The sequence below is a fragment of the Sorghum bicolor genome, chromosome 8 (assembly GCF_000003195.3).
Source record: "Sorghum bicolor cultivar BTx623 chromosome 8, Sorghum_bicolor_NCBIv3, whole genome shotgun sequence".
Taxonomy (NCBI): Eukaryota; Viridiplantae; Streptophyta; class Magnoliopsida; order Poales; family Poaceae; genus Sorghum; species Sorghum bicolor.
The window spans coordinates 60648425-60719254 of NC_012877.2; the positions used below are offsets into that span (position 1 = coordinate 60648425).

Below are 70830 nucleotides of genomic sequence, written 5' to 3' on the forward strand. Positions count from 1 at the left end.
GTACAGTTTGCTCGAAATTTACGAGACGAATCTTTTGAGCCTAGTTAATCTATGGTTGGACAATAATTACCATAAACAAACGAAAGTGTTACAGTGTCGCGAAATTATTCGATGTGGGAACTAAACAAGGCCTAAGCCAAAGAAGGCTCTGCTTCTTTATCGATTGATGGGTAGCGGCGAAGTAGCAGCTGGCAGCATTTCCGGACGGTTAAGTGGAATATTATTACCGTAGTAAGTAATTAAACATATACACAGTAACCGTAATCACGCAGATAGCTCTGTCACATGCAACGTGTACAATACGTAGTGGTGAACGTAGCTAGCAGTGCACGGATGACAGCCCGGACGTAGTCCTGATTCGTACGCCCAATATATGCAAGTGATTGTTTTTTTTGGCTAATACCGTTTTTTATATGTCGTGTTAGCTTGTCCATTAATTGCTCTTTTAAAAAAGATTCATCACATAATATGTTCATGAGGTTTTCACATATATACCATTATAAAAGAATAGTAATTATCTATAAGCCATTAAAAAATTGAGCTCTCACAGATACCACTGCTCTGAACTCTTCTGCTCTCTATATCATTTTCGTCAGATTTGACTTTAATTAACGGTGTTAAACTGCAGATATGAAAAGTCAAAATACCCTCATATCTAAATATCCAATTAATTTTTTTAGCATCTTAACAATCTCAAATGAAAAAACTCAACTAGAAAGTCGTAGATCTCGTCGAGATTTACAATATTTACATAAAAACGTTTTTATTTGGTTTTGTATAAAAATATTTTTTTCTAAGACATATTAATCATATCAAATCATATCTTTTTTGTATGAGTTCAATGAAGATAATTTTTATATAAAACTTATAGATATTGTCGAGATCTACAATTTTGTAGTTCTGAGTCTTTTCATTTGAGGCCATTAAGATGCTTAAAAAATTAATTACATATTCAGTTTTGAGGGTATTTTTGACTTTTCACACTCGCTATTTGACACTGTTAGAGCCAAATCTCACGGAAATGACATGAAGAACAAAAGAGTTTAGAGCAGTGACACGTATGAGAACTCAACTTTTTTAATAGCTTATGGGTAATTATCAACTTTTATAATGGCACAGAAGTAAAAGCCTCTAGGTTCATTCGTGCAGTTTTTTTGCCCTTAAGGGCACATGCCCTCGCAATATGAATCATAGAATTCACTCTGAGATTCGTGCTCAACAGTAGAGAGATAATAAAAAAATGTTTCTCTTCTGTTAGCCACGAATGTCAGAGCGAATCTTGTGGTTCATACTGTGAGAACATAGGCTCCTTAGGGATAAATTTTACTTTACCTGTTCGTAACATAATGTTTATGTTTTTAGATTCACTATGAGAAATACTTTAATAATACATATTTCGTATGTTTAACTTAGACAAATGTAATATAATATGTAAAATGGAACAGAGATAGTAGCAGCTAACATCATTTCCATCCAGTGAAGTGGAATATTATTACCGTAAGTAATTAAACATATATAGTAAGCGCCGCCTGCACGCAGATAGAGCTAGGCCACATATATGCAACGTGTACAGTACGTGGTGGTGCACGTATAGCAGTAGTGCACGGATTGACAGCCCGGCCGGAGGTACGTACGTGACGTGTCCTGATTCGTACTACGCCCCAACAATGCAAGTGATTGGTTTTTTGCTAATCATGCAGCATTGGTGGCATGCATGCGGCAGAGGTTTGGTAGAGATATTTAACTTAATTGGTCATCAGAGCCAAGCGTTGCAATTAGCACGCGCCCAGAGAGAGAACTAGCCACAAAAACGTACTATAGTACAGCACATATAGCTACAATAACCACGTAAATGCTAATGATGCTCGGCCACACATCCTCCCGGAGTTCATATACATATACATATATGCATTCACTCCTATACATGAAGACACGTACCGGATCGGATATACATACATTGGTGGAATAATAACCCTACTAAGGGGTGTTAAGTTCCCCATAGAATCCAAAATACAAAATGCCAACTACTTTGGAGTGATGAAATGCAAAATACTAAAATTTTCAGGATCATATTTAGTTCCATCCAAAATGCAGAATTTATTGTCCTCGTCATGAAGCCTCTCGAGGTTCATTTTGGATTTTTTTGGCCTCTTGAGGCCAAAATCTAAAATAGAAAATAACTACCTTTTTGCCAAAAATTTTGCATAGTGTTTAGTTCTATTTTGTAAAATAATATACCAAAACCTTTTTTTTTGAGAAAAAATTGAAACTAAACATCCTCTAAGTTAGAGACTCAAATCTAGATAGAAGACATTTTATGTTACCAGCTGATCTACATTCAATTCGGAACCAGAAATGCATGCTTCTAGATTGTTCTTGGTAACTTGGTACTATCAGTGCCCATCGATCGAGTATCAGGGGTCCCTCTCATGGGATGATTGAGGCTTGAAAGGTTTATTGAGTTTTGGATGCTCCACGTCATCAGACGGATTAGTGCAGAATCTAGCGCAGGATGCTTCCACGTGCACACGTAGTACTCCCTCGCTCTATCCCTTTTTAATTGTCGTTGTTGGTGTGCTTGCTATATATTTGACTTGATTTGTAGAAAATACGTGCAACATCTATATCTTTAAATAATTTTTTTTAAAAAAACTAAATTTAAAGATCTTTCTAATGATACTAATTATATGTTATAAATATTAATATTTTTTACTATATAATTATCGATATTTGTTTTTCAGAAAGTGTAAGTGATAATTAAAAAAGAATAGAAGAAGTCCGTGATTATGATTATGGAGACAAAGAAGAAGAAGGAGAAGCATCGATTGGGTTTGGGAAGCATCGTCAGCAGCAGAGCAGCTTGTCGCGACTTGCTTGCCTCTCGCATACGTGCCGTGGCCATGGTGGGCTTGTAGGCCCAAGCCCAGCCCAGCAGGATCGACACGTGTGAAGGCTACGTCGTACCTTCTCTGCTTTCTTTACACTCACCTTTTTGAAACTATTTTTTTAAATCATTAGATTATAAAAAGTATCAATATTTATATGTTCTAATATTATTTGTGGCTTCGGCCACAGTGACTAAGGAGAAAAAGAATTCACTCTTCTACCCCACATCTAAAAAAATAAATTTATGACCAGTTCATCTCACGGAGCTATGGTATATATATGAATGAGGCAGGGTTCAAGGTTTTATTGATCTACCCATGAAGATCATCTTCTTAAGCCGCCGGAATACCTAAGGCTTCTAGCCGATCGAGTTTTCAATTATATATAAATATATTTTTATTATTAATCTGATATCACTTATCGCACATCATAATGTGTAGTTATTTTAAGATGAACGGAGTCGTATATCCGTATGGCAGCGGGACTACACGGACAATCTCTTTTGGTTTAGTTTTCATCAGAAGACGGGAATTATTTTTGGCAGTGGGACTATGATGCATGGATGCAGGAGCACGCTGACGTGGGGCGGAGGTTGTGTTTCTGTCTCAGGGCTTGTTTGGCACAGCTCAACTTCACTAGTGAAGCTGTTTTTTTAGAAAATAGCTTCATGAGTGACTTTCTAGATGAAGCTAAGCTGTTTTGGAAAAAGTGTTTGGCAAAATAGCTTCACCAACTACTTCATGCATAGTTGAAAGAGAGAAATGAGGTAGAAGCTGCGATAAGCTACTTTTTTCCAGCTTCATTCAACTTATGTCTTTGTGAGAGGAGGGAAAAAACAACTTCACCCATGAAACTGTTTTGGAAATAAGTGTTTGGCAAAAAAAAAAACAGCTCTGTACCAAACATACCAGTCGATGCTACTACACGTACGTCAGCCGGATGGTTAGCAGTACACACTGGTTTAGCGCTGGGAATGGGGTGTCTCCACGTGCACAAGATATCGATGAAAGGGAAGAAATTAATCAAGGCATCTATTGAATTTGGGAAATGATTGGACGATCAAAGGATGTATTATGTACTGATGATGACCCTTCAGTACTTAGGCTGACACGCAGGATGCAATGCAGCCACCAATTTCAGGCTAGACAGAAACGTATCAAAAAAGAGTTCTTTTTGTGCAGAGTCGGACAGAGTGGCAGTGTCTCACTGACATTCCCGGGGTTCCACTAAGGGCCTGTTTAGATTGGGGATCAAAATTTTTTGGGTGTCACATCGGATGTGTCGGAAGGATGTCGGGAGGAGTTTTTAGAAACTAATAAAAAAACAAATTACATAGCTCGTCAGGAAACTGCAAGACAAATTTATTAAGCATAATTAATCTGTCATTAGCATATGTGGGTTACTGTAGCACTTAAGGCTAATCATGGAGTAACTAGGCTTAAAAGATTCGTCTCGTGATTCTCAACTAAACTGTGTAATTAGTTTATTTTTTTATCTACGTTTAATGTTCCATGCATGTGTCCAAAGATTCGATGGGATGGATGAAAAAATTTTTGGCGGGGAACTAAACAGGGCCTAAGGTCATGTTTAGTTTCCCATTTGGATCAAAAGTTTTTAGATTCTGACCCACTATTTTGTAGAATGGAATTAAACACCATCTAAATTTTTGACAAAATAATTATCCTTTTGCATTCTGGATTTTAACCTCAATAGCCCAAAAAACTCAAAAGAGCATGGATGGTTGCCATAATGAGAGCAATAAAGTCTGCATTTGGATTGAACTAAACATAACCTTAAAATTTTGACATTTTATATTTCATCATTCCAGAGTAGTTTGTATTTTATATTTTGCATTCCATGGAGAACGGGCAGCCTAAGCACGAGAAGCCTCAACAAAATGAGACCACACATATTAGGTCAGGAGTAAGGACTCTAAACAAAGGATCCTAGATATATATTCTGGTCAATGTATTTGATAGGGAAAATAATCTAATATCCAGACTTCCAGAGCTCTGATGACGTAACTATATTTATGCCCTTACAGTGAGTAGTGACCATGAATTGTTGTCTAATTAAGACCCAACCACATATATAATAAAGACATACTTATGAATGTGTGATGCAAAGGAGAAAAACAAGATGAAAACATATAGAGAGTAGTTGGTCAGTCTACCACAACCGGATAATGATCACAAAGCACCGGCCGGTATCAGTATTGTGTTTGACAATGCATAAATAATAAATAGTGGGAGCACAAATTTTAAATAGTTTCGATCAGTTGTAGGCACTAAATTCATCCATGCATGATCTTCTAATAACTTGTAAGACTGATGGGTTATTTCTTGAATTTTGCATGGCTTCTTTACGAAATGTAAATAATCAAAGAGTTACATCGTAAGAGCTCTTATTTGAAAAGTGAGGGAACATAGAGAATTCATCCATCATCATGAGCTAGCTAGTGACTAGTGTTAAATTGCAGATATCAGCCAATTAAGTTCGACCAATTGGTTGTGAACCAACAACGGAAGCCCAAACCGATTACACTATAAAGGGGCAGCCGGCAGCGAACCAATTAAGAAGCACCAAAATATACACGTGGGGGGGGGATGAGCATCATCTTGAACTTCGTCTGGATAAATTGCCACAACATGCAGGAGAAGCAGGAGGGATGGAGGCTTCTTGATGCACGACCGAATCACCATAATCGTTGTTGATGCCAGCGACATCACCTCCTGCTAGCTGCAAAAGCAGGCATATATACACAGAAGGAAATCAAGTACAACTCAACATATTTGCCTCATTCTTCGTGGTTCTGGAGTTGCAAAAAAAAAAGAGTAAACTATAGGAGTAGTACCTGCGAGCAGGAATGCCACTGATGGGCTCACGCTTCCGATCCATCTGAATCTGTAAGAAATAAAGAAAGAAGAGTGTTCAGAGAGAGAGAGAGAGAGGTAGAAAAAAGAGAACAAAAAAAGTCATGAAACTAAGGGTCTATTTGGTTCCTCTCGCTAAATTTTAACCAACTAAAATTATTTTAGTTACTATTTAGTGACTAATGGGACTAAACTATTCTAGCTTATTTTTAGTCAATGTGTTTGGAAGTTTAGCTATTAAAGTGACTAAAGTTTAGCTGGCTAAAATTTAGCAAGAGAAACCAAGAGTACAAATATTATATTATGGAAATGAAATAGGGAAGATGCATGCATGATCACGTGCATCAGTATATCACCTTCCTCACAATGAAAACTGGGATGGAGGGAAGGACGCTTGGGATGTCCCTTCAACGCATGGCTCATCATGTCCTGGGCTCGTTCACGGTCCTCATGCCTGGCTTTCTTCATATCATGGTCGATGTAGATGTCCTCTAGTGAAGGGAGGTTCCTCATGCTCAAGTCAAAGTCCCCACTTAGGATGTCCAACACCCGGAAACTAAACCGAAGGGACTGAACCATAGGCATAGCTCCTTGTGGAAAATTAGATGGAACCATTGTAACATTAAGGAAATGTGACTGTATGGCGCAAGGGAATGCATTAGTGCTAAGCACAAATTTCTCCACATCACACTGTTCAGTGGCAAGGTTGACACTTGCCCTGAGGAAGACAACCCGAAGAGCTGGAAGCATCCCTACGGTTTGAATGTCCTCTAGCCTCACTTCACGGATGTTTATATGTAGGTGGGAGAGGAGGGGAAGAAGTGATGAGGAACCAAACCATGTTGGTAGTGTTTGTAGCCACACTCGTAACACAAGTGTGTGGAGGTGTGGAGGGGGTAACCAGTCCCGACTCAGATAGACATGCTCACCCGTACCACGAATTTCAAAAGACCGTAGGTTACGCAGATTGTGTAGAGACTCCACCAAAGCTTGGTCCTCATGATCTTCCTTTCTCTCCGAGCCTCTCCAACAAATGTCTAGTGTCCTTAGGTTGGTGAGATGACCCAACTCCTTCACAATGTCTACACAATAACATCCCACGGATAGTCCGGTCAGCTCTTCAAGGGAAGTCAGATTCCTCAACCCTATTGGCACATGTACAACTGGTGAAACATACAGGCACATCAAATCCCCTAGCCACACAACACTCGGTGGCAACTTCACCCAAGTTCTTCGCACATCTAGTATTTGCAAAAACTGTAGCTTTCCAATTTCCCTAGGGAGCTCATGAGCTGATGTACCCCTCAGCCCTAGGTACCTCAAGTGCAGTAAGTTCCCGATGCTTTGAAGATTAAGATGATGACTCTTGCTCCAAAGACTACAACCTTCTAGATCCAATACACGTAAAACTTGAAAACTTGAAAGTGGAAGCATCTGGTTAGCAGCAGAACTAAAAACAGAAAAGGACCTCACATGTTCTAACATGCTTGTGTGAACTAGCCGAGTGGCGGTGAGCTCTCCAATACTCTTTTGGAGGGACATTCTACGGATCTTTCTTCTAAAAGGTGTGCCTCCCTTGATAACATCCAATATAGTGACAAAGTTTTCTTCACTTGACAAGTCACATATGAGATCAAGCATCATATCATGCACACGACAAGCTCTTGCCCTGCCTTCAACATTGATGCCTACTGGTTGGATCATGCTTCTATTTATGAGCGTGTTGAAGTAACTCTCTCCAAGATCAATTAGGTTAGTTCCATGATTTTCACCTTGCAAAAAACCTTCAGCTATCCATCTCCTGATCAGTCTATCTTTACTAATTCTAGTGTCTTCTGGAAATATACTTAGATATAGTAAACAAATCTTCAAATTGTAGTGGATATCATAATAGCTAAGAGATAGTATCCTTCTCATTTCCTCCACACCCCCACCTCTTGTAAGTCCACGTCCAATCGAGTTGAGCAAAGCATCCCATTCATCCTTTGGTTTTATATGTTGATCACCAGCCAAATGACTAGCTATAGTTATGATGGCTAATGGTACCCCACCACATTTCTTCAAGATCTCTCTAGACACTTGCTCCAATTCATGAGGACACCCAGTCTCACTTGGAAATATTCTTTTATGGAAGAGAATTCGGGAATCATCATCAGAGAGAGGTTTCATGTTGTAAATTATATCATTGTTAGAAGAGCAACATGCTTTAGAGACTTCAAGATTTCGTGTTGTAGTGATTATTCTGCTTCCACAATGACTGTCTGCCATAGCATATCTAATTGTTTCCCATGCTTGTACATCCCATAGATCATCAATGACGATGGAATACCTATCCACATGAAAAGCCATGAGTTTGTAAACCATAAATATATCTATATACCACCATATCGTGTGCCAGCAACCATATCAATACAGCACAAAATGGTATTAGTCAATCAACAACTACCTAGGTGTGTCATGATATAAGAAAATAAATGCAAACTAAAATACAGTTGTTAAGAAAAACTTCAATTTGAGTTAATTAGAGAAAATATGCATTATAATCCTAATTAATCACTACAACATAGGAAAACAACTTGTCGGTAGTGCTCCACTGAGAGTGCTCAATATACAACAATAAGGGCTTAGGATTTGTGTTGGTGAGATTGAAAATTGCTACCACCTAGCACTAAACTTCTACCTTTTTCTAGACAAGGATGTAAAAGTTCAAACACGGTATTGCACACTTCCGATGTTTATATGTGTTGAGCCATGCTTTTCATAAACTTCGTAGGACCGAGAAGACACTTATTTTCTTAAATTAATTCTTGGTGCTCACACAATGCATTGGGACGCAAAGGCACACAAGATCTGAAAATTCAAACTGAGCAACAAAGTAGAAATCATGAATGAAGTAGGGATAAGCTAGTTCTAGAGTTATGATTTAGAAGTATCATATCTTTTAATTACATAAATGGTATTAGATGCTAGTGGTACTATATTTTAATTTAGTTATGATCCTAATATTTTTCTTGTGTAGTGATCTTAAAAAATCAAAATAAGGAACTAGAATGCTATTAGAGCTCACCTAAAAAACTTTTTACATCATAGAAAAGGTCGGACAATTGGTTCCCTTCAATTCTATGTTGAATGTGGATTCATTCAACGCTCTAACCCATATTTTTGATGGAAATGGTTGTTTGGTACTCTTGATTTCTTAGAATACAACATGTTTAGACTTTCTCGGACAAATTAAGGAGAGTGGTAAAAGGTCTAATATGACCTTCATTAGACTTCCTTTGCATATGTGGGTGATCTATGTATGGAAATGGTGAGAGCCTTAATTAAATGGAAATTTGTGTACCATTTATTGATTTGTAGAGTGTTATCTTCATCCATTCACCTATCCAATTAGGTCTGGAAACTCAAACATAGTTGTATTCCTTGCATGTATTAGTTAAATGGAAGTCTTTGTGATACCATTTATTGATGTGTAGAGTGTTGTCTTCATCCAATCACCTATTCAGTTAGGTTTGGGAACTCAAACATAGTTGTATTACATTTCAAATTTTGAAATCTAAACTTAGCAGTATCTTAAAACAAAAATATAGTCATAAGTTGATGTAAATTTTAGTACTAAAATTTTAAGTATGTGCTTTCCTTTAGTCCAATACACCTACAAGGTAGTAACAAAGTATAAGAATTGAGAGGCCACAAATACAACAGTACGTGAATATGTGATCTAACCTTCCCTAATTTTGCATCTACGTTATCCACCTCTCCAAGTAAAATATCATTGAAAATAACCAAAGTTTGTATCTAAATTACCTGCTCTCCAACTAATATAATGTCTTATATTTGCATCTAAATTATATACCTCAGTTTTGCTATAGATAATGCAAATGAACCCATAAATTTGCATCTAAACATACACCTCTGTGTTATAAAAGTAAACTAAAATATAACAAATATGTGTCTAAATATCAATACAAGCTAATATAGAAAATAATTCAATAACTATTAGGTATGTTATATATGTTTCTAAATTGCATACCACTATTAATTTTAAATTTAAATTAAAAGTAAATAGCATGCTTACACTAGAAACACAAATGTCATATATACCTTATGGTGTGAAGTGAACTTCTAAGTTGATCGATAAGTTGTCTTTCATCCAACAGCGTTGCTCCACTCAATTCACAAAACTTTGGATTATCAAGTTCATACAAAAGATCCCTGAGGACCTTTTTGACATCAGGATTCCGAGACACCGTCACAAACGCCCTGCGATCGAATTGCCCAGCTGAAAGCTCACTATATACTGCATTAGCAAGAGTTGTCTTACCCAATCCACCAAATCCGACGATCGAGAGTATCTTGAGTTGTCTCCTGGATACATCATCCCCTTCAAATAGCTTCGCCATAACCTCAGCCTTTGCATCAGCAATGCCAACAATGTTCTTCTGGGCTCCATACAAAGCTATCAGGCGAGGATCGACGGTGCAGGTCGTGACCCGTGTGGCAGCACCTGCAGTTAGGCTAGCAACCACACCATGAGGACCCCTGTACCTTTCATCTCGGTTGGCCACTTCCTTCACCTGGTCCTTGATGTCTTTAATGGCGGTGCCAAGTTGATGGCGAGCCCTGAATTTCTTGCGCAGGTCTGCCATCTTCACTAGAAGGCCCTTGAATTTGCCGCATTTGGGGTCAGATGCAGGGCCCTCGATGCGAACGAGGTAGGTGTCAACAACATCCTCTATGTCCTGGGACAGCTCCCTGACATCGCTGGCCCAAAGCCTGTCCAGCTCCTGGAGCTGCTCCCGGGGCACCGCCGCCACCACGCTCAGGGCAGCCTGCATGCTCTGCAGCTCCCTCTGGAGATACTCCAAGTCCCTCCTCACGCTCTTCTGAAGCGTGTACTCGTTGCCAAGAAGCTCGCCGAGCTTGGGGAGGAAGGAGCCAATGGCCCCCATGGCGAACTCCATGGCTCAGCGGATCGATCAGCTGGCTGCGGCGCTCTCTCAAGACGGTCAATCTTGTGGACGATCACGTACTTGCAGACAACTAGAAGAAGTTATTGTCAGTTTCAAGCTGGTCTAATTAATGCCCTAGCTAGTGAAAGAAAAAAAATAGTTGGAGTATCAAGATTGTCAAATATATATAGGGCCTTATTATGTAAGATCTTTATTTATAAATATAAATAAAAATCATAGAAACGTAGTAATTAAGGTTGTCAAAACGTAAATTGTACCAGTCATGTTTCCGTTCCTGTCCCCGTTCTTGAAATAGGAACAGAAACTTTATAATGCGGGGAGTGGGAGCATTCGTGTAACGTGGAACATGGAAACATAGAACATGTTTGGCAGACTGTTATGCTCGTAGCAAAAGCCCCTAGACTAAGTCATGTTTAGTTCACCCTAAAAACCAAAAACTTTTTAAGATTCTCCATCACATCAAATCTTGCGGCATATGTATGAAGCGTTAAATATAGTCGAAAACAAAAACTAATTGCATAGTTTGACTTCAAATCGTGAGATAAATCTTTTGGGCATAATTAGTCCATAATTAGATAATAATTATTAAATAAAAACGAAAATGCTACAGTATCTACTATAAAAAAAATTCGGAACTAAACAAAGAAACATGGACTAAATTATTGATGGGCTTGTGCCAACGCAAGGAAAAAAAGCAAAGCAACAGATGATGCAGTACATATGGAGGAGGAGTGCACTATACATATATATATATACTTATATATTATAACAAATCTGGAGGAACAGAAGTGTCGTCGAGAACCGGCCAGAACCCATGGATGGATCTGGCGGCGAGCTCATGCTCGTGGCTAGCTTCGGCCTTCATTCTGGTAGCTTTAGAGACTTAAATTAATCTGAATCTGATGACTGATGAGAGACATATATAGGTCTCGTTTAGTTGTCAAAATTTTAGGATTTTGGGTGTTGTAGCACTTTTATTTTTATTTGACAAATATAATTAGACTATCTCCAACAATCGTCACCCAAAATACAAGACCTATTTGTCCAATTGTCCTTTGGGTAGCGCTACAGGTAAAAGGTTCTATACCTATTTTTAGTCTTCTCCAACAACAAGATCTAAAAGACAACACTATCTGTAAATGGGTCTCGAGGAGAGAGGATACCCAAATTTAGGTTATACCTACTCTGTTGGAGACTATAGGTGTTTGAGACCCATCTTAGGTTTGGGTTCCCAAATAAGTCTCCTGTTGGAGACAGCCTTAGGTTTAAAAGATTCGCCTCGCAATTTACATGCAAAGATTAGTTTTTATTTTTGTTTATATTTAATACTCTATAGATACATCGTAAGATTCGATGTGATGAAGAATCTAAAATTTTGGACAAAATATTTTGGGAACTAAACACCTAACAAAGCGGCACACACCTGCTACCGTTGGATGGTTGGAGCTCGGAGGCGCAGTTGTTGACGCTGCCGCCGAGGGCCGCCGAGGAGATCAACAGGAGTCGCCGCGCGCCGAGAGTTGGATTGCCTGGACTTGGAGCTCGGGGGACGGCGTGCGGCCACCGAGCCCGACCGCCAGATGCATGGATCGGATCCGAGGAGCGAGCTCGGTGGTACGCCGGTGCTGCTAAGAAGAAGAAGAAGAAAAAAAGCTTTGGGAGACCGGAGACGGAGAGCCCGGAGACCGAGACCGAGACCGGAGACTGGAGTGGTGGAGACACGGTCCCTCAAATTAAATACGCGGTGTGATGAGGTAGGCAGACGCGTGAGCGTGGTGCATGCGGCGGTGGCCAGAAATCATATTCGCCTTCATCACACCATGTATTTAATTTGAGGGGACCGTCTTTGTGGCAACCACCGATACCAAGGTCTTGTTGTTAACTAAATTTTTTTTATAATTTTCCGTCACGTTGAATCTTACGGTACATTTATAAAGCATTAAATATAGATAAAAATAAAAATTAATTACATAGTTTATCTATAAATTGCGAGACGAATCTTTTAAGCCTAGTTATTCTATAATCGAACAATGTTTGTCAAATAAAAATGAAAGTATTATAGTGTCAAAATTAAAAACTTTTTGGATCCTGACAAAAAAGACCCTCCACTCTAAGTTTCCGTCTCGGTCTCCGGGCTCTCCGTCTCCGGTCTTCCGAAGCCGCCGCCTTCTTTTTTCTCGGTTATTCCCGTTCCGCGTCTTTGCATCACTCAACGGCACAGCAAAAGGCAGGCACTAATTGCATGTGTAGAATATAGGAACTTGCTTATCATGCAATTTGCTTCGCCGGTCCGGTGTAAGCAGCTGTTAAGAAGTACTATCACACTTTTAGTGCAAGAACAGGGTAAACAGAGCTTTTACTAACGGGGTGTAAAGTTACACTCAGAGTTGATGAGCTGAGGTCTAGGGCACGCTAACACTACTACGTACACAATGAAGGCGGACGAAGGCCTTGTTTAGTTCGCAAAAAATTTTAAGATTCTCCGTTACATCAATCTTTAGTCGCATGTATGGAATATTAAATATAGACGAAAATAAAAAAACTAATTTTACAGTTTAATTGTAATTTGTAAGATGAATTTTTTTAAATCTAGTTACTCCGTGATTGGACAATGTTACGGAGACGGCATTGTAACCGCCTCCAATCTAACCTACACAAGCGATTGTTTTTCCCTCCTCAATTAATTAATTAAAGAAGACGGACGTCTTAAGACAACCCTCTCACGGAGGCATCCATCTTAACGTGTCCGTCTCCGTTAATCCATAAAAAAACAAAAAAATCTCCGAGCCCACCGGCGAGCTCGTTCCTAGCCCACTAGCTAGATCTAGGCGCACAAAGGAGCAGGATGCCGTTGTCGCGAATCTGGACGCGGCCAGCGTTTTTCTCGTCGTATCTGGGCACAACTAGCCTCATCCCTTGCCCATAGAGGGCCACGCTACCACCGTGGATCCGAGCCCCAAGGAGGAGATCCATGACCACGAGGCTGCACTCCACCGCGCTGGCTGAGTCCGCGCCCCTGTCATGTCTTGGGGAAGGCCGCCGCCAGAGGTGAGGGAGTGAAGAGAGATGCACTACTGAGGTGAGGGACAGGAGAGATGCACCCACCTCCTTTAGCTGTGTGCCTGCATGAGAGGAGGGAGGGGGTGACAGGTCAGAGAGTTTAGTGTGTACTGGGCTAGGATTTCGATTCTATTATATATATTGTAACCTCATAGTCAGTGCGAGATTGACTACTCTAACCTAGCCATATTTATTGAGGCGGGCCTTATAGTTGTTCGTCTCTAAAAATATATTTACAATGCCTCCAAAAATAGACTATTTTTGGCCTCCGTAAATCTACTTTTGAAGGTAGGTATTTCCTAACCAGCTCAATAAATAAAATTGATCCTCTCCATTAATCGTGGCATTTTAGGAAGCGGTTAGATTTTGTAACTGTCACGGTTAATAAAATAGCACCGTCTCACAAAACTATTTATCTAGTAGTGACAATACGTGCTTCTACAATCGTCTTAATCTTTATACATATACATATTTTATGTCTATATAGTGTTATAAAAAAGGACCACTATAAGTCATGAATAAATGTTTTTGGTTGATTAATTCTTGATAGCGGTATGTCGGTACCTCAGTTTACGAAGAATATCTCTCGGCGAAGAAAGCCATGGATAACTTGAGTCATTTGAGGTTTTGTGTATGTAGCGGAGAAGTAATAACGACACAATACACAGTACTATTTGTATATGCACAACACAAATTATACTTACGACACAATGCACAATTCAAGGGGGCAAATGAAGGGGCACATGCCCCATCTCCTACCATCAGATATGCCACCGAGTTGGACAACATAACCACTATCACATCATGCTAGTAATCTCATTACTAGATATGAAAGGATGCATGCCAACAACACTTCCTAAAAGATAGCACAAGTTGTATGCTGGTGATAAAGATTCAAGGTTGTCGGTGCGTTTTTGTGAACTTCTAGTAACTGTTTTGTTTGTGTTGTCTTCTGTTCTTTCCGGCACATGTACCACTCTTTTCGAACTGTCTATACTTGGAATAGTCCGTTGGTTTTAGTTTAGTTGTAAGGGTAGACTAAGTTTAATGGCCGAAGCATTTGCAATGAAGGAGGGATTGTTACTTGCGAAACACATAGGCTGCAACAATCTTATTCTTCAATCTGATTGTTTAGAGGTTGTTGAAACTATGAAGGAGGGTGGGTTATCCACAACAGCTGCAACGATAAATTTTGATGAGTGCTACAATCTATGGAAGGACCAAGATGCAGTGAGAATGGAGCACTGTAATAGAGATGCAAACAAAGTTGCCCATGAGCTAGCTCGGCAAGCTTTTTACACTAAGGATTCATGTATTTGGGTCGATGATCCCTCTAGCTTTATTCTAAACCTCATGGTGCATGATGTAACCATTTTATCCATTCAATAGAAGTTTGTTTTTGGCTCAAAAAAGGTTTTGAGATAGAACTTTAGTGTTGGCAGGTTGCAGTGGCGAAGCTAGAGTAAATTAGAGGAGGTGCACTTAGCTTGTGCACTTAGCTTATGGGTGCATAAACATATTTTATAGAGGGTGCATATATAGTGAAATTTTAGACATGATCATAGTTTTTTCAATTTTTTTGGGGGGGGGTGCATTTGCACCCCATAATCTATACCTAGCTCCGCCCCTGGCAGGTTGGGTGAGTAAGTTCTTTTTGCGTGTCTAGTTCTGCTTCTGTCTCGACTTCTGTCATCTCTTGTTTTCCGTTATACTACAATAGAATTGGGGTTTCCTCATATGGGAAAAAGTGTAAGTCAAAGCTTCCAACTATAGACTATAAGTACACTAAGGTCTTGTTTAGTTCACCCCAAAAATAAAAAACTTTTCAATATTCTCTACATCGAATCTTGTACCACATGCATGGAGCATTAAATATAGATGAAAACAAAATAATTACACATTTTGTTTGTAAATCGCGAGACGAATATTTTAAGCTTAATTACTCCATGATTGGACAATGTTTGTCAAATAAAAACGAAGGTGCTACAGTGTCAAAATTCAAAAACTTTTTGGATATAAACAAGGCCTAAGCTTTGCTGACCTTCCGAGGATAGGACTATTTAGGCCTCTAAGTTATTCATTCTTTTGTTTACTTTAAATTACTCCCTCTGTCCACGAAAGAATAGATTTCTAGCAAGTTTAAACCAGACTAGGAAATGAGAGAAAATAACTTACCACACCTTATTAAACATCTTAACATTAATTGCACCTACCACTTACTGAGAAGTTGGATCAATAAGTTTTTGTGTTTCCAATAATATATTAAATGTTATTGCACCCACAACATCAACCATTGGAGCATGATGTAAGTATTTATCCCAAGAGTTGCCTTTGTCCAACAACACTTTACTAATAATGTTGTAAAACTTCATTTGCGATTTCTTAGTCTGATTTTGGATATGTTATTAGTTGGATCTTCCCCTCACTAATCCGAAAAGGATACTCCCTCTATCTACGAAAGAATAAATTTCTAGAGTTGTCCTAAGTCAAACTTTTTAAACTTTGACCAAATTTCTAAAAAAAATGCTAAGATTTATGGTATGAAATTAGTATCATTAGATTCATTATAGAATATATTTTCATATGATACGCATTTTATGTTATAGATGTTGTTACTCTTTTCTATGAAGTTAGTCAAATTTTAAAAAGTTTGAGCGGTATAGATTCTAGGAATTAATTCTTTTATGGACGGAGGGAAAATTATTTCAACCTCCTTTTGTTTGGGCTGAATCCTCACTACCAGCCAATTCTCCCCCTCTCCACTGGGCCGTGAAGAACAACGAAAGCCTTTCTTGCACGCGTGACGTTACTGGGCCAGCCCACGCCAGCGGATCAGGTCCATCCAAAACAAGGGGGCGGGCCCCGTCGTCGATGGAACCGAGGCTCGCACTCCCGCACCTGCACCCGGTCCACGCGCGCCGCTGTGGGCCCGTCACCTGATGTGGCCGTCGCCCCCGTCGTACAAGCGGGACCCAGACCTCCTCGGTGCATAGACCCCATGCACGGACGGCCTCCCTTCGCTCCACTCCGCCCAGACCCCGTCCCAGGTCACCTCGTCGCCGAGAAGAAGCAGCAGAAGCAGCAGGTGGTCGCGTCGCCTCGTGCTCTCCGCCTCCCCCGCCTCGCTTCCTCCTCCGCGCTCCCTTCGCCGAGGCGACAGCGAGGGCGTATAAAGCGCTACCCCCCTCCGCGCGCGTCCGCATCGTCGCCATCGCCACCGCCTCCCCACCCCGCTCCACTCCTCGACGAGACAGACCAATGGCGGCCGCTGCGTCCTCCGCGCTGCACGCCGTCGGCGCCGTCGCCTCCGCCAAGCCCAGATCCGCCGCCCCAGGTATACTTCCCCCACCACACGCCAAAGCTAACCTTCTGACCCTGTCGCCTCGGCCCGCGTGGTGCGTGACTGACCTGACCGATCTGTGCAGCGGTGGCGAGGAGGAGGAGCGTGCGCGTGGCGGCGGGGGCGGCGGCCAAGGGAGGACCGGGCTCTTCGGGAAGAGGCAGGCTGGTGGCTCGCAACGCCGTTGCAGTTACGTGTGCTGGTTGCTCCTGATTTGCTCTCCCTCCCTCTACCTGACGCGCTGGCGCTCTCGGCGTCGTGCTGATCTGTTTACCCCTCTGTGATTGTTGTGCTTGCGCAGGCCAAGGCGGATGAGGCGGCCGCGGCGGCGGGATCCAAGTCGGGCGGGTAAGAATAACATACTGAGATGACTTGCTGTCAACCTGAATTCAAATTCTGGCGTAATTTGGTCTGTGCAAACGATTCGTGTTGGTTTAGATGTCACCATGAGATTTAGCCTCGGATGTGACTGAATTAGCAGGCGTAATAACTGTCCAGCGGGTTATTATCTATAATAGACTCAATAGGACTTGTAGTCCTGTCTTTTGCAGCTGAAACAGATATTAGCTGTGCTGTTTACTGTTAGGCTGTAATTAGCAGGCGTAATAACTGTCCAGCAGGTTATTATCTATAATAGACTCAATAGGACTTGTAGTCCTGTCTTTTGCAGCTGAAACAGATATTAGTTGTGCTGTTAGGCTGTAATTTTACTCCTTCAATTTGGCTACCTCATAAGGTCCTTGCCAGTGGATGTAAGATTGGATCTGTGAGGTTTTAGATGTTGAATTCTGTTAACTGGGGTTCGGCAGAGGTCAGTGGAGCGAGCAAGGTTGTCTTATTCCTTAATTTAATGTTTTGGCAAAGGTTGTCTTATTCCTTAATTTAATGTTTTGGCAAGTAGGAGTAACACACGGAATTGAGTACAAATATTAGCAGGGAGTTATGCTCACCAACTCTAGCGATCATGTTTAACACCCTTTTAAGCAAACCCTTGTTTGCACACATGCACATTTGATGTCGCTATTGGTATGATAAACAACAGTAGCAGCTTTATGATATATTCTTAGTGAATACTGCCTTCTACCTTAAAAAATGCCCAGAGAAGAGGAGGTAATCGATTGTTGATCTCTATCTAGGTAAGTTGGAATGTAAAAGTGTGCATTTGATCCTTGTGTCAGAAAACAGAGAAGTAGAATTTTAATGAGGTGTTCTATTGCATTTTGCATCATACTGGATTACTGGTAAACTAGAGCATTCTTAATAGAGCTGAAATTCAATGCTGGTAAATGGTGGTTGGTCTCTTTGAAACTTCCATCAACTTCTTTCCTTTGAGTTCAATGCAAATCTGGTCTCAGCAGATTTGAAACCTGGCCATGATTTGCCGTCCATGCATTGAAGGCTAGTCCAATAGAGTTTAAACACTGTTGATGCCTGAGGACCGCATAGTCTATGCTGGGTGCTGAAAGGAACTATTGAGTTCTTCTGTTTAGCAGTGCAAATGAACTTGCCTTTAGAATTGGCCTGATTCGAGTACATAAAAGTGATTGGTTAGAAAACATAAACGTTCATATTCCAGTACTCCTTCAAGCAAACTGTGTTGACAAGTTATATACATGAATTTGGAAATAGTAAGGAACTCAGGCGATTAGGGTCTATAACCTGGATTTTATTTGGCAGCACCAAATGTTTTGTTTATTTTTTATTGTAAAACTGAAAGTGCCTTTTTTTCCAACCAAGCCATGTTGACTGTAGACTGGTTATTGGCATCTAGATGTGTTGGTTCGAAACCTTGAATCGGCTAGACCGCTAGAATCATAAACTATACTCAGGCATGGACATTGGGGCACTGGTAAAGAACATCATATACCCAGTTTTTGACCCAATATCAATGCACCAAATATGTCAGCTGTAACCAATTGTTTACCACCGACAATTAGAAACCAGTACTTTGTTAAGCTTTGTCAGGCAATAAAATATGCTATTGGCCTAGTAAAGAACAGCTTACATCAATTTTTGGACCAATCAGTGTACCACTGTTGTCAGTACTCAGTAGTAACTAATTGGTTACCGCTGGCAATCAGAAACCTGCTGTACCTTGTTAAGTTTTGTTCTGGCAACAAAATATGCTATTAGCACACTAGTTGAAATCATAAATGCACATAGAAGTCTTGTTCTCTATATGGAATTTTTGTTATATGAGGACTGCTGTTGCCTCTATGAGTAAGGGATGTAGACAATTCTTGTTTTCTTATTTTTCGAGTGGCCATGTTGACAATTTTGATTGACTAAAAGTAGACTGGTTCTTGATTTCTAAATGTATTTATTTGAAACATTAAACCTTCTAGAACCGTTAACTTAATACTCAGTAATGAACATTGGGATTTGGGACACTAGGAGTAAACAACAGCATACACCGGATTTTGATCCAATCAATGCTCAGATGTTGTCATCAGCAGCCAATTGAGTACCACTGACAAACAAAAACTTGTAGATGGATAAGCTTTGTCACAGCAAGAAAATATGCTATTGGCCAACTGGTTAACAACCACTTACACCAGTTTTTTAACCAATCAATGTACCACTGTTGTCAGCAGTAACTAATTGGTTACCACAATTCACTAGCAATCAGAAACCTGTACTTTGTTAAGCTTTGTTCTGACAACAAAATATGCTATCGGTCCACTAGTTTAAATCATAAATGACACAGAAGTCCTGTTCTCTTGTATGCAAATTTTGTTGTGTGATGGCTGTTGTTTCCTCTTTGAGTCATGAGTAAGGGATGTTGAAATGTAATTTGTATTTGATTTCTATTATTTATGATTATCTACATATGCCTGACTATGTTGACCTTTTCTTCTGTTTAGCCATGAGTTGCTGTTGTTTGAGGCCCTTCGCGAAGCCTTGATAGAAGAGATGAATTTGGATCCAACAGTGTGTGTCATGGGTGAAGATGTTGGTCACTATGGAGGTTCATACAAGGTGACCAAAGGGTTGGCTGAGATGTTTGGAGATCTTCGGGTTCTTGATACCCCTATTGCTGAGAACTCCTTCACTGGCATGGGAGTTGGAGCAGCAATGAAAGGGCTCAGGCCTGTTGTGGAAGGCATGAACATGGGTTTCCTTCTCCTTGCCTACAACCAGATCTCAAACAACTGTGGCATGCTTCACTACACCTCAGGTGGTCAGTTCAAGATCCCGATTGTGATCCGAGGTCCCGGTGGTGTTGGTCGTCAACTTGGTGCTGAGCACTCACAGCGGCTGGAGTCATACTTCCAGTCAATCCCTGGCCTTCAAATGGTTGCTTGCTCCACTCCTTACAACGCCAAGGGCCTGATGAAGGCAGCCATAAGGAGCGAGAACCCAGTGGTGCTGTTTGAGCACGTCCTCCTATACAACCTGAAGGAGAAAATCCCCGATGAGGAATACATCTGTTGCCTTGAGGAGGCAGAGATGGTGCGCCCAGGTGAGCACGTGACCATCCTCACGTACTCCCGCATGAGGTACCATGTGATGCAGGCCGCCAAGACGCTGGTGAACAAAGGGTACGACCCCGAGGTCATCGACATCAGGTCGCTCAAGCCGTTCGACCTGCACACCATCGGGAACTCGATCAAGAAGACCCACCGTGTGCTGATTGTGGAGGAGTGCATGCGGACGGGTGGCATTGGCGCCAGCCTCAGGTCGGCCATCATCGACAACTTCTGGGACTACCTGGATGCCCCCATCATGTGCCTGTCGTCGCAGGACGTGCCGACCCCGTACGCCGCAACGCTGGAGGACGCGACTGTCGTGCAGCCTGCGCAGATCGTGGCCGCTGTTGAGCAGATCTGCCAATAATCGTGATATGACGGCTTTTGTTGAGTTACCTGATTTGTGGATTCATGTATCCGTGTTTTGTTCGTTGTCACATAGTGACTGCCATTGTGCCGTAGACATTCTATTTTGCAACGCAGAAGCCATATTCATACGAATGCCTTTTGTGGCCTGGCCCGTTTGTTCACTGTGCAGAGTTCGATGCCCTTTGTTTGTTCTTGTGTATCACTATTATTAGCATTGGTTTGTAGCAGCGCCTGTGTTGGTTCTATTTATTTATATATGATAATCTGTTGGGTATTGGAGTGACATTCTATCAGCATGATGATGAGTTGCTGATGCAGAGAGTCAGTCCCATTAGGTTTCACTCCTGCACCTGAATTTGTTGGTTGCATCTTCGATGTTTTATTTGTTCGTCTAGCTCGTAGGCACCATGTCATGTTTTGAAACTAAACCAAACATGATAGCTCGAGCTGTTTAAACATGATGAAGCGGGGCGACTGTGCGAGCTAGCAGTGGCTGCAGCAGCAAGGCAATCTTTTTTGTAACTCCGATCAGAATAAGATTTTGGTTCTTTGAAAAATGTATTCTAGTGCATTCTGCGGGCAGAAGCACTATCATCAGATTTACTGCGCAAATCATCTGCCTTTGTTCTTGTGAACCAAAGTGTTTCGATATGCATGCTTTGTACGTGGCGTTGAATGCAGCAGAGACCAAAACCTGTTTGATCTGAAGAATATATCTGGTATCAGAGTATAATATGAAAGGACTCGGCGGCTATTATGCCATCACGTTCGGTATCGAACTGTCACAAACCGATTGGAAGAGGCCTAAATAAATTATTATTCTTATCTTTATATTTTTCTCACGGAAATGTCAAATGGCAATAAAGGCTGTCTCCAACAGCCCAAACCTAAAATGGTTCTCCAACACAATACCTATAGCTTCCAACAGAATAACCATACAGAAGACACATTTTGGGTATTAGGAGAGGCATAACTCAAATTTGGTATCTTCTCTCCTCGAGACAGAGAGTGTTGTCCTTTAGGTCTTGTTGTTGGAGAAGACTAAAAATAGATTTGAAACCTTTTACCTGTAGCGCTACCAAAGAACAAATAAATCTTATATTTTAGGTCACTATTGTTGAAGATAGTCTAAAGAAGGTATTGTCGTGCATTGTGAGTATCTGTATTATACTGTGTAATTTTTTTAAAAAAAATTAAAAATAAATTAAAAAAGAAATACAAAATGAATAAAGCACCACTGGGCGGGCCCAGCGGGTAGTCCGGTAGGCCCAGAACCACCCTACAATCTAGCCCAAAAGTTTTTTACTACTCTGCAGCCCAAGACAAATTTGGCCCATGAGTTTTTTTTTCATCTCGCCCAACGCCCAGGCAGAGTCAGGACATCGACCGCGACCCCCGACCCCGCCGGCCGCCCGCCGCCGGGATCCTCCGCGCCGGCTGCCCCCCCACCACCGCTGCCACCGCTGGCCAGAGGCCGCTGCAAGTCCACCCCACCCCTGCGTGGACGTGCGCTCCGCGGCTCCGCCGGCAGGTCCGCCCGGCGTCCGGCTCCGGGCGCGCCGAAGCCGCGAAGCCGCTTGCCGGGCCAGCCGGAGGCCGTCCAAGCGCCCAGTCCCTGTGCGCCGCCTGGTACCTGCCCCCTGGTGGTCTGTTGACTTGACTAGTGAGTGCTTCTGACTTCTCAGCTTATGGTTTGGAGATTGGAGATTGTACTGTAAATCGGGCTTAGGGATTGTAGATTTGTGAGCCTAGAATTGAATGAAACTAGTTGAACTCCCCGCGTGTTGCCACGGGAATTAGTAGTGATTTCTCAGCTGAATAATGGCCGGCGAAGCTGAATATCAATGATGTAGCTTGTTGGAGAGCATGCTTAACAAGTTAACATGTTGGAGTAGACCATTGAAAACACTCTAGTCAATTGGTATTGTTGTGACATAACTGTATTTTTATACCATTGAATTTAGATATAGATGTAGATAGGGTAAGAAAATGGTTAATTTATGCTATAAGTGACTATTTGTGTAAGTTTCAGACCTATTTATGTAAGTTTTGAACCTTTTAAATGTTTTATCGCAATTCGGTTAATTTATAGTCATGTATACTGAACTTTTTTTTGGGTTTATTGTATTGCATATGAATTATATTTTTACTAGGACTACCCTTGTTTTAAATCCTGGGTCCGATAGTATTACAACATGTCGATATTGTAATCAGTAATGCATATAGTAAAGATATGGTTATACAACACCATATATTGGAATGATAAGCCACTTCCTCAAACATATACTTTACTTTTTTCTTTGAACTAATAAACATACTTTACTACCTATACAAGCTCACACGTATATAGTATATTTAAAACCGCTATTTTCCAATTGCACAAGACATATGCTGGGTGGGGTGGCCGCTCCTGGCCCGTGCTGAGGCTGACTGCTGTGAGCCTGTGACTGGGAGGCCGGTAGCCGGGTGCCATCTGCTGTCTGCCGATTCGAGTAGAGGACTAACTGGCAACCATTAATTCAAATTGTAAGTTAATTTGGTCAACTGGCTTACCATTTCAGTGCATTATTGATTGCAGTTTACCAATATTTATTAGAAATTGGAACTGAGACAGTGGCTAAGGTAGTGCAATTTGCTTAGAGTACTTTGCGGTATTATTATACAACTACTACTATGTGGTATTATAACACGCTGATAATGTGTTATATCCTTGTACAACTACTACTATGCGGTATTATAACATGCCAAATAGGGCTTTCAGGTACAAAAAGTTTTGAATACCCAACCTCAGAATCCTGGGCCTGCCACTGTATATGTTCTCCTATTGTTGTCACATGTTTCACTTGTTATTATAGCTGTCTAATCTAGCTTCTAGATCCAATGTTTCATGTGCTACATTACTTTTCAATCTAATTCAGACCAACTATCACCCTAGCTGTATTTGTGTCTTTAGTATGTTTTTTGCTAAGTTGTGTATTGCAGACTTTCTGCGATTTTGTGCAACCTGCTATTTCCATCGTGTTTATTTGCATCTTTTTCATGTGTGTATAGGTCTCTCTTAAATTTCAGTGTCACTTAGGGACTCCTTTCCCTGAGAAGAGGCGGAGGCTGGGATATACAATGACTGTTGGATCACGTGTGGTGGTGATAGACAATGGGGGTGGTCTTCTCAAGGCTGGATTTGGTGGAGACAATGATCCAATTGCTGTTGTCCCCAACTGTATGGCCAAACCCCCTGGTGGCAATGCCAATTCCAAAAAATGGCTGGTTGCTGATCAGCTGCAGGCAGAAGATGTCGACGTGACTGGCATGACACTGAAGCGTCCTATTGATCGTGGCTATCTCATCAATACCGAGGTGCAGAAGGAGGTGTGGGAACGGGTTTTACGCAATCTTCTCCAGGTTGATCCTACCAACTCATCCCTATTACTGGTGGAGCCATTGTTTAACCCTCCAGCGCTACAACATGCAACTGATGAGCTGGTGTTCGAGGAGTTTGGCTTCAACTCTCTTTGTGTTGCAGATAGTCCTTCCCTTGTCCACCTTTATGAGGCTAGCCGTCAACCAATGCTCTTCCGTGCTCAGTGCAGCCTTGTTGTTGACTGTGGCTTCTCTTTCACTCATGCATCCCCTGTGCTTCAGAACTTTACTCTGAATTATGGCGTTCGACGTATGGACCTTGGTGGCAAGGCCCTTACAAATTATCTCAAGGAGCTTGTCTCATATCGTTCCCTTAATGTCATGGATGAAACTCTCCTCATTGATGATGCAAAGGAAAAGCTATGCTTTGTGTCGCTTGATGTCCCTGGTGATCTTCACCTTGCCAGGTCTGCTGCCTTCATAATCTGTCACCCTATACATCATAGTTTCAATTCTTCTTTCCGTTTGTTTAAGAATAATGTATAATGGTATTTTCAATTAAATTGGGTCAAACAGCAACCTTAATTTTGAAATGTCATTTTGTAGCATTTGACCTTTGAATGACTTGCCTGTGTAACCAATTGACTGCATCTATTGATAGCCTGTTATTTTTCAAACTTGATTTTATAACTTCCTGAACAGAGTGCATGTGTATATGTGTGTATAGAAGGTAGTGGGCAAGGTTTTGTAAGTGAAACTTCACTAGGCATTGCAGGGCATGAAAGATCTTAGCATTTGAATTTCAAGAATGCAAAACTTATCTCCGGCAAACAAACAAACAAACAAACAAATGAACCAAGCATAATGGATCATGTTTCTGGAATCATCCTATACTTGGGTTATGTTTTCTCCATGTTATTTAAAATGTCTTCTTCAAACACACTGGATTTACAGTGCCAAGAGACGATTTTCTCTCTGGATGCTATGGAATGCCCACCCATGATAGGTGAATGTTACTAGGGACAAATTTTCTTTCCTTAAAAGGTTGTTTAGAAGTATCATCCTAAAGCATATTGTGCTGCATTAGATCAAAAAACATGTTAAATGATGTAAAATCACATTCCTTCAAAGTTGGAATGCTACTAATTAGTTGAGTGTTCTTCTTAATGAAATGACATGCAGCTCTCTTGCCTTGTTCGAGAAAAACTAATTAGTTGAATAAACCAAGGGATTTTATGCTACTCAAATCACTTAGCAGTTTGCTGTGCAATTGCTTGGCAGGTTATCATTTAAGGACAACCCTTTTAGGTGTTCTTACATTCTCCCCGATGGTATAACATACAAGAAAGGGTTTGTCAAGGACATGAATGAAGCACATAGATATCGCTCTCTGCCTCTTGATGAAGAAGCAAAGAGAAAAGAACATAGCATGGATATAAATAAGTCCGAGGACCGGAAAAAGCCAGAATTAAGTCAAAATGTAAGATCGTTGCCTCTTTGCTCAGTTGCCTTTTGTTCTTGTGGTATTATTAATGAAGTTATAACTCTGTAGGAATTTGTATTGACAAATGAAAGGTTCCTTGTCCCAGAGATGCTTTTTCATCCAATCGATCTTGGTCAGTGTCAATGTGAAATGTCATGTATACTTTTGCTCATAAGATTTTAAATATATTCTCTCATTTATGATCTCAATTCTCAAATTGTTTTGGGAAGCATACCAGTCTCATGTTTCTTTTTTTTTTCTTTTTTTGTAAAAACATTGCAAAACACAATAATGATTTGTTCCATTTGCAATGAATTCAGATCAACCATTAGGTCTTTTTTTCTGATGGGGAGGATTTGCACGGTAAACATTGAGATGCAAAACTAGTAACATATAATTCTTGCCATGAGACTCAGGAGTTGCTATTCACTTGACCTGCTGCTTCTCATGCTCATTAGTCTGGATCTACTTACTGCATTTCACATCTATCATTCTTCTTTTCCTTAAACTTTAGCTAACAATAGAACACAAGACATTGACGTTTTGTTCATTTTTCTTCTGCATTGGAGTATTGTTAGGGCTGGCACATTGTTTTAGCTGCTCATTTTTGCCATACTAATCTCCACTGTGCATATTTATAGGCATAAATCAAGCTGGACTTGCTGAGTGTATAGTTCGTGCTGTACAAGCTTGCCATCCATATCTTCAACCTGTGCTTTTCGAGAGGTATCGTTTACATCTGCACCAGTCTTGATCTTTGAATATGCTATGCATGTGAGTTTACATTGTTGTGCTGTTTCCAGCATCATCTTGACAGGTGGAAGCACACTGTTCCCCAGATTCGCTGATAGACTGTAAGTTGTTTCGTTAACATTATTATTATACAGTATATGCTGTCCTGTTCGTTGCAAAGGGGCCATCAGATACACTAGTTATTTGGTGTATTTCGAGGTGGTCACTGAGATTGCACAAACTGTATTGACAGGGAGAGGGAACTTCGGCCTCTTGTCCCTGACAACTACAAGGTTAAAATAACTCATCAAGAAGAGTATGTCTATCTCTCCCTCTCACTATACATATCACACTGTATCTGTCTCATACATACATGCCCAAATTTATCAGAGGCAAATACTGAAAATTGAAACATCCCATGTAATTGAATGATATTAATTAACACTCGGCTACTTCTTGTAGCCCAATTCTTGGTGTCTGGAGAGGCGGATCTATTCTGGCATCAACTCCTGATTTCGAATCAATGTGCACTACAAAGTCTGAGTACGAGGAGATGGGATCAGCAAGGTGCCGACGAAGGTTTTTCCACTGAAGAGTAGAGCTTGACAATTTAGTTGCATGTGAAATTAGAAGTTCGGTTTACAGTAGTAACTCCTCTGCGCCTGGGATTTCTTTTCTTTTTAGTAAAAAATGCTTTCTTGTAGTTCACTTTTTCAGTAGATAGCTCATGTACCCGCTGATCTGATCTGACAACTGTAGCAAGTCATGAGATTGAAATGGCAAACTGCCAAGCTGGTTCATCCTTGCTATGATCCTTACGGCCTTAGCGCATAAGTTTTTTTCCCCCATTTCTATTGGAAAGATGCAATGTAACGTACACTGTCGTGAATCGCTTCAAGTTTTTTTTTTTGGCAACAACCAAGCAAGACTGAAGATGGGCTTTAGTGTTCAAAGTTAAGAACTTTGCTGGCAATATGGCTTTTCCATCGTACATGAGATTTGAAGGCGATTAAGGTTGTAAGAATTGAATTTGTAAGGAAGATGGAGAAGAGATTTGCGTTTATCCTGATGGTTTGGCTTAAGAAACTCAAAAGCAGATGATTAGAAAATGCAGCCGCCGGCTTCCATTTCTTGCCTGATGAATCATTTCAGCGAGATCAGGCAGTGACATGCATGCCATGGTGGGGATAGCGCAGACATGCATGGGCATGCATGCACGAGAGGAGGCGGCACTGTCCGGCTGTCCCTGTCCCTGCCCCTCGATCGCCCATTTATGGGAATGGCCTTTGTTGCCATAAGTGTGCATAGTCCAATGATGAGGCGCTGCTTGTCAGTGCTCAGTGCTGCTAGCTGCTTGTCAGTAGTACTATATATATATATATATGGTGAGTTTTTTTTACACGTACGTGTATCTACTCGTACCTCCTTACGGGTCCGTCAAAAATCCACTAGGGAAGACACGGTGCATGCATGGCGCATTTGATATTGAGAATGCCAACCAGAAAAGTAGCGGGTACGTTAGAAATCCAATAGGGAAGAGACGGGTGCATGCATTGCGCATTTGAATTTTGAATGCCAACGAGAAAAATGGTACAACAGATTGGAGTACGTGTACATACTTTAAAGTATAGTATTTATGCATATTATTTTTGAAATGGAGTATATGCACATAATTTTTATATATAATAGAGTATTTATATATATTTTTTGGAATGGAGTATCTGTAAGTATATACATTTTTTTGGAATGGAGTATCTATACCTATATACTTTTTTGGAATAGAGTTTCTGTATTTACTTTTTGAAATGAAGTATTTATACATATTTTTCAGAATAGAGTATGCATGCATACATATGTCAGGTTTTACATAGTATATATAAGTGTATACTAAACCACGTACGGAGATATACAAAACAACAGAGCATGGCATGTCGTACATATATATAGTTTAGTGGAACAAATAAAAATAATATATGCACTGCATAGCCATTGTATACACTTTTTGGATGGGAGTATATATATACTTTTTGGATGGAAGTATATGCAGATACTTTTTTGAATGGGAGTGTATATACACATACTTTTTTGACAAGAATATATACATACATACTTTTTAGATGGGAGTATATATACATACTTTTTAGAAGTAAGTATATATGTATAAAAGCAGATATACAACATGTCTGTTACATAATGTGAGACCTTATAAAGAGTATATTGGTACATATATTATTCTACACATTAGTATGAGTACATACACGTTTATGCGTAAAGCGTATGTATATTTTCAAATTCTATGGACAATATGATAACATACACATGTATAACGGGAAGTATGACGATCTGGAACTGGAACAGATGGCCGAGGGCCATGGGCAGGCCACATGGATTTGAGGTCGTCGATGACGCTAGCACGGAGGGGGAAGACGAACCCGGCGGCCGGCTGCTGGAAAACAGAACCTGCGGCACGCATGGACGGAGGCAGGTAGCGTCGTCCCACAGATCGGGGGGGTCGGAGTCTAAGGCATGCGTCGGAGAGGGAGTGGTCGCAGCCCAGAGTCAGTGTGCAGGGATGGGGAGCCGGATGCGGAGATGCTCCGCTGCAACTTGAGCTCGTCGCCTTCGTCGTGGTCGGTGGGCAGCGGCAGCGGCAGCGGCAGCTCTACAAACCAGGCGGCATGGTGCAGGGCTGGAGGCTCGAGAACTGGACGAGTACGTCGGCAACGCACCGGACCGCTCGGAAGTAGGTGACGAGCATGGCTGCGAGGTGCACGGACGCGCAGCAGATCCCGGCGCTACCAGCACAGCATGGCCACCGGCGACAGCAGAGGACAACGGCAGGGATGGCGGCGGCGCACGGGAAACCTGAGAGGCTAAGCCTCCGCTACTTTTGAACTAGAAAATTTCGGATCACTTTCGATGGACGAGCAAAATATAAGCGGTGGAAGCCGCTAATTTCGGATCTACTAATGGCCTGATGAGGGGGCGGCGGGGTGGATCCGTGGATGATGACCATATCTAAAATAAATAAATTAATAATTAATTACATACTCCTAACGGGTAGCGATCTGTACATTGTGATCCGATAAGATTACACCTCTCTTCGTGACTCGATCGGTGGGAGTAACTACACGTACGTGTAGAAAGGAGTTTCCATATATATATATATATATATATATATATATATATATATATATATATATATATATATATATATATATATATATATAACAGCTGGCGGCACGGCTGGCCACAAGTGCTGCTGAGCCACAGTGGTGGTCCTGACCTGGACCCCCATCGTCGCAGCAGAGTGGTCTTCATTGTTGCACATAGCAGGCACAGGCACAGCCAGAAACAGGAAAACCTGTTTCTAAAAAAAAAAGAAGAAGAAAAAAAAGAAACAGGAAAACCTGCCGCGTGCCCGGCAACGGCATGCTGTGCCGCAGCCCGGTTTTTCCACAATCCCTTGGCGTGTGCCTTCCTTATCGTGCGGCTCCCCAGCTGCTCCAAGATTCACGTGGGTCAACAAGCGCCTTCATCCATCAGGATTCCTACTGCTACATTCCGATTCCTTTTCGTTTCATTGCTTTTAGATCTGATGATGACTCTCTTCAGCATTAGCATTGCATCTTTTCCTGTCCAAACACTCTCTTCACCGCCTCTCGCCATGACTGAATATTGTTTACTGATTTATTTGTGAGAGAGAAACACTGCTGAATGACTGGTAAATTTGACAAGCGAACAAGCTCTCTCTGCCACCGCCGCAGTCTGGTCTCTCTCTCTCTCTCTGCCACCGTAGCCATTGCTAGATCTACGCCCTTCTCTCTTTCTCTCTCTCTCCACCTCTAACCCTCTCTCACTCTGACTCTTCTCTAAGAGTAAAGGTCATTTTTATCTCTTCTCTCTCAAGCAAGTTCCCTCAGATCTAGTCTCCATGGTGTCAGAAAGAAAATCCTTTGTTAGATGATATTGTATGTTATTTTAATTTAACTTTAAGTCTTAGGTCTCTGGTTTATTTTATTTTTTATACAACTATGATTTTTTAGTTTACCTTTTTTTGGTTTGTGGATAACATTAGCTTAGCCTTTTTTTTTAGTTTAGCCGGTGCTATCCTACGGGACTTACATCCTCTGCTGGGAGCTCTGACAGACCACGTTGGGCAGGTTGTTCGAGGCTAGGGGCTAATGCTTGCACGACGATGTCTACAGGCACCGCTTCTTCCTTGGAGTTGTCCTCTTCGTGTCTCTTCTCCTGCCTTGCTGGTGTTTGCGAGTGAAAACCTTCTCATATTGGGCAAGCATCGTCGGCACCTTTGGTGTCGTCTCCTTCCTGAAGTCTTCACTAGTCTTCTCCAGCTCCGTTGTCTCACTCTTGCTCGACCATGGTGACATGTGTGTGCCACAATCCACTCTTTTAGTGGTGCTCGACAACTTACCGAGTGCTGCCCTTGAAGTTTTAGTCGTTAGCCAGATGTTGGTGTAGTTGGGTTGCTAGTTGAGTTATTTTGATTATGTCGAGGTGCTATTTTGATCTTTTCAACCAAGTTGAGGTGTTAGTTGGGTTGTTTGACTAAGTTGGCTCAACTTAGTTTATGAAACCATGCAGTACGTGGTGTGCCAAGTTGTTATTGTTTTAATCGGTATGCCAAGAAAAGAAAATCAAATTGTCAGTCCACTGACACTATTCCATGGTGCAGTGGCTGTTGAATGGTGAACACTGGCACTGACAGTAGCTGCCATGGTCCCTAGCTTAGCTTGCCCGTTATGGGAACAGCCTCTGTATCCATATGTGGGCATAGTCGTAGGAGAGGAGGACACGTTGATGTGCGATAAAAGCGTCACACAGGGGCTGGTACGGACCGCAGGCAGGCAGGACCCAGAAAAAAGTTAGCTGTGCGCTGCGGTGGGCCGGGCCTGGTGCAGCACCCACATGAGCGGTGGGCCTTTAATGTTTTGTTTTCCTTTGTTTTACTCTCTTGATTTGAATACAGGTACGGTCTATGTTTGCTCTGAGCTTAAATTTTTATAGCTTGACTATTATTAGCATTTTTCCTATATTAAAAATACCTGGTTTACCTAGATTAAAACTATTAGTACGTGTTTTTAGCTATTGTTGCCGGCCTATATAAATACAATTTTAGATATATATTGGTGTGATCTCAAATCTAGAAACATAATTAAGTTTGATATCATAGGACATATATATACTTGGATGGAGTACTTATATCTATAACCTAAGAAAGTAGATGGAAAACAATTGTTTCGTCAGACCAAAGGTGCCGCAGATTCAATTCACTGGCTAATACCCATCCCATGACAAAATAGTGAAAAACAAACAAACAAACAACAGGAAACATGAATAAATTAGCTGTACTTTTTTCTGTCAGTCAACAATATTTTTCTGTCATAATAAATCAGTGAATAGTATTTTTAGCCATGATTTTTAAACCAGCGAACACACACTTAAAGGATAGAGACCAGCAATGTGAGTGTCAAGTACGGCTCACGGTGGCCTGTGCCTACTCACGCTTGTCCCGAGCTGAGCTGGTGTGTGTGTGTGAGTGAGTGAGTGTGTGCGCCTCGTTCGTATGCAGTGTGCTTTGATCCTCTCTTCTCTTTGCCCCGGCCCGTAGAAACTGGCCAAGGAATTTGTCTATAGTTGTAGGGCTAGTCAACAGTGCGTGCTAGATTTATATCGTCACCGTCTGTTTTCTACACTAGGGAGCTTTTTGGCACATAGACAGATTCCTTTCATAACGTGTCAACAGGGAGCTTTGACACGCCTTTCATAACGTGTCCGAAGAAATCTGCGAAACACGGACCAAGCCTCCAAGACGATTGATCATATCGTCACCGTCTGCCCCTACACTAGGGAGCTTTGGCATCACATCCTACAAGCTCTTCATCTACAGTTACCTACCTCTACACTCACCTAGTGGCGGCGCATCCATGCATTGGCAAACGGACAGCAGCGCAAGGGGTGTTTTCGAGATGCCTCAGCCACCATCATCGATCTGCTGCAGCTCATCACGATGGAAGCTGACCGTTGGATCAACACGGGCGCCGCGGGGCTTGCAGCCTTAGCTAGGTGCTCCTTTTCTAAAAATCTTTGTGAATCTTAAAGCCAACACAGTTAATACGGTTAAGGGTAAATACCAGGTAAACTCGAGATTTTGCATGGCTGCATGCGTGGTGATAGAAAATATCTCCTAACTCGAGATTTTTTGCATCTGCTAATCTCGAGATTTTGCATCTCCTAATCGCACGGAATAGTATGGCGTGGGTAGTCCATGGCTTCAGCCTCTTCACGCAACAAATCTCATGTTTTGATATAGAACTAGAAAAGCAAACAAGAAACAGATTTAGGTGAAACAAAAAACACACGAGGAAGATTAATTGATAGACATGCCAGGGATTTCAATTTCGTTTTTTGATTTTTTGTCACCCTCAAAATCACTAAAATTCGTAAATTTTCACATTTTAGGGACCCAAGAAAGGAATTTGTTTTTTATGTAGATCTAAACAAAACAAATTTTTAGAAGAATATGTAACATAAACAATAAAAATGAGTAAGAATTATATATACACAATAAACCACATGAGTAATGTGAAATTTTCATGATTTTTTTTGGTCACCTCCGGAATCCCTAAAACTTCGGCAAAATTTTGAACCTAGGACATGCTAGCCTTTTTCTAATGAAACATTTTACTCTACTTGTTGGTATGTTGTACCAGCTTATTGTTTATACTAGTATATTGCCCGTGCTAACGCTACGGTTATATCTAGAAAAAATAAATCATAAAAGCAAGTCAGTTTATGCAGCTCCATGTTGCTTCTGAATATTGGTATAAAAGTAATATAATAATGGTACTGATACTTCCAAAAGAAAACTATTGCCTAGAGCAGTATTGCATAGAGTAAGAATCTGTAAAGACTTGAAAGCAACCAACATTTGCTAACTCCTTCAGATTCGAACCATGTACATGAATGAGCCCCTTCACAAACTTATCACACACACATTGTATTACAAACATTGACAAAATCTCTAGATAATTATTCTTCTATAGAGCAGGAAGAATCGACATAGCGTCCACATTTGTGCAGTCACAAATTCTCTAAGAACTAAATGTCAATTTCAGATGAAGTAAGAAGAGAACATCGGCACAGATTTAGGGAACAACCATATAGCTCTACACTTGCAAATTTAGGGGCCAGCCAGTTAGCTCTCTTTTGCTTTTTATGTGTAATGTGATTCCATACAAGCAGAAACTGTTTCTGAGTTGTGCTGAATCTCTATGGAATCCACAGGATCGAAATCTGGCTTGTCCTCACTTGAGCTCAGCAATGATAAACTATCTTCCTTGTGTGTGCCCGTGCTAACGCTACGATTTCATTTTAAGGATGCACGTGAAAACAACCTAACTGACAATGGTATTTTTTCCATATCAACTTTCACACAATTGTATATGACCATGTATATATAGTATATCGCCCGTGCTAATGCTAGGCCACATTTCGTATATACACCATATTTTTTTTGTAAATCTTTACACTATGATTGTTAAGCTCAGACATTAAACTATACTATAAATTCAAGGGCTAAAATGCTCATGCTACCTTAAAGTAAAATGATAGTCCAATCAGAAAGCAACTTGTTCTAGATGTAAAGACATGAAAAACAAAAAAATGTCATATACTGATTTTTCCTTTCTCTATATACATCAACTTAAATTTAGACAGCTCATACCAAAAGAAGGCTCTTCTTCCACTCGATCCTATCCTGAACCTGAATAATGCCCATACCGGTGGTTCTTCAAAAATGTCTGAATTTCCCTCCCTAAATTCTTTTATTGAAGCATGATTTTTTTCTCCAAGCCCATATTGATTCTTACAATTCACTAAATAAATGTAAATATTGATATTATATGATATATTTATAGTTAAATTTAAAAAATATTGACTCTTTTAGAAATAAGACATTTATGGACGGGATGAGTAATTAATTCAGATCTGAAGCCATGCATCAGTGCAGTGCATGTCCTCACGTACAACGTACTCCCTCCGTCTCAAAAAGAGTGTCGTTTTAGGTTTTCGTGCCACAAGTTTGACTCGATTTGTAGAAAATACGTACAATATTTATATCTCTAAATAAATTTATTAAAAAACTAGACTTAAAGAGCTTCTTAATGATATTAATTATGTATTATAAATATTAATATTTTTTACTATATATTTAGTTAAAGTTATTTCTCGGGAAGCGAAAACGACACTTATTTTGGGACGGAGGGAGTAGGTCAGCAGTCAGCAGCGCCGGCGACGCGTAGACCAAGTCCATCATCACGTCGCGCGTGGCCGGACCTGTCGGTGACTGCTGCTCCGCTGCACCCGTTCCATCCACGCAAACGGGGGCACCTCAGCGCGTCCGCTACCAACCAACCAACCACCTCGCCGGCCACGCGACGCGACGCGAGCAAGGCAAAGCACGCCAAAGAAGCGGCCGCAACTCCAACAGCCCGCGGTTCTCACTTCTCACTCCACACCTCCACCCACCCAGCCTCTCACGAGCGCGCGCGCGTGTTCGCCATGGCGTCGTCCAAGCCTTCCTTATTGCTCCCCTTCCCCATCCCGGCCCCCAACCCGTCCGACGAGGTCGTGCGCGAGTTCGGCCCGCTGCTCCGGATCTACAAGAGCGGCCGCATCGAGCGGCCCCTGGTGGCCCCGCCCGTGGATCCTGGCCACGACGCTGCCACGGGGGTCCAGTCCAAGGACGTCCACCTCGGCTCCTACTCCGCCCGCCTCTACCTGCCCCCCGTGGCCGCCGACGGCGCCAGCGCCAGCGCCAAGCTGCCCGTCGTCGTGTACGTCCACGGCGGCGGCTTCGTGGCCGCGTCGCCCGGCTACCACCTCTTCCTCAACAGGCTGGCCGCCGCGTGCCCGGCGCTCGTCGTGTTCGTCGACTACCGCCTGGCGCCCGAGCACCCGCTCCCGGCCAGGTACGACGACTGCCTCGCCGCGCTCAAGTGGGTGCTCTCCGCCGCTGACCCCTGGGTCGCCGCGGCCGCCCTCCACGAGGCGGCGCACCACCTCGTCCACCGCCGCGCCTTCCATCGGCCCCATCGGGGCCCGCGTCATCATCATCTTCCCACACCCTCCTTCCTGCCCGGAGACGGCGGCGGCGCGTGGCGCCCTCCGCCCCGCGCGCGCCGAACCCCGCGGCCGGGATCCGCAGCCGCCACCGAGTCCCTGCTGCCCCCTGCGCCGTGCACTGCCGACGCCGCCGCTGGCGGATGCGCCCCGACGCCCAGCACCTGGAGGACCTGCCGCCGCGTATCGCCGCGCGCACCGGCGACAGTCAGGGCGAGCGAGGCGTGGACTGCAACGGGGGCCACGGCCGCGTTCCCGGTCGCCGAGGCAGCGAAGACGCGCAGCGCATCCCTCCACTACGCGGTCGCGCTGCCCTGCCCTTGCGCCATGAGTGGCCGCTGCCAAGGGGCCGCCCTCTAGCCATGGGGCCGGCCATGGCGGAGGTCTGGCCAGCAAGAGAGGAAGAGGAGGAGCGACAAAGGGAGGGAGGTATGAAGGGAGAAAGCGGAGTTTTTCCCAGAGAAATTCAATTGGAGTAGGAATCGAACCTGGGTGGTGCGGGGAGGAGCGACTCGTTACGTAGAGAAGAGGATCCAGGAGAGTTGGAGGCGGCTTCTAACATCTTAATCTCAGACGTTGGATTCCTAGTTGGTGTGTTCTGGGTCGTTGATCTTGAAGGAGGGAGGTGACTTGAAGAAGATTTCAATTATAGTAGAGAATAATTAGCGTTGAATTATGTTTACAGAAGTAGGAGTACAACAATATATAACATGTAGCATTTAACAAATGCTCAGAATTAGATCCTGACGAAAATAGTGAGAGGCTGATTTGTATGCAAGCATGCATGCAGAACGGCCTAGAGTTGGATAAGAATGAAATCAATTGTTTACTTTATGGATCCACCCCTAACCACATTAACTACTTTTGCTTTGAGATTCACAAAATTTTTTTGTTAGGGAGTACCGGAGCAGAACTCGTTAAACTTTCCCTTGGGTCCGTGTCACAGTCGTTTTTTTTTTCAATCATATCGTTCTTTCTTAATGGAAAAATATGTGCGGACCTCCTGCATATTCGAGAGAAAGGCCGGCCGTCCCTGCAGTGTTATCATCCAATCACCTAAACTCTCTGATTGGATCGGCATCAGGCTTAATTGTGGACACGACGAGATCGATCCAACGGCTGATATGTATTCCGTACACGTCGTCGGATTCCACATGCCATATCTGGACGTCGTCGCAGGAGCAGGAAGGACAGACGACAGTCGACAGGTCATCACTGGTACGTACTGGATAGCGACACATCGTCATTCAAGCCTGAAGCACAGTCACCGCTAACAAAATGGCCGCCGGGGGTCAGGGGGAGAAACAGTGCGGACGAAAACGACGGCCAACGGAATCAAAATTCATTCAGATATACCACCTCTATAAATCGACAATATTAATTAAAAACAGGTAAATGCAACCACCGCATCAAGAAATCAATCAATCAAGAGAGAGACAATCGATAACATGCATGGTCCACCATTAAAAATTATTTCTCGATCAGAAATTAAAAACAGACTACAAAGATATTAACATTTTAATCCCATGAGAAAGCCCACTAGTGATCCTGAAAATCCATATATCATGAAAGTAGGAAAAAAACATTTTTCACATGAAATACTTACGCACGGTTCCTAAGATTGGAATCCGATGGAGAGCTTAATTGTATGATGCTATTTTTATATTAGACGATTTGAAATGAAGTTGGAATAGTGCCGCCTATGTATTTTTTTTTTTGCTTAACTTACTCCTCTCGTTGCAAATGTTTTTTCAACTCGATCTATATATATCTAACTGTTTTTAAAATATATATACTACGAAAAATCTAATCTAATTTCCATGTTCTTAAGTGTAGACAATTATTTGCTAGTTTGTTAAGCTGGAACACCCAAAGTCCCAAACACACTTCAGCATGTTTGTTGCTTTGCTGCTGCTGGCAATTATATGGAAATACTGGATACGCGCGCTAGCTAGTAGTGTACAATCTTTTCACACGGGCATTGTAATCCTCAAATACTCTCTCGATCCATGCAAAACTTTGCTAATCCTGCAATCCTGGGGAAAAAAAATTCGGTGAGAAACTATCCCCTACCAGAACGTCGTGCGGATGGTGCAGCTAGTACGTGAACCGTGCTAAACTGTACCACACGTCAGCTAGCTATACATTCGCACCAAAATTTTTTTCCCAATCCCGGGGGCCGGGGCAGCAAGCACGCATATTTTTACATAATTAGTTAACGTACCCAGCTGAACCCAGCTAGCGCTGAGCATGACAGTAGCAATAATCTATAGCAGCTTCAGAAACATTGAGACTACTACGTAGTACTCTAGTTCACAACTGATCACATATATGTGCACAAACGGTACAAATAAGAATGTATCACAGCAAGCTAAAAACACTAAACAAAATTAAGCAGCAGGAACAAAGAAACCGGACGGAGGAACAAACGATGATACCCTGGCCCTACGAACCCCATCAACCTACGTACGTAAAATTAATGCAAGCACACTGCATGGACGACACGCTCTTCTAGAGCTTCAAATCGAGATCAACAACCTGCGCTATTTGCTTCTCATCGCCATGGCTGTCTTTGTGGTCGTCATCGACGGCTGTGCAACGATGATGAGGCGCCGCTCCAAATGCTACTACTGCCAGGTCGTCGCCGTCGCCGTCCATGTGGTGGCCTCGACGAGGGTGTCCGCCGTGCGGTGGCGGCGTGCATGAGTGCGAGACCGGGGTGGCCACCCAGGCCGCCGGCGGCGGCAGCCGTAGCATGCCCGTGGTAATGGAGGTCGTCGCCGGCGTGGCCTCCTGGATGTCGTCGTAGTAGAGATGATGCCGCCGCTGGGCACCACCATCGTTCCGCCCCACGCTCCTCCTCTCCTTCCGATGCGCGTTCTGATGGCCCCTGAGCGCCTGCGACGTGACGAACTTCTTGCTGCAGAAGAGGCACGGGAAGAGCCTCGCGCCGGCGCCGCTGCCGCTGCCGGCATTACCAGCGGCGGCACCGTCTGAAACGACGACGGCAGGACGAGGAGAGGAGCGGCGTGGCGGCGAGCTGGGGCCTAGCTTCAGTGACAGGTGGACGACATAGTCGTCGTCGTCGTCGTCGACATTGGTGGCAGTGGCTGGAGGATGAGGACGACAAGGAGGAGGAGGAGGCTTCTCCATTATTACTAGAGAGCACCGCCGTGAGCTTTGAAATCTTGGTTTGCTTGCATGAGTGAGCTGATGAGCTGCGTTCTTTGCTGAGTTGGATGGTGATCAGTGGCTGAGCTGATGATGAGTGTCGTTATTTTTTTTTATTTTTTTTCGGAGGTATATAATGGAGGTTCCCGGAGAGGCCAGAAACCGCACAAAGGCCACATACTAAATCTGGAGTTGCATTATGCATGGTACTACATGGAGTACATCTATAAGTATAGGCCTTGTTTAGTTCCGAAAAGTGAAAAGTTTTCGGTACTGTAGCACTTTCGTTTGTTTGTGACAAATATTATCTAATTATGGACTAACTAGGATTAAAAGATTCGTCTTGTGATTTACAGCTAAACTGTATAATTAGTTTTTGTTTTCGTCTATATTTAATGTTTCATGCATGTGCCACAAGATTTGATGTGATGAGAAATCTTTAAAACTTTTTGGTTTTTAGGGTAAACTAAAGGCCATAGTCTAGCTGGCTGTGCCATCTGCCCATCTCTGCTAGCAAATCGTGTCATGTGTCATACTCCCTCCGTCCCTTTTTAATTTTCGTTTGCATTTCCCGAAAAACAACTGCCGATAGTTATATATTTAAAAGTATTAATATTTATAATACATAATTAGTATCATTAGAAAGATCTTTGAATATAGTTTTTTAACAAATTTATTTGGAGATACATATGTTGCACGTATTTTTCTATAAATCGAGTCAAACTTGTGGTACGTATACTAACGACGACAATTAAAAAGGAACAGAGGGAGTACGTCTGTTCGAGGGTTGGTCCAGGCACAACACTGCCTTGTTTTAGTTGGGTTGGGCCAGCCTACTTGCTGGAATGAATCTCTGTGCTTCTTAGCAAGAGGCCCACTACGGCATTACTGAACTTGCAACCCAACCACATCATCTTTCTGGGATCTCCGTCGTCCACACCAAAGTGGATGTCACGCACCGTGGGCTGTTTGGAATGGAGTCAACTCTATTCTAAACCAAGGATCTAGTACTTATTTAGATATTAGATATAATTACTTTTGAAATAGAGTTGTTATCAAATAATAAAAAATATTTTCAAAGCCTTATAACACCGTATATACTATGGTTTTACAAAATACTTCTGTTTTATAGCGTCATGAACTTTTTGGATAGAACAAACCTTATAATTTTGAAAATCGTACCGTTAGTAAAATATAATGATATGGTAGACGCCCAAACTCCTATGAACACAAACCTTATAATTTTGAAAATTGTATTGTTAGTAAAATATAATGGTATCACAGTATTGTCTCTAAACCATGGTACTGTACCATGTAGACACCCACACCCCTACGCTACCCTGACTTTGGATTATCAGGGAAAGCATAGTGTTGATAAATCCTGATACTTGAACCCGCTACCTTACCCCTAGAAACCAGAGAAAGCACAACACTGATAAATTCTAAAATAAATCTAGAAAAATATAAATACACATGTCAAGTCGAGAATTTAAATCTGAGTGGACATTTTCTACCATAAGAAACCAACCAACTGATCTATGATCAGGTCGCTGCGTGTCTCCTGCTTAAAAACTAGAGTTTCTTGAACCACAGCAAACAGGGTTTAAACTGGTTATTGCTAGTACTAATCACAAGTAACAATTCAGCATATATATATATAACACGCAATAACCATCGACATGCAGAATATACAGCAGTAGTAACCACGCCTCACAGTTATGCTTTGTTAATTTGGACATTTTTTTAAAAGAAAAAAAAAGCAAATTAAATGCTGGTTTAGCCCAATGCAAGAGATAACACAGGTGTGGATCTAAAAGACACCACGTACTTATGCTAACTCAATATATATAATAGACGCTACGTGTGTACTACCAACGCAAAGCCTGCGGTGTATGATCACGAATGATATATGATTCAATAAGCTAAGAGCAACATGCATGGCATGGAGATGGACCCCTGTTTCTGTTCTTACCATTTTGTGCTCTTGTTTGGGTTCCCAGTTATGTGCCGACAGAATGATGCACCTCGGATGCGTACGTCCCTGCTTGCATTGCATATTATTGCTGTAGTAGCTAGCTAGCTGCTCCGTCGTCCCTGACCAATCACAACTGCACAAGCTAGCTATTATTCTCGCTTTATAGATCGATAATGTGGACATGGACATGACCACATGAACAATTGGATCTACTTGTTGGGACGTGACAAGAAATTAGAGAGAGAAAGGACGAAAAGTTTGCAACAAGTTATAGTATAGTACTGTCGTCGTCCTAGTATCATGTTTGCATGAATGGTCTACCTAGGGTGCAGCATATGTTTTCTTCCCTCTTTTCCTCACTGACACATTCCAATTTTATAATCAGGGCAAAGTGCTCTATTTTCCGTACAAATCATGAGAGCATTCTTCTGTTGATAATTTTACTATGGAGGTTCACATGCACAAGTGTAAATATTCTTCACGGTGCTTAGTGAACGAAGGTGATGTGTCCGATCGCGACACAAGATCCCCGTTAACTCTGACGGCTGTTGCCCTCATGGACGAAGCCAGAAAAAAATTTAGGAGGGGCTGAACAAAAGTTCTACATCAACTTAGCTCTACTATTACCCGTCGTAAATATAGATTAATAATGAAATTCACAAAATATATCTAAAAAATAAAGTTCTCAGCCCACCCTACCTTATAAATTTATGTCTAAAATTAGAAGGAGAGCACTAGAAATTCCACTGGGCCAGCAGCGGTAGGGGGGGCTGGAGCCCCCCTAGCCCCACTGCTGGCTTCGTCGCTGGTTGCCCTTGCCCCTTCTACTGCCCTTGCGGCTGAGCCGTCTCAGCTGCTCTCATTGTTGATGCTGCGGTGGTGGATCGGAGTCGGTTGGTGCAAAGGAGATGGGACCAATGCAAGTCCTCATAAATCGGAGGCTCGGAGGTTTGCTTGAAGCAGACTGCACCTCCTATGAGCTCCACTGACAGGTCCTTCTTAGACTTTGGTATGGTCTACATCAATCACAAGACGTAGGGGGTGTTTGGTTTGCGTGGTAAAGTTTAACAGTACTGTAGCAGTTTGTCTTATTTGACAATTACTATCCAATCATGGACTAATTAGGCTTAAAAGATTCGTCTCTCAAATTACTCTCCAGCTGTGTTTTTAGTTTCGTAAATAGTCTATATTTAGTACTCCATGCATGTGTCCAAATATTTGATGTGACGCGGGGTAAAGTTTAACAGGGCAAACCAAACACCCCCTAAGTATCACTTTGGCTATGTTGCCACTACAAGAATCACTAACTTGATACAATGTATCAACATGATCGGTGACTCCTGAGGCGGGCTTTGGCGGCTACCGATGAGTTGGCTGAGGACAATATTGCCTATGAGATAGAGCCTCTCTACCTTAGTTGGTGGTGATCTCTCTCTCTCTCTCTCCACTCCCTCTCTGGATGAGGGGGACATCATCTTCTTCATCCTCCTCGTCCTTAGGAGCCCTTCCTCCCTCGGTGAAGGGGTTGCTCCATTTTCTTGGATGGTGATGGCGATAGTGGTGTTGTTGTAAACAAAGAGCACCCAACTCCAACTTATGACTTTCTAATAAGTAGGGGTCCAAGGACATCCACCCATACAAGATTCTCTAGGACACAGATGATAATAATCATCAGTATGGATACTCAATCGATCAACTAAAGAAAAGACCCAAGAAGACTTACTTTTGGCTTGGAGGTTTGGTAACTGAAAATGAAATTTGGTACCCATTCAAATCTATACCTATGGCCAAGAGCCTCATGAACCAGTTCTCCACCTTGTGTTTAGTCAGGATGGTATAGTCTCTCGAGTTGAGTCTTTATAAACCAAGAACTCGTACAGTAGGTAGGCTTGAAGCTTTGCCAAAATGAATTTGATGGCCAATGAAGGTTGAGTTTAGGCCAACTCTAGCCATACCCTTCTACACTAGATCTTTGATGTGTCTCATCAAAGTTGCCAGCTCATTAACCTCATGGTACACTAATACACCAGACTAGGAAAATTGGGCCTTAGACTGATGTCCAACATATTCATGTAGCATTTGTGATATTGCTAGCAATGTAAAACCAGTTACAATGCCATCCCTTGCCAAAATAAACCATCGACATCTTAAAATCTTTTTCCTCATGTTGGACCTTATTTGAATCATGATTCCTCCAATGATAGGAAGGTTTTTCTTGGTCGGTTAGATGGTACCCTAACTTGAATAGGCTATGTGGGTCTCAATCCCTATGAAACACACACACACAAGGTGATGAAATTAGCAATATGCACCATCCCATTTGGGTTGAGATGTTGCAGCTCTAGTTGATAATAATGAAGAAAGCAACAAATAAATAGGTTCACTTACACTCAAAAGCCCCAAACAAAGTACTAGATGAAGATGATGATCTCACCTATGTCAAAGATAGGAAGGATTCTCTAGTTGCATAGTGACATCCGACGATCTCTTTTGCCTACAACATTCCCGATTGGACCATAGTGAGAGCTTGGCCTCTAACTTCATAGACTTAACCCAAGAACCCATTGGATGAGTGAGTCATTCTTCGAGGATGTGACACCTCCTCTCCCAAAGAGTTCCCCCTCCTTCACCCTCCTCACTTGCATCAATGGCAGTGGTGGGTCAAGGTTAGGGTTTTGGTTCCTAATCAAGATATGTGCGGCGACAAAAGTAGTCTAGGTTCAAAGGTGTGTTAGAGTCAGTGTGTACCCCTCAACAATAGACTAATATTAAGAGTTGAGCATTCCTTGTTTTCTTAGTTATTACAAAACATTTGCTTGTCCAGCGAGAGTCCTCTGCAACAAAACCAAGAATTGATTCTCATGGTGTGTGCATAATGCATTATATGCTAAAGTAGACAATAGGAAAGTACCGAGTCCTAACTTTGCATCTACTCTGCATACTTTATTTTACAATAATGGACCAAATGGGGTAGGTTTATTTAACTTGTAATAGTTGTCCTCGCATATTTCAAGAATATAGTTAGTAGAGAGAGGACAAGTTGTAATTGAAATTGGTGATTGTTCCTCTCCTTAATAAAATATGTGGTCTCCTATAAATCTAATTAGCTTAGCAATAATCAGTTCCTCCAAGTGTCTAAATTAAGTCTTTTGTTAAGAGAAAGTGATTCTTGAGCACCATTGTAAATATTATGCCCATAATAGCAAATGACTTGAGATCTAAAAATGAAGTGATTTTAATTTATGTCATGTCAAATATTAGGTTGCTCAGATGACAAGGATGTGATCAATCTTAATAGATGAGTGCTCCAATAAAATTGGACCCACATATCAAGTTTAGATCTTTGTGATGGAAGTGGGAAATGTACCATATTCCATAATTGTCTAATCAAAGGTACTGGCCATCTGAAAAGGACTACTGCTAATGTTAAACTTGAAGCTTTTTTTTCTCAGGGCAATTAGTTCAAATAATCGAGAAACCACATAAAGGAAAAAAGCGCAAACTCCCAATTATTGGCATCCGTGGACTAAGCATCTTGGTTGCCAAAACAAGATGGTTAGACCAAGGGATGTTGGGATAACCACAGAAGACACTAACACTCAACAAGTTAGTGGTAGCAGAAGCAACTTCAAGGCAATATTAAATAAAGCCCCAAATCTGAACCTATTCTCAAAGAGAAACACATGCGTCCGACATACTCCCTCTGTCTCTTTTTAATTGTCGTTGTTGGTGTGCGTGCCACAAATTTGACTCGATTTGTAGAAAATATGTGCAATATATGTATCTCCAAATAAATTTATTAGAAAACTAGATTCAAAGATCTTTCTAATGATACTAATTATGTATTATAAATATTAATATTTTTTAATATATAATTATTGACAGTTATTTTTTAGAAAGCGCAAGCGACAATTAAAAAGGAACGAAAGGAGTATATATGGAGTTATAAAGGTAGCGATAGGACATCAGATCAACTAAAGACACCAAGATTTGACAACCCCCTCCCTACCCCCCACCCCCCCCCCCCACCCCCAAAAAAATCAATGTATAAATCATAGGAGACCAAGGTAGCCTTGTCTTCCGCTATTCGAATATTTACTTAATTATGGGATTACAACAAATTTATCTCATATCATCAGAAGCATCTATACATTAATAAGGTACACAAACCTTGAGGAACAATAATAAGGTTTTCGGCTACAGCCTTATGACATAGAAGAACATCATCAGATGATGATAGAACTCAAATTGGAGACATCGAAGATGTGGATCTACACCTTCACAACCTTATTATAATTTGTGGCATGCAAACATTCTTCAGTCCACAACAGTTGGTGGTTCTTGCAGCTCTTGATCAAAAAGATGCATAGCATATATATATATTGCGGGCACTAAAACTATACACAAGTGATGCAAAGTGTGCCACATTACTACAGTACTGGCTATCTTCTCTGGCCCAGCGTCACTACAGTCATTGGCGGACCCAAGGGGGGGGGCTGCAGCCACCAGCCCCCCTCTTAGACTCAAAAATCTTTTAACAAGTTTTCTTTTTTGCAAAAGATTCTATATATTTGGTATTTTTCTATGCTTATTCTACGAATCTTTACATTTGAACACTTTGAATCAATATTAAATTATCAATCTTAGCTATATTTATTAGTGTACTGCATTGAGCAACAAAAAAATTTTAGCCTATGTTATTTAGCCCCCCTCTTGGTCCGTTTCTGGGTCCGCCACTGACTACAGTCCAGTCCCCCAATTCAAAAAAAAAAAAATACAAACTGCCTTGTTTAGTTCCTCAAAAATTTTGCAAAATTTTTCAGATTCTCCGTCACATCGAATCTTTAGACGTATACATAGAGTATTAAATATAGATAAAAATAAAAACTAATTGTACAGTTTGGTCGGAATTGACGAGACGAATCTTTTGAGCCTAGTTAGTCCATAATTAGACAATATTTGATAAATACAAACGAAAATACTACTATTCCTATTTTGCAAAAAAATTTGGAACTAAACAAGGCCTGGACAACAGCTTGACAACAATTTTCAATAACAAACCGTTGCACAATCGGTAGCAGTACGTACGTACTTTTTTACACACTAGTTTTCTATAAATAGAAAAAACAAAAAAAGGGCTGAAAAAGAAAGCAAAAGTACAAAAACATATGTATAATAATACTACCTCATGCATCATATATAATAATAATATATTCAGCATGAGCAACAGCACGTACAGTATATATTACACGTAGCTAGATAGACTGCTAGCTAGAGCTTGAGATTGAGGTCAACATGCCTCTGCTTCTCCTGATCGGCGTACCACCACGCCGTCGTCTCCAATGGCGCCGCCGCCGCGCCGCCGTCCAGCTGCGCTCGCTGGTGGTGGCTGCTAGTGTACTCGTGGGGGCGGCACGAGTGGGAGACAGCCTGGATAATGGGCAGCGCCGGCGGCGGCGGCGGCGACGGCCCGAGGCTGCTGATGGGCGTAGCAGCCATGGCGGGATGAGCGTCGGCGGCGGCCGCCGTTGTCGTCTCCGCGGCAGCCGGGAGGTAGAGGTGGGCGTTCCACCCGATGCTCCTCTCCTTCTTGTGCGCGTTCTGGTGGCCCCCGAGCGCCTGCGACTTGAGGAACTTCTTGTTGCAGAAGAGACACGGGAACAGCCTCACGCCGCCGCCGCTGGCCCTGCTGCCGCCGCCGCCGCCGCCGCCGGCTGCGCCGTCGGAGCTAGAACTAGCGGCGGCGGCGGTTGTTGCGTGGTCGTGGGAGGACGAGGAGGGTGGCGGCGATGCCTGGCCCAGCGTCAGGGACAGGTCCACGACGACGTAGCCGCCGCCGTCGTCCTCGGTGACAAACGGAGGTGGCGGTGGCGCCTCCATTGGGATCGACGACGTCGGTCCGTCGGGGATCGTCGAGCTAAGCTACGGGGATCAAGCTTTTTTTTGAGGAAACAGGAGGAGTACTGGTATTCCTACTGAAATTTTATTGAAAAGCAGAAATTACAGAGAGCAAGGCAGCAAGAGCATGCCAAGGGTTCAAGAAACGAAAAAAGGAAAGGAAGAAGATCAAGCTTCGTTCGTCTTTTATCTAATAAGGCTGTCTCTCTCTCTCTCTCTCTCTCTTTCTTCTAGCTAGCTGAGCTGAGCTGAGCTTCCATGGCCGGGCGAGTGAGCTGAGGACGGAGCTGAGCTCGATCTCTAGGTAGGTAGGTAGGTAGCTTGCTGTGGGTGTGTGATTGGTGAAGGAGAAGGAGGAGGTACTCGTACTACTATATAGTAACACTAGCAGGTAGGATAGGACTACTAGCTGGTAGCTAGCTAGGTAGGAGACGCCATGGGCAGCTAGCAAGAAGCAAGGATGAAGCGAGGAGCTAGGATGGTGAATGGAGATGGAGGGATATTATTGTGACAGGATCGGAGGCAGAAATCAGAAATGGCAAGCCCACCATGTCCTAATTCTGACGCTGCATTATTGAAGGGGGCGAACTGCGTGCAGCAGCGCTAGGCGGTGGGGCCCGCGCGCCATGACCCCCCCATGAGAGGAAGAGAGAACAGGGAGAAGGGAAGACGACAAGCAAGTTTATTTTGGTGCCCAAACACCAAAAGGAGGAGGGTGAAGAGATGATTATATTATTGCCACACAGAGATCACGGTTGGGTGGTGGTAATCAACATCACACTCATATACAATGTGTGTACCTGCGCAGCTCCTCCACATGTCATGTTCGACGTTCAACATCATTATTTCTTTTGTAGAAAGTGAAGGAAGAGAGGTAACTAATAACCATATGTATGATGGTAATTAGCTAGTGTGTGATCTATCATCTACTCCCTCCGTCCCAAAATATCTATCGTCTGAGTTTTCTAAAAATAACTTTGACAATTAAAAAATATTAATATTTACGGTACATAGTTGGTATCATTGGAACATTTAATCTAGTTTTTTTAATAAATTTATTTGGAGATACAAATGTTGCATTTATTTTCTACACAAATCGAGTCAAACTTGCGGCATGGAAATCTAAAACGATAGATAATTTGGGACAGAGGAAGTATGTATCTATATCCAGGCATGTCAAAACTAGTAATGACTTGAGGTTATTTTTGTGTAGGTGATGACCGTAAACTCGATAATTGCGCTTACATTGTCCTCACTTTGTCGAAAACCTTGAGCCTGACCCTGACTATAGCTAAGGATTATATATGTGTGGAAATGAAAAAAAATGTAGTCTGTCCTGTAGTGCATGGCGTGACAAGTGGTCGGCAAGGCTCCTGAGGCACCCATCTCCAAACGACGACAACTATGCTCTTACTAGTGGCTTGGCTTGTTGGGAGTTGCGAAACGAAGGAGATGTGTGGTTGTTTGGCATCCATCATCAATCATCAACGGAAATGTTTGTTGTGGAGAAAGATCAAGGAGGAAGGTCAAGCTTAGTGCATAGCCAGAGGGTTAGAGGCGTGTGGTTTATTTTTACTCTGTTTTACTTGGTCTTAATTCGTAGCCTCCTATGTGGGTTTTTTTTGTTTTGCAAGTATTTACTATTTCCTTCCCTATTGATATATATACCAGACAAAACTCCTCTAGTTGATCAATTTAAAAAAAAAACAAAAAGGAAAGAGAAAATACGATGAACATGTATGCATCCTATTAGAGTAGGGTTGTCAAAAATAGTAGGAAAGTTTGTTAACTAGATACCCAAGCTAAACTTGAAGTTTGTATGACTCATTTTTGCGACAAGGAGGCCTAGTGGGCTGAGCTCGAGAGCAATTTGGTTATTGTGTGACAGTGATCGATTGATACAGAGTTGGTTGCTCACTCCAACCAGTAGTGCATGCTCTCATTGTCGGTTCTCTCCTTCCTGAGAATAGTACACACCATTGTATTGTAGAGCAAGGGCTCCTGAGCCGCCCATTGCCAACGGCGGTGCTCCTATAGTGGCTTGTTGGGAGTTGCAAAATGGAAGAGATGTATGTTTTTTGGTGTATGTCATCATCGATCATCAACGGAGACGTTTGTTGTGGAAAAATATCTAGGAGGAAAGGTCAAGCTCAGTGCATAACGGGTGCTAAGAGAGCTGCAAAGGATTTGTGACACTTTTCATCCGAGGGCCGTGTGGTTTTATTTCTGCTCTAGCTATTTTCCTTGGTTTTAGTTTGGAGCCTCCTATGGGGGCGATGGGTCTTTTGTTTTAGAGTATTTGTTATTTCTTTCTCTATTAATATAAACCAGACAGAACTCGTCTTGTCAATTTTCAAAAAAAAGAACAGAAAGGAAAGACAAAATATAATGAACATGTATGCATCCATTTAGAGTAGGGTTGTGGGAAATAGGGTGGAAAGTTTGTTAACAAGACTCCCAAGCTAAACTTGAAGTTTGCATGACTCGATTTCGCAACAAGGAGGCTCTAGTGGGCTGAGCTCCAGAGAAATTTGGTTATTGTGTGATAGTGATGGATCGATACAGAGCTGGTTGCTCACTCCAACCAACCGGTATAGTGCTCTCGTTTTTTGTTCTCTCTTTCTTGAGAACAGTACACATCATTGTAGAGCTAGCATGCATGGAAACATCACAAGAGCTGGAAAGTTGGGAACTAATTAAGGCCTTGTTCGTTTCACATGGAATGATCATCTGGAAAAATTCTTGGCTGGATTGCTATCAAAATTTATATAGACTTTATCATCTGGATTGATTCCTGGGCTGATTCTACTATAATCGAACGGCCCCATTATGTAGTTCCCAGTGAAGTAAAAAAATGAGATAATTCTTTGTGCAATAAACTTAATTATCTGTCAACACAGCAAGCTAAGGTTATCACTATAGCCATGCGCATGACATGACATGCATGTACGGAATCTGAACATGCATGGTCGTCGTTAGCGAGAAACGAAAAGAAGAGAAAAAAGAATATATCTGTTATTACTCCCTCCATCCCAATTTATAAGTCATTCCAAAAAGCTTAGAGAGTTAAAGCATCTCAAGTGTGACTAACATTATAGAAAAAATTAGAAAGATTTATGACATCAAATAGATATTACTATAAAAATATAACTAATGAAGAAATCTAATAATACTTAGTTGGTATCATAAATGTTATTATGTTATCATTATAAATTTAATCAAACTCGAGATGGTTTGACTCTCCAAGATTCTTAGAATAATTTATAATTTGTTACGGAGGGAGTATATACCAACGTACAGCAAGTCTTTGGATAGCTAGTAGGGTTTCACGTGGCTTTCTCCTTTGGCGTCACGTCGCGAGTCCAAATGTGTTCATGTGATCAATATAATCATGCCCGTCCAACCATGGCCCCTGTGCGTGTGCAGTTGTGGTTGGGCAGCAAGCAGGGAGCACGTGCGAGCGTGCGCCATGGTGTCGGCACATAATAGGGAAACCTTTCGCAGAGACGAACGGCCTCACTTGGGTTGGGGTACAGAAACCAAACAAACCTGTGAAAACTACTGCTCATCTTTGCCTTGTTTATTTCATCGATCAAAGGCCAGCCGGCCGGCCGGGTCCCATGCCATGTTCTTCTTGTTCGTTCTCACGTCACCTTTTTTATCAGGTATATAATTCAGGTGGTACGCACGCACGTACGCATGCATGCATGCATGGTGAGATACTTGTATGAAACAGTCTATTATTCTCCAGATGAAGTAGTAGTCATCAACTTGATGGTGATTAGCTACACAAGCGGCCACATGTCTAAGAGAGCACCTATATTTTGGCGGATTAGAGCATCTCCAACAACTTGGTAAAATTCACATGTCAAATCTTGAGTTATAGCAAGTTGCTAATTTATTTAGCAAAAGAAAAAAGGATGTGTCTCCAATAAGTTACTATTCTCACTTGGTAAAAATAGAGGATGACAGATGAGACCCGCTCACTTGGTAAAAGAATATGTATCTCCAACAAGTTGCGCTCGGGATAGCAACTTGGGATAGCAACTTGACAAATCTCGGCAGTAGAAACCTCTGGATAGCAACTTGGGAAATTTAGCAAGTTGAGATAAGGAGTTGTTGGAGGAGGATTTTTATGCTTTTAGCAAATTTGGTAGGATAGCATGTTGAAATACCAAGTTGTTGGAGATGCTCTGGTCCGTGTTTGGTTTTATAGTTTAACACCTATCACATTGAACGTTTGGATATATGCATGGAGTATTAATATAGACTATTTATGAAACTGAAAACACGGTTAGAGAGTAATTTGCGAGACGAATCTTTTAAACCTAATTAGTCCATGAATGGACACTAATTACCAAATAAAACAAAAGAACTACCGTACTTGTTAAACTTTAACATCTTCAACCAAACACCCCCTAATTAAGTTATATATGGAGCATCTATGTCACGTGTGACGTGTCTGAGAGTGTGTACAAGTACAACATGGTATGGTACCCTAGCTAATTTTATTGTTTTTTTCCTTTTTCTAGATAATATGGTACGTACCCTAACTGTATTTCTGAAGCAAGAATGACCACAAGTGGCATGCATGCATGGATAAGGCGGCAAATGAGAGGCAGAGGATGGATGGATAAATTAGAGTACGCGACACACTCTTTCGACATGCATATGGTGGGTGCTGTACTACAACGTTATCATGCCAGTACGCATCTGTCCACGTTTCGACCTTCTGCGCTAAGAGACAAAGAAAAGGTTGCCCTCCAATGTACAGTACAAGGTTACCAGGGCTGTTTTGGTTGTTTTAGCGGCAAAGCTTTTTTTTTTCTTTAATAAAAGGTATATAAAACGGCAAACCACGTTCAATTTTGTTTGGTTGTGCTCATATTCATCTTAATCTATATGTATTGGGATGAACTGGATACGAGTACGGCCAAACAACAATCCCTTTGTAATTTCGGACGACGTTCGGGAGACATGCATGGGCACAGCAAATTCTGTCCAAAATGCAGCTATTCACAAGTTTAATCCTGCAAAAATCAGAGATTTTCAGGAGGAAATTCAGAAACATGACTAACTAACAGAAACATCAGGTCCATACAATGCATTAGAACAGGTTAATCTGTAGCATTAAGAAAGTTGTGGTTGTAAGAAAACCGAAAACTATTTGGTTGAATAGTTGTGGCTTCTTAAAAAAACTACTATCAATGGGGCTCATGTCATCTGACCCTACATGTCAACCACCCAATCCATATCTTTGTTTTTTTGGCCGACAAAACAAAAAAGTCAATGAAGATGTGCTCATCGCTAGAGCTGGTGTTGGTGCCAAGACTGCCATTGACCGAGGCAAGGGTTGTGCTCACCAATCACGGGGCAAGGGCCGCGCACGCCATCGAAGCAAAGGTTGTGCCTGTCGAGGAGGCCTCTGGCTGGTAGGACTAGACCGTTGATGCGCTAGGGCTCATGAATCCATGGAGGACCACGGCAATGGATAAGAGGAAGCCACAGTCACGGCTTCTAATCCTGCCATAGCTAGGGAGGGGACGGGACCAGCGCATGGCCCTGCGGCCATCGACGAGGCCTTCCTAGCTGCCGGCTTCCAACCATAGGTAGCTCGAGAGAGGGTACTTGCGAAGGCAAGACCAGAGAAAGATGGCGGGGTAGAGGCCCCATGGCCGAGGATAAGAGGACGAGGTGAGGCCAGTAGGTCGCAACGCTCGACGGCCGTAGGCACAAGAACACATTGGTGTCGATGGTGATGGAGCAGGTGGAGGAGAGAAGTTGCAGTCGATTTAGGAATAGAACAAACAAGCCAATATTATTCATAATCAGTGGCAGTTGGGTAAATTTCATGAAAGCCTCATGCTCATAGCCGATGAAAGCAACTCGAAACCTGTTGTGGTATGTGAAAGCTGCTTTGGGTGAAACCCATTGGATTAGTTTGGACCCTTTGGTTGGTGTTTAGCTTTTTTTATTGGAAGCCAAAGCAGGTTAAAAAGCCCAATGAAAGAGACCTTTAAACCTTGTCCAAGAACCATGTAAGGCAACAATGGAACCTAAACTTGGGTGAAAGGTGGTCTCGAACCCCTTATTAGGACAAGATAGGCTACCCACGAGGCAATGCAATGCAATAACTACACCAATTGGTCAATAGGTGCAGGAGGTATTTGAAAACACATAAAACTTTCAAAGTTATGGCCCCTTTATTTGAGAAGGCTCATAGTTCTAGGAGCTCGCTCCAGTTCCGGTTTCGACAAGTTAGAGGTGATGTGGCTTGGTCGACGTCCAGAAGGAGTTGAAGCGAGATGAAGTCGTGCCAAACAAACCTTTGGACAGGGAGAAATCAAAGTGCAGATGGCTCTTTGGAAGCCCTCTGGTTTGCAGGTGTGTTTTTGCAATTTCCTATTTCCTAGATTAGAATCAATATTGGTCTCAAAGTAAGGAAAAATGAATAAAAAGCTTATTTGGCTCTAGTAGCAAATTTGGCTCATTCCCCAAGGGTTGTCCTCTTGTTGACGAGTCGCTGCTGCTTGGTGGCACAGCTGCCCAATCACGAACTCCACAGTACACTGAACTACCCCAGCATCCAGCCAAGAGAAGCAGAGTGATGTGGTCCTGCCTGTCCTGTGAACTGACGCTGTGACCCGGACAGGCGGCACCAGAAAAAGCAGAGACGCGGACGCATAGCTTTCCTTCAAAAGAGGGCTGGGCTGGGGAAAAGCAATTCCATGTTGAACATCCGAATCCCAAAGGGGCCTCCAAAACTTTCGGTAGATCCTTTTGCCTGTGTAGTGTAGGTGCCATTTCAGGTGCCAGCAAACTTTCGGTAGATCCTTTTGCCTGTGTAAACACTAGCCAGTTAAAATTTTTACAACCAGCATGGATGAGCGAATTTGGGGGGTCCCTGGGGAAGTAACGGCAAAATTTCAGGGTCCATCACTGGAGATTCTATGGACAAAACACATGTGAAAATGCAGGGTTGCTGTTACAGCTACAGCTGCAACGCCAGACTCCAAACGACCACTTGTCCAGTTTCATCCAGTTCTTTCCTATCATCGGATTATATTAACACGTACGGTGACGCTGCCATGGCAGCGGTCCTTGCTCCCAACAGCTTGGGCAGAGATGGACGCTAACAAGACCCCAAATTGACAACGATGGTTGCCAAGTTGACACCAAACGAAAATTCATCAATACTTTATTGGGCAAGCGGTTGAGAGCTTCCCGGCCAGAGAACAACCATGTCGTCGTCTACTCCAGCTGAAGATCCTGCCTGAACAAGTGAGCAGAGACCCAGGTCCAGGACTTGGACGCCCAACAGTGGCTTGCTACAGCCACAATATCAGGCTCAGAGATTCAGTTGTGCACCACGTTTTCAGACAGTTCACTGACTGAGTGACTGGCTCCGGGGACCACCGTCCGCTGCCGGAGTCCTCATCGCCATAGCGTGGCGACAACAATGGTCTGGCTGAGCTCAAGACAAACAGGCAGAGTTAAAGCTGAGCGCCATGGCATCAACCCTACCAAAGATGCCCATTAGTGCTGGCCATTAAACAAGGACCATATGCACATCACTTTCAGCAACACGGCAACTGCACAATTGCAGTGTTCCGCAGCACCAACAGCCAAAAGGAAATCCGGTCAGATGATAGGATGAGCTCCAAGGTGACTAAGGGAAATAGATCTGACTCAGAGACATGATATTATCAAGTGTAGGGTCCATTCCCTAACTATGGATCGACGTCGAGGTGGGCAATGGCCAATGGCTGCACTGCAGAGCATCTATTGCCGGTGGCAGTAGATTGATGTTCATGTGTACCCATAACACCAAAAGGTGACCAGAGATTGCAAATGATGACGCATAACGACGACATTTCCAGAAAAATGGTAATAATGGTTGGGTTCAGCAGGGGGACAAAATGCACAGGAACTAGGGCCGGACTGATGAACGAAAACCAACTATTCATGGACATGCATGTTTGGTCACCTTGTTCGAGGTATGATAACGATTATATGGCTACCAATCAGCCATTCTTCGGATACCAAAAATGCTATTTTCACATGGGCTGCGAAAACCTAAAAACATCAATTGTTGCTATAAAGCCTTGGATTTAGCATATGTGCACATGGGAGCTAGTGCTCCATGGCCTGTCCTACGATGAACAGTCAAAACAGCAATCCTTGCTGGCAGGAACTTGAAACCAACCATAATGATTAAGTGCTCCACATCAGTGGAACCGATCAACTGTGCAGGTGATGAATTCCACAAAATTACAACTACAAGGAAATAAAATCATCACCAGATGACATGAGGTAAATCGCTGACGAAAATTATTCTCTGGAGCTGTATATCAATCAATTGACCAAAAAAAAACATAATTTGTGTGACAGTGAGAAATTTTGGACAAATGATAGAGAAAATAGTCAATCTCATGCAAAACAGGAACATCACTAACACAAAAGAGTGCTATCAGAAGACAATTATGACGGGGAGATTCATAGGTTATACTCCCATTAGCAATGGTATAAGTAAATGCAAAATTTTATGTTGATTGCTTCGACTCATTAGCAGAGAGAAAATACAGGAGAAAACAACCAATTCGGCGGTTGCAAAACTGAGATATAAACATGTGTTGATATGCTCACACCATTCCACTAAGGCAGCAAAAGCTGTTCAGACTATCATACCTCAAACTAAACAAGGAAAACAGTGGCTTCTATATCCAAACGTGCTCCCTGCGGTACTCTCTTACAATGACTGGTACACTAGTAGGTGGGAGCTGTGACAGCAAAAACAAGTCATCAATTCAATGGACCAAATGGCAGAAAGTTCAACTGAAATATTGTAGAATATGAAAGATATTTTATAACTGGCTCTGAAAAGACATCCAAACCTAATTAATGAGTCAGAAAGGTTATGGCCTCATGGGGGAAAAAGGCATCCAAAGACACAAGAAATAGGGAGCCTTTTACAAGGGAACAGAGAAAAGAGAAACTACCTGTACTTGCTAAATAGACGGCTAATGCTTTTATAATGGGGGGGGGGGACACCGACTAATGAAAGTAACTAGATACAAATCATTCTCCACATCATAGTCTTGTCAACATTCATGCAGTCTGAAGGCAAACATCACTGAGCACAATGGTCCTGTTTGGATCCATTTGCTGCTAATAGTTAGCTAGCTAATAGCTCAACTATTAGCTGCTATTAGCTGCTTTGCCTCAACTAGTGAGATAGTTGTTAGTTGGTATTCAGCTTGGACCCGTTCAAAGGAGCTAACTATTAGCAACTAACTATTAGCTCTATAGATCCAAACAGGTCTTATATCAATATTTTCAAAATGTAAGGGGAAAACACATTGCTTCAGCAAGTAAGCGTACTGACACTATAGAAGGGTCGCAACAATCAGAATATGTGTGTTTGTATGCAGCAGATTAACTGAAACTAAAACATATGATTATATATTTCATAATGGCATAACTTTTAATGTGGGGTTCATAGTTGATCTATATGATGCACATTCCGTACAGCACTAGATAACACTATCAACTAACAACTAATTATTAGCAAGTAAAAACAAACAGTTTGACATTATAATGGGAACAAGCAAGATCTGTTAGGGTATGTGCAATGCAAGTGCACTTAAAGAGATGCTTAAGGTGAGAGAATAAATAAAAATCTATGAAACAGCCTTCGCTTACAATGCTAGATTTGTTTAATAATTGCTAGATAGCTAAGAGCAAGGTTAAGCATTGAAACTGCAATATAGATCATCTATGCCTTAAACATTTTTCACACTAATTTTAAGCGCCTCAGGACTTGGCTGGTGCAAGTGTCGGGGCTTGCCCGAGCGTCTCAGGCTGCATGCAAGCACCCAGACTTACATGTCCTGCCCTCCACCGTGGCAAACAGATACAAAACTACAGGTAAGCGCCCAGCATTGTATGTGGCATTAGCGATTTGACTGACATTATGGGGTTGTGTTCCTCATTGCAAAAGCACAGACAAATTGGCAGCTCAAAGCTGTAAAATCAAAGTGGTAATATCCCCTTTCTAGTTGACAGCGTGTTCGGTATATGGTAAAAGAATGTCACACCTAACTGTTAGAAGCATTAAGCAATTAGAATAAATGCAATATAATTTGCTTGTAATTGTAAGCACAAAGAGACAAGTGAGAAGATGAAGCACGTCTTACCATTCCATAATCTGTTATGAGCATTGAAACATAATCAGAAGGGGTGATATCATACCTGCAGGTGCACGAAAATGATTTGATTAGATGCAAATTAAGAAAGGAATCATGAACTATAACACCTGTGGGAAAAAATGCACATACTTAAGATTCAGAAGATGAAGATTTTCGTTCTCAGCCCAGTTTTTGAGATGGCTCAAACTTGCATCCCTAGGAACTCTTGAAATAGCATCTGGGTCACCTGAGTAGACATCATATCATGTCTTGTGTGGTTCCTTAACAGTAGACTAAACAAATAACTTACAGTAAGAATAGCAACAATAACATACCAAGTTCATTAAAGCATATAGAATCAAGTTGAACCCTCTCATGAAACTTGTATGCCTCACAGCACACTAGAACAGGAACTCCAAAAGCATGTGCAACCATAGCAACCAAAGCTGTCCCAACTCTGGAGTAGACAGTACCATTTGATAGTACTGAAGAGGCACCCAAAAACACTCTTGTAACCTCATGCATGATGTATGATACAGCATTTATGTGTGTGTATGTGCAACTGATACCCTTTGCAACTAATTGGCGCAACAATATTTGTCCCTCATGGTTTGGACGAGAATCTACCACCACAACACGGAATTTCTTTCCAAGTTCATGAGCATGGTCAAAAATCATTTCAACAACAGAGGCTGACCCAAATGTCAATAGGACATCGTCATCTCTGATTTTCGTGACAGCATGACTAACAATGACCTTATCTGCAACTATTATCTTCTCATTTATAAAGCGATCAATGTCAGATTGAAGACTAACTTTAGCTTCTGACTCTGACAATGCAAGTGGTAGCTTGGTAATCCTGTTCTTCAAAAATCTAATAGCGTTGCCCATGCTGATTGAAAGAGGCCTGCAGTCAATGAGAAATGACACATAGCTACTGATTTTAGCAGTAAGATCCCTATTCAGAATTTTCTCAGCAGGCGTGGAGTAATCATTTATTGCCTCTCTGAATGCAAGTAGCATTGCTATACAGCGAGCATTGCCACCGGATATGTCACCAGACAAATATTGAAGTCCAACCTGAAACGTAACACGGGGACATAAGATACTTGGTGTTCACCACATGACAGTAAACCGTTTACCAGATAAGTACCCTCTACTCAAAAGACACATGCAAAGAAAAACAAAGTTCTGTCTAAACGTATCTATTTTATGTCAATTGCCACAGAATCAGTAACATAAAGAAACAAATCACAATTTTAGGTTGATCAATATAACCATAATTTTTTAAATTTATTTAAAAGAACTAAGCACCTTGGCTAAACAACTCCCCCCCTCCCCTCTAAAATAAGAATAACGGTAGGTTTCTTTTACAATAGATTGACAACATGCTAGCTAATAATTACCTTGTACACAGAAGGATGCATTAGATCAGGTTGAAGAAATTTTGACTCAAGGTCAGGAAGTTGAGTGCCATGTGCATATTGAGGCAGATGTCTGAACAGTTCGACCCTGTTTCGAGCTTCTGATTGGTTAACAACTGAACGCTTCTTTGCTTTCACCACTCGATGTGCATCATCAAATTGCATACGGGGTTGAGGAACATCTTTTTTTCTATCTTTGTCGGGTGGGCGTTCACCAGTCTTCTTATCAGTAGCAACTGGAGGGTTAACTTGGTTCACATCTTTCTTTAGAGATGTCTTTGCTGTCTTGGGTTGCTTTGATATTTTGGTGCTAGCATCAGAAGCCATGGCTGTTGGTTTTAAACCTGCAAATTTTCACAAAGACATAAAGTTTGTGTCTGCAGAGAGGTCAGGTGAGTCACTGTGAATGATACCAAATGCAAACACAGACACTGCCCTTCCATCTAAAATGAAACAACTCGTTCTTTTCTTTCAACTAAAAGACTTAGTTTCACTTTAGATTTCCTTGATAAGATGGTCTGGGGGTTGAGTGCTCTTACTCCCCTTTTAAAAGTATATGTGGGGTTCTTATATTCACCGAGACAATGTGAAGGATGAAAGTAGATCAACTACCTGCCTCCTTGGCAGCAGCTTTGGCAGCGCGCTGAGACTCCTGAATGGCACGTCTCTCTGCTTTAGAAAGCTTTGGTTTCTGTGAAACTGGAGTTGGAGCATGTTCATTCTTTGTTTCAGTAAGATCTCTCTTGTTTGCTTCTGAAATAAATACAGGAGAAAAATATGAAATAAATAACCACAGAAAAGCAATTCTTCGAACAAAATGCGGATAGACATAGTGTGCTGTTTCCATGCTTTACAAAGGATGAAAATCTTTAACAAATACTACATGTTAGACCAAGGCGAGTGACCTTACAGTGTGATCCATTTTGCACAATCTGAATTGCACATGAACTGACACAATACGGATATCTAAAACATAAGTAATGATTCACAGTATCACTGGCGGAGCTACAGCTCGGCCAAAGTGGGCCGCGGCCCCCCCTTGGCTCAGGAAAAAAATAGTGATTCAGTGATTATAAGGCAATGGGTGGTAAAAAGTATTATTCTGTTAGTTGTACGGGTGGTAAGTTCACTGTATTTTGCTATGTGCTTGTCTAATACTATGATAGCTTCAAATGTGTTCTATGAATAGTGAACCAACTGTAATTAATTCTATCTATGTAATGCCATCTTTAGTATATCCACCAATTATGTTATGACTTCTATGGACATCTGTACATTGATTCAGAGTATTAGACAAAATCCCCCCCCCCCCCTATATTTTCCTGAGAGCTCTGCCACTGCACAGTATGGTCTTGATAGCTACCAGCAGTGATTTTGCTAATAGCTTAATACAGTCACCATGATCCATGAAAACAAAATCATTGACGAATCATGCACGCGAAATTGAGTTTCACTACCTGTACAACGAATGCATTTGTGACTTCAATATCCGTTCTTAACATGATCCTGGTTTGCCTAATATACTTCTGGTCTGACCAACAGCAAACAACAACTGTGGATCAGCATGAAGTAACAAAGTCTCTCAGTAGGCTAATAAATTACTAGAGTGTTTGGTTCGCAGAATGGGATGACCCATCATCTTACAAATCCTAACTTTTTTGTTTGGTTTGAAGAGTGGAATGGGTTGATGCATCACCACCTACCTCCTCACACAGATATACACGTATACACCTTCATCTACACGGGGGATTTTGATCAGTGATTATTTCTTATTTGTGATATGCAAATTTCACAACTATATCTCTAGATAGGATAGAATCCAATTTTCTCACTTGTAGGTATATTGAGCTACTAGTAGAGTCAAAGAGCAGTCGCGCATGGCCTTGAGCGATAGAAGACACAGAAAACCTGTAGAACCACGTACCTGGCAAGGCGGGCGGGGGTGGGCGCGCCCAGGACACGTCGATGTCGTCGTCGTCGGCGTAGTCGTCAAGGTCGGAGACCACCTCGAGGAGATACGAGGAGGCCGGGGGCGGGGACGAAGGCATGAGCGACTCAGACGCGGGGGCGGGGGCGGGGATGAGCGGGGGCGGGATCATGACGGGGGAGAGGCCGTCGGACGCGGTCGGCGACGCGGCCGCGGGCGCCACGGGCCCCCTCGCGGGCTCGGCGGCCGTGACGAATCCCACCTGCCGGAACCGCGGCTCCACCCCGCCCGACGCGGCGCGCGACGGCGGCGCGCGGCGGATGTCCATCGGTTCGGGGCGGCGGCGTGGCGAGGGCTGGGAGTCGCGAGTTCCTTTTTTTTTTGTTTGACAATACACGCGAAGACTTTGAGAGACGCGGACGGACAAACAAACTCGGAGGCGAGCTGGGCCGTTTGTGGGCGTAGGTGGGCCCACGGTTGAGGGGTTCGAAGAGGCCCAGTAGTGCGCCGATGCGGGATAGTACGAAGGCCCTCAAATAGCTTTCTGCTCAGGCCCATCAAATGATTAATGCCGTTGGACCTCCCAAACTACGCGTTGGAGTTTCGGCCCATTACTCCAACGCATATGAATTGAATATGAATTTACGATACGTGTTTATGCCTATTCAATTCATCCAGCGCATAAAACTATTACTTATAAGTTCAGGAGAAACAATTGGGACGAAAAAAAGATTATATCTCTCTCATGCGATGCATTCGTTCGCAAACCCACGATGGATAATGATGACGAAGATTGCTCTATAGGGACAATCTCCACTCAATCTTTTTTTCTGTGAGGGTTCCTGGATTGACTAGGTTTTTTATGAAGTATATTATATGATTAATCTAGTGATACTTACTATGCATCATAAGTATTGATAATGTTTGGTTATATCCAGGGGTGAAGCCACACGTTGGCTTTCCCCGGTGCACGTGCACCATGGTAAATTAATAGTTTGTTAATACCTGTCTTAAATTTTCCATGTATTTTCTTTCAAATTTTATACATTCCTTTATGTTTGATAGAGTGTGCACCAAGGTTAGTTTTGAGGTGGCTTCACACTTATATCGAACTTGAGATTAGTTGGTTTCTCGAGAAACTGAGATTTTTTTAAAAAAAAAAAATAGGAGGGAGGGAGAGTATAATCTGCACACCAATTATGAGAGCAACAATTGTAGAGCTGCTAGCACATGAAACTGAACGGAGCCAGGAAGTCAATATAATGCTTCCTGAAGAATGTATACAGTGCCATTTTGTTTGCATGAATAATTGGCGCACCGTGTCGCACACGCCGCACAGTTTATACACTGACTAGACTCTCTAGCTACGTGCACCATATTATTGGTGCATGCGACAAAGAGGTCAGATATTTTCCAGTGTCCTACTAGCGGGGTTAAAAGGCTAGTTACTACTATACTACTAGCTCGTGAATCGTGATCGACCTGCACATGAGCCTGTACGAGCCAATAATAAGACGTAGCAACGCGACTATAAAAGCCTCATATATAATCTCTCCGTCCATTGAAAATATTATTTTTGACTTGTTGACTTCTTATTTGACTATTCATCTTATTTAAAATTTTTATATAAATATTATTTATTTTGTTATGACTGGTTTTCTCAATAAAAATCTTTAACAATCATTTATTTATTTTGTTATTTGTATAAAAAATAAAAAACGAACGGTTAAAAGAATCTAAAAATAAAAAAATGATATTTTAAATTGGACTGAGAGAGTACATGTGTGGGAATATATATATATATATATATATATATACATTACACGCGCGTGTAGTTACTCTCATCTCTATATCTCTAGATTTAAGGTGTATATGATCGGACGAAATGTATATAGACAAAGTATATGATCATACTAGACCATCTAGAGTGATATGTATGTTAAGTATGCATACATGCATAGAGTATATGGTTATACTTATTGTATATAATATAGTAGTGACATTTTAGTAATATATTTAAAATATATTTTTTTTGAAAAATTTTCGTGTGGTAAGATCTAGAGTATCTTAATATAAGTATATAAACATACTCAAAACGACCTGAAAATACTGTTTGTTTGTTTATTTATGGAGAGAAAAATAATATTAAATAACGGGTAGATTATTGAGAGAAAAATAATATTAAATAACGGGTAGATTTGACTGATAAATAAACTAAGGCCTTGTTTAGATGCGAAAAGATTTTGGATTTCGCTACTGTAGCATTTTCGTTTGTTCGTGACAAATATTATCCAATTATGGACTAACTAGGATCAAAAAATTCGTCTCGCGGTTTACAGGTAAACTGTGCAATTAGTTTTTATTTTTGTCTATATTTAATGTTTCATATATTTGCTAAAAAATTCGATGTGACGGGGAATTTTGAAAAACTTTTTGGTTTTCAAAACAATGCCTAACTTTAAGCGAATAGATTGGATGATGTGCGTGCATGTATGCATGCCTCGGATTGGACAAGAGCCGCATGATAGATGGACGCCGATAGGCGATGGGCAGATGGGTGTTGACTGTTGACCATGCATCATCATCGATCCGGCTCGATAGAAAACACGGGCCTACTGGCTCTTTGGGTGGTACAAACGTTTTATGTCATAAATTACTCTATAGCTGTGTTTTTAATTTTATAGATAGTTTATATTTTAATATTCTATGTCAAACATTCGATTTGACATAGAATAAAGTTTACCGGAGGAAACACCCCCCTTAACTCGCCAGATCCACCTTTAATTTATTTTTTCCAGCTGCTGCTTTTCATCGTGCGTGTGCCACTGTTTGTACGTGCACGCAGCAGCCACATGCATGTGGCAGACCGTCCTGGCACGCAGTAGTAGCTATTTAGCCTGCGCCTCAGGCCGGTGTCAATCATCAGCTGTTTATTAGGACGTACGATACGACGAAGACCTGGCGCGAATTCGAATGCATATGTGTACGATCGATGCACGAAGGACCATTCTATCCAATATGCATGCATATGCATGCCCCGGCCCGTGTTACAAACTGCCTGCTATTAGTAGGTGCACCTGCTGAATATGCTGCAGCCTGCAGGTCGGGTCACACGTACGTCGTACGTGACCAATAATGGACCGCACGAGCAGTGCATACATATAGAAAGCAGCCGGAAGCAATAAGTTATATATGTACATGTGGCTGTGCAATGTATACAATGTTTCACGCGTGTGTGCAATGTATACATGCACATATATACTCTGCATACCCTGCCGCGTCCGCGATGTAGATGTTTGTCAACTAATAAGAGTGTACTAAGAGTGCAGCTAGCTATTGCAATGTACTCAATCCATTCCCAATTGCAAGTCGTTTGACTTTTTTAATATCAAGTTTGACCACTCGTCTTATTCAAAGTTTTGTACAAAATATCACTTTTTTTTGTTGTGTATTGGTTTATTAATAAAAGTTCTTCAAAAATGACTTAAATTTAACTATATTTGCACAAATTTTTTTGAATAAGACGAATGGTCAAATTTAGAGTAAAAAAAAGTCAAACGACTTACAATTTGGAACGGAGGAAGTATATACTTTTCACTCAATATATATCCCTACTAAGCGCTTTGGAAAAAAAAGAGAGAGTTGGTTATATAATGTCAATGTTTTGTATATATAGTGACGTGGATGCATTGTCATGCTCACATTGTCTTTTTCTTTCTTTTTTCTACTCCTATCTAATAATAACACACAGAAGAGAGAAAGAAAAAGTAATGAGGGAGTTGCTATATTTCAGGTGACTGAGTTTTTAAGCAACAGTCTTATTAGGCAAAGCCAACTAGTATAATTAGAAGCAGGACAACACGTAAGAGATAACTTATAATTTTTTCTATAGCCAAAAGATGACAAAATTACATAAGGTCTCGATATAACAACAGAAACAAAATCAAATATATGACAAGTGCTCTAATCATGGCCATCACGCGCGTCGTCGTACGTCATGCAACTGTCAGCAAAAGGCAGCACGCGTGCTTGGTGATCACGTACTAGCAGTTAAGCACAAAGCTGTTTTTATGTGGGTACCCACACTTGCTTTGGTTAGTTATATAGAGTGATCTAGTCTAGCTAGTGCTCAGCATGTCAGGCTAACAGCGAGGTGAGATCCAATAGCCAATAAGGCATTATTTAGTTCAAAAAAATTTGCAAAATTTTTCATATTTACCGTCACATCGAATCTTGTGGATATGTATGGATCATTAAATATAGATAAAAGAAATAACTAACTGCACAGTTTATCTTTAATTTGCGAGACGAATTTTTTGAGCCTAATTAGCGTATGATTGGACAATATTTGTCAAATACAAACGAAAGTGCTACAACGTCTATTTTGTAAATCTTTTTGGAACTAAGGCCGTGTTTAGTTGCTGAACGAAATTTTTTCGGGACATTATAGTATTTTTGTTTGTATTTGATAAAATATTGTCCAATCATGGACTAACTATGCTCAAAAGATTCGTCTCACAAATTACAGACAAATTATGCAATTAGTTTTTAGTTCTGTCTATATTTAATAGTCTATGTATGTGTTTAAAGATTCGATGTGATGGAAAATTTTGAAAAAAAATTGAGTTCTAGGTAGGAAGTAAAGGCCTAAACAATAGCCTGCTTGTTGACGACGTATACCTAGCTACTAGATAGGACTAGGACGTACGACGACGACTGACCTAATTAGCAACAGTGGCAGCACTAGCCAGTCAATGATCGGTGTACTACTATAGCATGTTGCATGCATGTACGTGTCGTCGTGAAGGCTGACTGGCTGAACAGCATGCATCCACATCCACACCTAGGAGTAGTATTTCGTAAAGTGGCCACACATGCGGCATCGTTGCATGCACTAGCATCTATGCATGCATGATATACCTGCATGCAGAGAGAGGGAGAGAGAGATCTCAGAGAGAGCTTTGTGTTGGCGGCCTGGCGCGAATACATAGGTGCATGTGCAGAGCAATTAGTGTCAAGAGGTTTTAAAGTTTAACATAGCATTTTCATTTTATTTAGAATTTAGTGTCCAATCATAGACTAAATAGCTTCAAAAAATTCGTCTCACAAATTATTTTCTAGTTGTCTTTTTAGTTTTGTAAATAGTATATTTAATACTTCATAATATGTTTAAACATTAATGTATAACGGAAGTTGAAGTTTACCGCGACGAACAAAACGAGGTCTTATTCCTTCTACATTCACTACCAAAATGGTGGAGTTCTTCTAGTGTTTTTAGTTAGTAATAAAACACTACCACTAGTCAAAACACTAGGGAATCCTCGCTAGGAGGTATTTACTAGGGAAAGTTTATACTATGTTTTTAATGCTAAAACACTAGAAGAACTCCACATTACTAGGAGAAATTGAAAAATCTGGTTGTGATTATGCCTGCCCCGTGTGGACGTGTAGTATGTGCAAACTCTGCATGCCTAGCTAGCTGCACCATGCATGTCGCAGGAGGGTGACCAATAATGGGGGTCAAGGTCAGCTAGTAGTGCAGACAAAGTGGGAGGTCATGGCTCTCTTTTTGGGCGAGATTTTTTGTTGGTATTTCTCTACCGGTTTAATCAAAATCGCCGTCAAATATGTACACATACACAAGAACGGTTTCTCAAGCTAAAAACGGTGAAGCCGAAGCTATTTCTCGCTTGGAAGCTGAAGCCACAAAAACTGATTTTTTATTAATGGTTTCACCGCTTAAATTTGGACAAGTTCAAGCTCTCTCCAAAGGAGAAAAATGTGCACATATATATGTGGCTTCACGTACATCTAATAGGACCACACACATATATATTCTTCTTATATACACACAACTAATCCAAACACAGCTACTATGTACCCCAATAACCCAGACCCGGATGGGTGGTTGATCTGCTGGATAAGTTGGGCTCACACACCCTGACAATGTTGGCCCAGCAGCAGGCCCACTGGCCACCTCGCTCTACCTCCATGCAAATGCTTTGCTACGTACGTACCTACTCCTACTGCTATATAGATCACTCTAAAAAATGAAAGGACTCTATTCTTCTAGTTGGCCAGCAGGGCCGAAGCTACGTGCTGATTAGGGGTGCAAATGCACCCTCTAAAAAAAGTATAAAAATAATGATTAGACCTAAAATTTTATAATATACGTATCTTTTATAGAAAATATTTATGTACCTACAAGCTAAAATTCATTGTGGCTTCACCACTGTTGGCCAGCCGTAGCCACCTTTGAAATCCTAGCTCGGCACGACCGCTATTCATTAGGCCACGTACTCCCAATATTAAAAACCATATATATATATATATATATATAGCTTCAAAACTCCACTGAAAACCGTCATTGCCAATGTGTGGAGTAGTTTATATGTTGTGAGTGCACTACGTTAGTTTCTATGTTGTGAGTGCATGCATGCACTAAGTACTTTGGTAGTATTATATGTATATTCATAGCTGTAGTACACTGGCTTCTCTAGAACACTCTTTGACTCATCAACAGTTAGCATCATCAGCGCATATCCTGACACAGAATCTTCTGTCCTATCGTCTCTGCAAATTACCGGAGCCGGTCAACACATCCACAGTATGTAACGACCTATAGACAGTGGCACAGACTACGTAGTATAAACAAACTATAGGACGACAGTACGTTAGTAGTCTCCAGAAACATAGCAATGATGGGCTCTCGCTTGGTGCCACGTATGTATAAATACCGATCGAAAACAACGCAAGTGATGAACCAAATCGTTTCGAGTTTGGTTAAATATTAGGTTTTTGAATATACTCTTAATTACAAATTAAATACATATTTGATTCATAAATATTAATACTAGCGCATTTTCTGTGAATTTATCTAGTCAATTTTTAATACTTTTACTAAAGATAGAATTAGAATTGTACACAGTAGCATATTTCAAACTTAGCGCGACACTGCAGGACTGTGTGCTCCCTTGCTCGTCGCGGCTGGTCACCATACACGGTGTCCATGCATGGAGGCGCCTTGCATCATGCATGCATAAAACTATGTACAATTGTATATATATGTATATATATGTATATATGTATCATGTATGTATATGGTTAGGCCGTGATCTCACGCCATTGGTCCATGTCAAAGCATGTGCCCCCCGGCCGGCCGTGATCCCAAGCCATTGGTCCATGTGGCAAGCATGTGGCCCCCGGAGGGCTACGTGTCTGCATGCGCCATGCACGAACGTGCACACGTCGAGCGGGCGGCGAGGCGGCTCTAGGCGACTACCCAAAGGTCAGGTCAGGGTACATTAGCTCAAGCTGCCGCTAAAACTAATGCCCAAGGGTCAAGAAGGGGATCTATCTATCTATATATCGAAACATCATAAATATATATCGTGCTGTGATATTTGAAAAATGGCCATGATCGATCGAGTTCTTAGAAATGACGTAGTCGGTGACGACGACGGCGATGCCAGCGTGCAGCTGTGCCTCCTCTGTACTGTCGTCTGCCGTTGGGCGCGCTGTCGACACGTGCCTGCCTGCGCCGGCTGCATGCAAGTGCAATGCATGCATCATACTCATAGCGCGGGAAACCATCTTACTTCAACGTGCATCGTGTGGGCCGTGCATGGGCTGCTCGCTTATTCTTTTGATTTGATGAACACGTATGTACAAATAAACCGTACTGATGGTTGAACTGCAAGTGTGCATATATATATATATATATATATATATAGGCATTGTTTAGTTCACTCCAAAAACCAAAACTTTTTAAGATTTTTCGTCACCATCGAATCTTGCGGCACATACATAGAGTATTAAATATAGATGAAAATAAAAACTAATTGAACAGTTACCTATAAATCGCGAGACGAATCTTTTAAGTTTAGTTACTCTATAATTGAACAATGTTCGTCAAATAAAAACAAAAGTACTACAATGTCAATATTTAAAAACTTCTTGGATCTAAACAATGCCATATTTATGCACACGGATATATAGTGTATGAACCGTGCTAGCTGAGCTAGCTGATTGCATGCCCAGCTGCTGATGCTAGTCCCGTTTCTTTTGGGCAGGTCGTCCAGGTTAAAGGCATGCAAACCCTAAACCCTATATATATGCATGCATGGATCGCGACACCCATGCATGGACTGTTGGCGCCCGGCCTCTTGACCCTTTGGCTATTGGAGGAGTTCATATGATGCTTGCGCCACAACATGTGTACAGTACACGGCGGAATATATGCATATATATAGCCAGTTTTTGTTTTTATTAGGCCGTAGGGAAACCACGAATCTGTTTGATGCATGAAGGATGCTATATATACGCAATACACACTGAAGACATCATTATTGTTGGTTACTGCTAATTAAGGGCTTTTATAGTACACTCAGAAGTGTACTATAGGGCATCGGCAAATTCTGGGTCTCATAGTATATTATTTTTTTTCTAAGAAGAAAGAGTGTCGATTTCCAAAATATCGGGAGACCATATAGCACTGTCTCGAATCAAAATATAAACCGAGCACCTCTTATAGTATGGAAAGTCTTCCCAAAAGTCCGAAGGGACAGATTCGCATATCATCACCAAATTTCTTCTCTGAATTATTTAACACTTGATTTTTTTTCTTCCATATACTAATTGATGGTGCCCATATCACTGGATCCTTCTATTCACTCTAGCTTTTTCTATGCCATGCATGCCCACACATATACCCACTCATCCGTCCCGAAAAAAAAATACAATTGCTAAGGTGAAACTTACGATAGTTTAACTTTGATCAGAGTCATCAGACCCAGAATTCTGCCGTGCATATACCAAAGGATAGTACAAAAATTCTCCCGGAAATCTTGCACGCCAGGATGGCAGCAAGCACCCGGTGCGCCCGCCCGGCGAGCCAGACACGGGTGTATGGGCGCCGTGTGTCGCTTGGCTTCAGGTATTGAGGTATATATAGGGTTCGGGTGCGTCGACGTGGCACCTTACGCTATGGGCCTTGTTTAGTTCCAATTTTTTTTTGCAAAATCGACACTGTAGCAATTTCGTTTGTATTTGACAAAAATTGTCCAATCATGGACTAACTAGGCTTAAAAGATTCGTCTCGTCAATTTTGACCAAACTGTACAATTAGTTTTTATTTTCATCTATATTTAATACTCTATGCATACGTCTAAAGATTCGATGTGACGGAGAATCTGAAAAATTTAAACAAGGCCATGCTTGCATTGCGAGCTACTGGCAGCTAACCTGGGCAGCTGACTCGTGGAGAGAGAGAATCGACTGTCACTCGTTCTGATGACTCACCTACTCCTGCTACCTGTTAACAAGCATGGCACATGTATTCCTTCCGTCCTAGAAAAATATGTAAAATTTTGTTTTTTAGGCAAGATTTAGTATAGATGTAAATTTACGCATTTGTTTCCCCTCTATCATTTTAAAAATACTCTCTCATAGATGGTAGTTTTTAGTCATGTAGGGATGTTTTTAATTGGTGGATCCTATTGAAAAAATTAAAAGTGATCTATAACTCTATAATTTTATATTTTTTAAGCTGACTCGTGGAGAGAGAGAATCGACTGTCACTCGTTCACTGATGACGACTCACGTCCTGCTACCTGTTCACAAGTTAGAATTATATGTTTTTTTAGACAGAGAGAGCACTGCACGTACAGAGCTAATGCATTTGTAGAAGGTCCGATCCCAAGATGGAAGTATATAATATAGGAGTATGTATATGAGTATATATATCATCGATCGATCTCTTTGGTGGTACGTAAACTCGTACGTGGACTCATGACCAGTTTGTTTAGCGTGGGAAAAGCGTCCTCGAACGGGGCAAAGATTCGACACGTTACCCCCTACGTAGTACGTACAACTCGCCTAGCTGCTAGCTTAGCTTGCGACGATGTCTCTAGATCGAGAAGCAGCTCATATAGGAGTAGTATACTACTAGCACAATGGTGACACATAATAGCTCGCCTAGTTTAATTAGTTAGTTGCATTGCCACGTGTGTACGTAGTACTTTACTTAATTAAACCAAGCACAAGCTGGCACAGGCACCTGCAGGGCGCAGCAGCTAGCTAGCTAGCTAGCTCAGAGTCTATATATAACCTTGTTGGCCAGCTTATCGTCCTTGCAAATGCTAGATATATATCTCACACGCAATCAAATCATGAAGGTGTAGTAGCTTATATATATTTATATCATTATATGTTGGGTTCGTACCATTGCCACTATTGCTTTTTGCAATGTTTATAGTAGATTCAATTCGTACCACTGCCACTATTGCTTTTTCCCTCGAAAGTAGAAACCATATACTTCCTCCGTCCAAAAAAAGTGACGTTTTTTACTTTTAGAAATCGTATTTAACCATTCGTTTTATTTAAAAATTTTATGTAAATTATAAAATAAATAAATAATTAGTAAAGTATCTCTAATGATAAAACAAGTCTTAACAAAATATATAATATTTATGTAAAAATTTTACGGGATAATCAAATAAAATATTTGAAATTCTAAAACGACATTTTTTTTGGGACGGAGAGAGTACTTATAAATGTG

General features: G+C 41.7%; 6 protein-coding genes across 12 annotated transcripts; 2 read left to right on the top strand and 4 right to left on the bottom strand.

Moving 5' to 3' along the window:
* On the bottom strand, positions 5622-10723 carry LOC8084419 (putative disease resistance RPP13-like protein 3). The gene is made up of 4 exons (XM_021466139.1): positions 9864-10723; positions 7233-8088; positions 5741-5790; positions 5622-5625 (listed from the first exon to the last, which is right to left on the bottom strand). Exons 1-4 carry the CDS (start codon positions 10721-10723, stop codon positions 5622-5624), a joined length of 1770 nt encoding a protein of 589 aa, XP_021321814.1.
* LOC8084420 (pyruvate dehydrogenase E1 component subunit beta-3, chloroplastic) lies at positions 16849-21245 on the top strand. The gene is made up of 4 exons (XM_002442508.2): positions 16849-17126; positions 17218-17321; positions 17434-17480; positions 19997-21245. The coding sequence occupies exons 1-4, from the start codon at positions 17051-17053 to the stop codon at positions 20967-20969; spliced, it is 1200 nt and encodes a 399-aa protein (XP_002442553.1). The 5' UTR covers positions 16849-17050; the 3' UTR covers positions 20970-21245.
* Positions 22338-27456, top strand: LOC8071478 (actin-related protein 6). 4 transcript variants are annotated; one of them, XM_002442509.2, is made up of 9 exons: positions 22338-22634; positions 23356-23497; positions 24023-24798; positions 25613-25811; positions 25884-25947; positions 26456-26540; positions 26618-26668; positions 26800-26862; positions 27009-27456. In XM_002442509.2, exons 3-9 carry the CDS (start codon positions 24092-24094, stop codon positions 27136-27138), a joined length of 1299 nt encoding a protein of 432 aa, XP_002442554.1. In that variant the 5' UTR covers positions 22338-22634; positions 23356-23497; positions 24023-24091; the 3' UTR covers positions 27139-27456. The 4 variants fall into 4 exon arrangements, with proteins under 4 accessions (XP_002442554.1, XP_021302343.1, XP_021302342.1 ...); XM_021446668.1 differs by having other exon boundaries at positions 24041-24798; positions 27009-27389; XM_021446667.1 differs by lacking the exon at positions 23356-23497 and having other exon boundaries at positions 27009-27389.
* LOC8071479 (zinc finger protein GIS3) lies at positions 38202-38843 on the bottom strand. Its single transcript, XM_002443527.2, has one exon. The coding sequence runs from the start codon at positions 38841-38843 to the stop codon at positions 38202-38204; it is 642 nt and encodes a 213-aa protein (XP_002443572.1).
* Positions 45841-48389, bottom strand: LOC8084421 (zinc finger protein GIS3). The gene has a single exon (XM_021445941.1). The coding sequence runs from the start codon at positions 46714-46716 to the stop codon at positions 46108-46110; it is 609 nt and encodes a 202-aa protein (XP_021301616.1). The 5' UTR covers positions 46717-48389; the 3' UTR covers positions 45841-46107.
* Positions 51528-60663, bottom strand: LOC8084422 (probable translation initiation factor eIF-2B subunit delta). Of its 4 annotated transcripts, none has more exons than XM_021446430.1 (8): positions 60270-60663; positions 58958-59098; positions 58328-58689; positions 57257-58001; positions 57072-57168; positions 56931-56985; positions 55423-55514; positions 51528-51764 (listed from the first exon to the last, which is right to left on the bottom strand). In XM_021446430.1, the coding sequence occupies exons 1-7, from the start codon at positions 60598-60600 to the stop codon at positions 55452-55454; spliced, it is 1794 nt and encodes a 597-aa protein (XP_021302105.1). In that variant the 5' UTR covers positions 60601-60663; the 3' UTR covers positions 51528-51764; positions 55423-55451. The 4 variants fall into 4 exon arrangements, with proteins under 4 accessions (XP_021302105.1, XP_021302104.1, XP_021302106.1 ...); XM_021446429.1 differs by lacking the exon at positions 51528-51764 and adding an exon at positions 52901-53574; XM_021446431.1 differs by lacking the exon at positions 51528-51764 and adding an exon at positions 54666-55011.

What these genes read in the sequence shown, in the direction of transcription:
- LOC8084419 (XM_021466139.1), bottom strand. Translation starts at nt 10,723, where the DNA reads ATGGAGTTCGCCATGGGGGCCATTGGCTCCTTCCTCCCCAAGCTCGGC. An exon ending in AGTTCACTTCACACCATAAG is followed by an intron (nt 8,089 to 9,863) that starts GTATATATGACA and finishes TCATGTGGATAG; the next exon opens with GTATTCCATCGTCATTGATG. An exon ending in ACACAAGCATGTTAGAACAT is followed by an intron (nt 5,791 to 7,232) that starts GTGAGGTCCTTT and finishes TATTTCTTACAG; the next exon opens with ATTCAGATGGATCGGAAGCG.
- LOC8084420 (XM_002442508.2), top strand. Translation starts at nt 17,051, where the DNA reads ATGGCGGCCGCTGCGTCCTCCGCGCTGCACGCCGTCGGCGCCGTCGCC. An exon ending in GCCCAGATCCGCCGCCCCAG is followed by an intron (nt 17,127 to 17,217) that starts GTATACTTCCCC and finishes CGATCTGTGCAG; the next exon opens with CGGTGGCGAGGAGGAGGAGC. An exon ending in GCGGGATCCAAGTCGGGCGG is followed by an intron (nt 17,481 to 19,996) that starts GTAAGAATAACA and finishes TCTTCTGTTTAG; the next exon opens with CCATGAGTTGCTGTTGTTTG.
- LOC8071478 (XM_002442509.2), top strand. Translation starts at nt 24,092, where the DNA reads ATGACTGTTGGATCACGTGTGGTGGTGATAGACAATGGGGGTGGTCTT. An exon ending in CCCAGATTCGCTGATAGACT is followed by an intron (nt 26,669 to 26,799) that starts GTAAGTTGTTTC and finishes CTGTATTGACAG; the next exon opens with GGAGAGGGAACTTCGGCCTC. An exon ending in AAAATAACTCATCAAGAAGA is followed by an intron (nt 26,863 to 27,008) that starts GTATGTCTATCT and finishes TACTTCTTGTAG; the next exon opens with CCCAATTCTTGGTGTCTGGA.
- LOC8071479 (XM_002443527.2), bottom strand. Translation starts at nt 38,843, where the DNA reads ATGGAGAAGCCTCCTCCTCCTCCTTGTCGTCCTCATCCTCCAGCCACT.
- LOC8084421 (XM_021445941.1), bottom strand. Translation starts at nt 46,716, where the DNA reads ATGGAGGCGCCACCGCCACCTCCGTTTGTCACCGAGGACGACGGCGGC.
- LOC8084422 (XM_021446430.1), bottom strand. Translation starts at nt 60,600, where the DNA reads ATGGACATCCGCCGCGCGCCGCCGTCGCGCGCCGCGTCGGGCGGGGTG. An exon ending in TGCATCCTTCTGTGTACAAG is followed by an intron (nt 58,002 to 58,327) that starts GTAATTATTAGC and finishes GTTACGTTTCAG; the next exon opens with GTTGGACTTCAATATTTGTC. An exon ending in TATATGCTTTAATGAACTTG is followed by an intron (nt 57,169 to 57,256) that starts GTATGTTATTGT and finishes ATGTCTACTCAG; the next exon opens with GTGACCCAGATGCTATTTCA.